Here is a 61,597-nt window from a genome sequence, read left to right as displayed (position 1 = left end):
GAGGCGACACATCCTGCTGCAGGCTCGCAGATCCTGGCATCCGAAAACCTTCCCGAGACGTAAGTCGTCCTTTGTTTTTTAGAGAAATACTGCATGGGTGGCAATTATAACTTCAATGTTGTTAGACGTGGGGTCAAATGAACTTATTTTTTGTATTTTTGGTTTAATTTCAACATAAAGTTCTAATGTATACTTTTTCTCCCTACTATTTACTGTGAAATGCTTGGTCCCTTTTTAAGTGGACTCTATTTGCTTTTAAGTGGAGCCCAATGTGGGCCTTGAGCTCATGACCCTGAGATCAAGATCTGAGCTGAGATCGAGAGTCAGAGGCTTCACCGACTGAACCCCCCAGGAGCCCCTAAGTGGAGTCACTTTAAATGACTGTTTTCCAGGATCCTCTGCTCTCCAATATTGAGAAGCTTCTGTGCCTCCTGAGGAGTCTGAGCCAGGCAGCTGATTAGCTTGTCATTAGCATGAAATTAATTCCTTTCAAGTTTCACATTTTCTCTTACAATTTCATGCAAATACGTTTATACTCTATAGTACACTCTGATGAATTACTTAACTGTTGCACGACACTTTTCGCTAAAAGTCTTCAATAAAAAGAATATTCTTAGAAAAATGAACCATATTTATCCTGCGGCTTTATCGATCCCTGTGGCCTGTTGTGTATTTCCCTCAGGACAAATGAACTCCATTTGAAAAGCCTGGCCATAAAGAACCAGTGAAATTGCTTGGGCCTTGACAATGCCCGGAGGGAACGTTGCCAGTCAACTAGTCTACCCAGCCACAGAAAAATCCCAAAAATGCCCCCTTAGAGTATCTAGCTTAGAGCCGTGGTTTGATGGCTCTAGGAGGAAAATGAATTGTAAACGCACTCTTAAACTGCTGGGTTGGTGGACCTGGTCTACGGGATTGTGCTGTGTGAGCCAATTCAGCTGTGGACGACGTTATCTGCCAAAAATAGTACTTGTGTTTTAGAACATCGTTAAGTCATGCTTTCCGAGCATGGTGAGATGCCAGGATAACCCCCTGAGAACACTCCCGGATCACATCCAACAGAAGGCGTATCATATCTTCATGTAGAGGTCCCTTATCTTCCTCTTTCTGAAGCAGGAATATCCGTCTGTAGATAATGCTAACCCAAATGCAGCAGGGTATGCATTTTTTAAAATTTAAAACTTGGAGCAGGACAAAGGAGAATAAAAGAAAAAGGAAAGGCATCAGAATGGTGTTCCAGTTTAGAATGTTCTAGATTGTTATTTGCTCTGCCAGGAAATGAGTCCTGTGGACTTGGATTCTCATGGTGGCATCAAAATGCAGGTTTGATCTGAACACCAACAACTAGGGATCTATATTGTTCTTATGTGGTCCATTTTCTGTCCACTGAGTCTGGACAATGAACGGCTAGTAAAAACCTCAATCTGATCATGGTTTTGCCAGATTCGTTCACAACCATAGAGAAAAAATCAGTGATCAACAGGGAGTGGCTTGAGAACCCCAGTGGTTTCCCACATAAAATATTGGCCTGGGAAACACAAAAGTACCATTTGCTAAGAAGATAGTATGCACAATCTTAGTAAATACAGTTTATTTTATTGCATGTCCATAACAGAAAGGATATTCCAATTCCTCAAAGGCTGCCCACCCACCCCCTCCAAAAAAAAGTTGACTAAGATGAAAGCAAAGAAGAACGTGTACGGTCTTCCTCCGATCAGAAGACAGAACCTGAGCCCTGGACACTCAGGTGGGAGTCGAACCTTGAGCCCCCTGCCATCCGCTTCCTCTGCCCAGCCTGCCTGAGACCATTGACATTTGAAGATGGGCTTGTCCCTCATACTCTAAACCTAATCCAGGCATCCTTTCATATGGCCTGGTTCCAGGGAAAGGGAATGAGACGTATGTGGATTCCACAACCTTCTGGCTGTGTGACCTTGGCAAAATCGGTTACCCTTTCTGTGTTCTCACTTGTAAAAGGAGAATAGTAACACCTTCCATGCAGGCTGCCAGGAGGACTAGAGATGAGGCACGAGACTGCTGGTCCTATTTCTGATAAAAACTGGTCCTATTTCTGATAAAAGTGTGGTTTTCCTCACCAGCCGATGATATTTCTAGACTTCATTTCGAGACTCTGTAGTTCCCAGAGAAATGCCTTCATTAAACAGTGTTTTAATGCGTTGATATTAATTTTTTTCGAAGATTATCCTAAGACATTATCATAAGAATTCTGCCTCTTTTGCAAAACTCTAGTTGAAGGTACCGTTCCATATGTCGTCCATTCAGAATCCTTGTGACGCTTTGGAAAGGACAAACTGCTTTGAATTTAGCACCAGAAAAGAGTTTTTCTATTTTTCTTTGCTTTTTATCAATGATAATCAGTGCTTTCATGTCTGTTTAGTTGACAGGAAGCCTAGAACTAAACTTAATATAAGGCTTTGTTTTTCCTCTTCCTCCCTGTATGGTTTTTGGTTTCTTTACTTTGATTGTAAGCCTTATTTTATACTACTAATACTTTTTTTTTAAAAGATTTTATTTATTTATTCGACAGAGATAGAGACAGCCAGCGAGAGAGGGAACACAAGCAGGGGGAGTGGGAGAGGAAGAAGCAGGCTCATAGCGGAGGAGCCTGATGTGGGGCTCGATCCCATAACGCCGGTATCACGCCCTGAGCCGAAGGCAGACGCTTAACCGCTGTGCCACCCAGGCGCCCCTATACTACTAATACTTTCATTACGACTCCTGGTAGTAGTAGAACACAGCATTTGGATAGTGACAATGTCGAAGTCTGCCTGAGCCCTGTAATCCTGGAAAACGGTGAAGGTTGAGAGATCCCCCCAACTTTCCCGTTCCAGAAAATGGCTAACCGCAAAGAACCACCCTTCCCCATACACTCAATGATGTCCTCCCTGTTTACCTACAACAAGATGGGACAGAGACCCTCAAAATTGTCTCCCTTTGCCTTATAAATAATGATCTGAACTGCTTGTCCCCACCGGTCACCCAGAACAAAATGCTCGTTAATCAAACTTCGGTTACGCTTCTGCCTATCTCCAGGACCCTGAACTTTTTGGCCCACCTTCCACTGGCCTACAACCGTCCTGTCCTCTGAATAGGCTGGCCTGGGGTGGGGGTGGGGGGACAGTCTCTGAACTACTGTCCCTTATGCCCACTTTCTTACACCTCCTTCTTTCTGGCCTTGTTTACTCCTCTCTGTAGAAGAAAATCCCTTTTTGCTGAACTCCTGAGATGCCCGCAGACTTTATAGTCAATAGTGTTGTTCCTATTGCAAAATGCTGTCCCCTCCTCCAAACCTGCAATAGTCTTTTCTGAGTAAAAGTCTCTCCTTACTAGTCTGGATTTGTTTTTTATTTGAAAACAGTAATTTGCCATATAAAGGGTACACACACACACACACACACACACATTGTATTACATACGTGTACACATTATACACATACACACACATATAAATCTCATTTAAGTGTCATGATAAGCATATAATAAGGTCAATACTCTTATTAGCGGTTTCAATTTACAGTGAGGAAGCAGGATCTCAGGAAATGACTCTCCAGTGAGCGAAGTAGAGATCTGAAGCCAGACTTTCTGTCCTTAAATCCTGAGTTACTCTTGCTACATCATCGTCAAGGAAGTGGACAAGGTATGAATCAATGCTGTGCACAGAAACAGAGAGAATGTTTCCTCCGGTCTTTCTGGTCTTCCACGCTGCCCGGAGGTGATCGCTCTCATGCAGTATGATGGCCGTTGTTTGTTTCCCCAGGAACATACAGCTGTTCTGGTAATGAAGAACATTCGGCCCGTTAAGATGGGAGGCATTCCCATGCAAAACATTTCACACAGAGAACTGCATCGAGGAAACTCTCTAGACTCATCCCTAGGCGCTATGTTGGAAGTACTGAAGTCATATTTTGCCTAGTTCCAAATGAATTTGAGGTTTAACTTTGTTACTTCATTTAATCTCTCAACCCTTAAATGAGGCAGGTGGTTACCTCCATGATCCAGATGAGAAAACTAGGGTGAATCCTTTGGTGGTTCCAATAATGATAGTTACTATCTATCAGAAACAAGAAAAAACACTGTGTGTTCAGTACTATTATCCTCCTTTTTGGAAGAGGAAATCAGAGAAATTAGGTAATGGAAATAATTCGCCCAAAATACAGCAGAGCCCAGTCTTTACCAGACTCTTCTGGGCTCTCTCTTCTTTTCCTCTACCTCCTGCTTCTCCTTTTCTGTCTTTTACCAGGGTTTTTGTCTAATCAAACTTTCTCTTGCACATAGTTTAAAGATACTGAGAGTTTGGGGCGCTCGGGTGGCTCAGTTGATCGAATGTCCAACTCTCGATTTCAGCTCAGGTCGTGATCTTGATCAGGCCTGTGTCAGGCTCCATGTTCAGCGGGGAGTCTGCTTGAGATTCTCTCTCAGGGCACCTGGGTGGCTCAGTTGGTTAAGAATCTGACTCTTGATTTCCACTCAGGTCATGATCTCAGGGTCATGAGGTAGAGCTCCGTGTTAGGCTCTGTGCCCAACGGGGAATCTACTTGAGGATTCTTTCTCTCCCTCTCCTTTTGCCCCTCCCCCTGCTCATGCTCCCTGTCTCTCTCTCAAATAAATAAATAAGTCTAAAAAAAAAATGATGAGAGTTGAGAGTTCTGCAAGCCTTGGTAAGAAATACAACAGGGCCCCTACTCCTGCCAACTCCTGCTTTTCAGAACTAACCTCTTCAACTCTTTAAAACAGATTCTTTACCTTCAGAATGCTAAATAGCAAGCATATAGTCCTACTTCTACATTTTCCAACATTAGGTATTTCTTAAATTTCCTTAATTTAGACATTGTTTAATTCCTTATTGTGGAAAAGGAGGATTTCACTCTCTGTCACCAAGTCTCGAGGCCCCCAGTACATACCCACCACACACATGGTTCCTGCCCCGCTCAGCCTGCCATTTCCCCAGTCTAATTAGATCATGATTTGGGTTAGATCAACTTTCAATATTTATCTTATCATGAATATAGAAGTACTATTCATAGCCAAGTCTTTTTTTTTTATGTTCAGTTAGCCAGCATATAGGCCATCATTAGTTTTTGATGTCGTGCTCAACAATCCATTAGTCGCACAGAACGCCCAGTGCTCAGCCACGCCTTAAGTATATGATGATTATTTTCCTCTTTCTGTAAAATTTTTCTCCTGGGGTTAAAAATCATTTTGATTTTGTTTGTTTATTGGTTCGGTTTTCCACGTATTTGTCACTCATTTAGTCCCCGACTCTCCCCAGATTAAATGATTGCGTCTCGATCATCTCAAACGCTGACACTCTTCAAGTGTTCTGTCACCTCATCTTCTCAGAGAGACCGTTCCGGGAGCTGCTGGCTCGGCCAGGCCGGACAGGGTGCTCCGCAGGCTTGCTTGCAAAGCTGTCACCTTGGGACCTCCTTTCACGAGCTAACTGGGGCTGGCCTTCCCTCTTGTACAGGACCCCCTTTTTCCTGGGTGCCGTGTCTTCCTTCTTGGTTCACTCCTCAGTTTCTGGTGGAGCGTATATTTCTCAGCAGCTTCCCGAGACAGAGTGCATGGCAGGCAAAGTTTGGAGACGTAACTGAAAATGCCTTCATTCTACGCTCAACCTTGATTGAGAGTTTAGATGAGCAGAACGTTCTAGGTTGGGAGTAGTTGTCTTCTCCACTGTCTTCTCGCTTCCAGGGTTATTGTTGCCAGGAAGCCTTCTGCTGGCCTGATTCCTTCGTATGAAGCCTCTTTAATCTCTCTGGAACCTGGAAGATGTTTTCTTGGTCCCTCCTATGCGGAAATCTCATGATGACGTACCTTTCTATGTTTTCTTTATTGGTTGTTCTGAACATTCAGTGGGCTCTCTTAATCTGGAAACAGACCATTAAGACTAGGGTTAGGGTTCATGAACTCTACTTTTGATTATTTTTAACCTCCATCTTCTGTATTCTCTGTTTGTGGGATTCTGTGATTCGAATATTAGTTATCGTCAATGCGTCTTCCAATTTTCTTCCTTTATTCTCTCCTAACTTTTCCCTCTACTTCCTGAGTAATTTCCTCTACTAATTTTTCAATCATCTATTGATTTAGAACATTTTCTATCACCTTGAATTTCCAAGAGCACTTTTTTTGCTCCCTGAGAATTCCCTTTTTTAAAAAAAAATAGCATTCATTCTTGTCTTTTAGATGCAATATCACCTCTTTCTAATTATATGAGGTTCTCCTTTTCCCTGCTTATTCTCTGTTTTTCTAAGTTTTTTTTTTTTTTGTCTTTTATTGGTTTGAGCCTTTGCTTTTCATGTTAGAAGCTCTCTTCAAATATCTAGTGCTTCTTGGCTGACCGCTTAGGACAGAGCCCCGAAAAGCTGGATGATGGTGCTTAGCAGTGCATGGGAAGGCTTGTCATTGCAGATTTCACTGTAGGTGAGCTGGCTGGGCCATTCCCTTGGGAATCTCTCTCTCTCTCTCTCTCTTTTTTTTTTTTTAAGATTTCATTCATTATTTGACACAGAGAGAGAGAGCACAAGCAGGGAGAGCAGGAGAGGCAGAAGCAGGCTCCCCACTGAGCAGGGAGCCCAACGTGGGGCTCAACCACAAGACCCTGGGATCACGACCTGAGCAGAAGGCAGATGCTTAACCAACTGAGCCACCCAGGCGCCCCTCCCTTGGGAAACTCTCGATGTCCTTTGAGAAACTTTATCTGGTCTCCTGCTTGGAGAGTATACACCTGGCTTTCACCATTCGGCGGAAGAAAGCTGGTGGTCTCAGCATTCAATGTGTAAACTTGCACTTAATTCCCCTGTTTTCGTGTACCTCTGTGCATGATATCCCTCAGCCTAGAAACGATCTGTTTTGGGACACGTGGGTGGCTCAGTCGGTTAAGCATCTGCCTTGGGCTCAGGTCATGATCCCAGGGTCCTGGAATCGAATCCTGCATCGGGCTTCGTGCTCTGCAGGGAGCTTTCTTCTCCCTCTGTCTACTTCTCCCCTTGCTTGTGCTCACTTGTGTGCTCTCTCTCTCTCTCTGCCAAATAAATAAATAAAATCTTAAAAAAAAAAGAGAGAGAGAAAAAGAAACTATGTTTTATCTCCTCTACAGAAGCAGACCTTTCCTCCAGAGAGGTCTAATCTTTGCTAAGGATGGGAGCAAGGAGTATGGGGAAAGATCTGGGGCTTACCTATTTCAAGCAAACTTTCAACGAATCTCTTTTTTTTTTTTTAAGATTTTTTTATTCATATTTTTAAGTAATCTCTACATCCAACGTGGGTCTCGAACTTAGAACTCTGAGATCAGGAGTCACGTGATCTACCAACTGAGACAGCCACGTGCCCTTGAACCAATCTTCTTGTCACTGCTCACTTTGTCCTTCCCCTTCTAGAAGCATGTTGTATCACTATTTTCTGAGTCTCTGGGGGTTCAGAGATATAACGTGGGGTGTTGTGTCTGAGTTGGGACTTAACTTTCCCAGACCTGCTTAGATGGGTTCCACTTACTAGTACCGTATATACTACATAACCTTTCTAGCCTCCAGAACTTTGTTGCTATTGTCTCTTTTGCCATGTTTTTGTGAGTTTATGCTTTTTTCTTTTTTTTAGTTTCCTTTAATTTTTGTCTTTTTAAAAAGATCTTATTTATTTGAGAGAGAGAGAGAGCGAGCGTGTGCACAAGTGGGGGGAGGGACCGGGGAAGAAGCAGACTCCCCACTGAGCAGGGAACCCAATACAGGACTCGGACCTAAGACCCTGGGATCATGACCTGAGCTGAAGGCAGACACTTAACCTACTGAGCCACTCAGGTGCCCCTAGTTTTCGTTTTAATGGTGTTTCAGGAGGAATGAAGTTAAAGAATAGGTTTTTTTTTTTTTTAAGATTTTATTTATTTATTTGACAGAGGGAGAGAGATAGCAAGAGAGCACAAGTGGGGGCAGGGAGAGGGAGAAGCAGGCTCCTTGAAGAGCAGAGAGTCCGACACAGGGCTCGATCCCAGGACCCCAGGACCTTGACCTGAGCCGAAGGCAGGCGCCTAACTGAATGAGCCACCCAAGCGCCCCAAAGAGTATGTTTAATCTGTTATGTTTAACTAGAAGTTCAAGCCAGTGTTGGAATGTGAACTCCACTGTTCACCTGCCAAGAAACAGTCCCCCCAGACAATCAATAATAACAATTGTTGAGCTTTTATGATCTATCAGATACTATTTTAAGCATGTGGATATTAACCATACACTAGATGGGGTCACTGTGAAAGCTTGGTGGCTTTCTAATTTTGGCTTCACCTCCAAGAGCTATACAGCTAACTTCTCTCTGCCTCAGTGTCCACATCTGTAAAATGTAGCTACTAAATAGAACTCACCTGCCTTGCAGGGTTATTGTGTGGGTTATGCAACATGTGTAAAGCTCTCGGCACGGCGTCCAGCAAATAGCAAACATTCAGAAAAAACACACTAGGATGGAGGGAACAGAAGGACCCTCCCCAGCGGGAAAATGCTGGAACTGGAATTACCCTCACATCTGATTTCAGAGCAAGTGAGACTGGATAAAGAGATAAGATCCTGGGGGTGATTAGGAGGGAAGCTTATGATGAGGAGACTCAGAAGTACCCAGAAGAAATGGAATAGTGCAGAGGCAATGGAAACAAGACCACACTAGGCTGGATGGATGTTGTAACCTGAGCACCCTGAATTGTAAAAACATGGCAGCGGGTTAGGGGGCAGGAATCTCAGGCATTTGGGATTAGCGCAAGGGGCTTCTAGTCCCACAATTACCTGAGCATCTGATGCCTCTCAGAGTCCCCAAATCTCTGCCCGACCCTAAGATGTTGGGTGGAGGCTCTGGAGCTGGCGGGAGTTAGCCCAGGCACGATCTGGCTACTGAGAGGAGTCAGCGGAACCCAGGAGCAAGGAAGAGCAGGGGTTGAACTGCCAGTGCTCCCCACGTGGGGCAGGGCCCTCCCGGAGCAGACAGCTGTGGCCTCCACAAAGCAGCTGCTCCAAAGGCTGGATTGTTCTCTTTGCCGTCCTCTGGGACTCCAGGACCAGGACGAGGGAAAGGGGGCATTCGGTCAGGAACCTGGTTTACATTTCAGATGAAGACTCTAATTGAGTCGGACCTGGGCCTCTTCATTTCTCATCACCACAAGGAGTCATGGAGTTCCTTTCATGTCCCCGGAGAGCCAGCTCTTTCCAGAAAGGCTCTGGCTTAACCCATTCCTGGCCCTCCGATGTATGTGTCACTCGCCAGCACACTCTTGCGGAGTAGGGCATGGGGGGCCGGTTCTCAGCATCAGCAAGATGCAGAAAGAATGAACGCCACTCCATTCCTCTGCTTCAGGCTTTTACTGCTTCCTCGTGGACGGCATCTGGCCTGGATTCCCTTGGATCCCCACTACTTTCCTGTCCCTGCAGCTAGGCTGACAGATACTTAAAGAAAGTCCATCTCCTGGGGGATTGAAAGATCAGGATTCTAAATACCGCTTACTTTCCTGTGTGTGATCTCATATCGGTCATTAAGTTTCTTTGTACTGTGTATTCCTGGACCTTTTCCGTTCCATTTATATTCATTTATTTTTATTTTTAAAGATTTTATTTAATTTTTTATTTGAGACAGAGAGAGCACGAGTGGGAAGGGAGGGGCAGAGGGAGAAGCAGACTCCCTCTTGAACAGGGAGTCCAATGAGGGTCTGGATCCCGGGACCCCGAGATCATGACCTGAGCCGAAAGCAGACGCTTAACCGACTGAGTCACCCAGGCGCCCCATTTATATTCATTTTTTTAACACAAAAGCAGTATATGGCTTTGGTAAACTTTTTCCCCAATATGTCAGTATGTAGGGGCCAACCTATTAACAGTTTGGCGTATAGTCTCTGAAACTTTTTAAAAGTGAATTTTAAATATATAAATATATAAATACATAGAGCTTTGTTTTGCTTTGTTTTACATAAATGAGATAATACTATACAGACTTTCTGGAACATGCATTTTTTAAACTTAATATATTATGAATATTTTCTGTCTAGAGATGTATAGTTCTACTTCAATCTTTTAACAGCTGCATAGGATTTCATAAGAGGTCTTAGAATTCGTTCACCTGCTTCCCTATTAATAAACACATAGGTTGTTTCTAAAATTTCATTATTACAAGCAATGCTGTAATGAATTGCTTTGCAGTTAGACTCTGCTTGGGTGATTGCCCAGCCCATGATTCTCACAGCGGCAATGTCTGTGAAGCTCCTCGGTCTTGGGGAACCGTTGCCTTCTTCGGCACCCTTTAACCTCTAGTCTGAATATGCACTGTGTCACCTTGTTTCCAGGGCCACCACGATCAGTCCTAGAGTGGTGAGCACCCCTCAAACTGAACCAGGCAGAATCTCTGCCCAGAATCTCTCAGATGGGATGCAGGACAGGGGAGCCCTATTTTCTTTCTGCTTAGGGAACGGGGATGGCAAAAACCCAGGAGCCGCCAGAGAGCCTGAGTCAACCCACAGAACAGCAGCGATAAGGGAGACTTTCTTTCTTCCTAACCAAATGTCTACGTCATTTCTGAGGTCCCTCTGTTCTACATTCTACGACTCTGGGAGAGTGATTATGGAGGGGACGCCAGGGCTCCTCAAGCTTGATTTCCATTTCATCCAAACCTCCTTCCTATGAACCCTGGCTGGGTGCTTCTGAACCCTTGGAAGATGAAGGATCTCTCTGGGAAAGTCCTCTCCTCTGTCCTCTTCCTGGCTCTTCTCACTGTAGATTCTGCAGTATCACTGAGACTATGTCCATAACATAAGCTCTAACTTCTCTGAGAAGCTCCATTCGAAAGCGATCATCAGTGATCTATATCGCCGTGTGGCTTTCCAGGTCTTTCCATGATACAAACAGAAGGCAGGGGAGAGAAAAGCAGGAGAACACTGGACGTAGTTGACTAGTTAACAAACATTTATTGAATACCTGCTGTGCTCCAGGGGTGGGGATAGAAAGTTTCCCACACTCCTGGTCCCCACGTCATGGGGACCTGGCTCCCTGACATCCTCTCCATCTCTACTCTGCCGTCATCCACGCACCTGTAATATCCATGTAATATCCACTTCTTCCTTCCAAAAGCCTCCACCTCCTCCCTTCCTTCTTCCCTTCTTGCATAAAATGAGGACAAGACTACCTACGTCACAGGGCTCTCCTAAGGGTCAAACAATTTATTGTGAATTACTGTGCGCTGTAAACAGTAAAGCATGGCTAGGATGAGAGAAAGTGCAGGGATCGCAGAGAGGCCGGAGGGGAGGGGACTGTGGATAACTGGGATGCAGAGACGGGCTGGCCCAGAGGACCCCACACTGATAGAACCAGCCAGTGGGAAGAGATGAAGGGCCCGGGAGGGGAGGTGAAGAACTTTGGAATGCAGAAAGCATTCAGCCTCCAACCCAGGATTCAGAGCCCCCAACCCCGACGTTATTCATCTCCCTGGAGGGGGTGGCCTCTAGAGGTTTCCATGCCCAGTTCCGAGCAGTGTCTGCCTGAGGCTGGTAGCCTCTCCCATGGGACATCTGTCTGTCTATGCATTCATGTCACCCCAGCCTTAAGGAGCAGACAGGGGGCTCAACGGGAGCTCCCTTCTCCCCCCTGCCTATCTCTCAGACTTCTGAGATGGAGAGAGATGGACAAGAAGATGCTGGGAACACTGCTAGGGTTGGGGTGGGGGAGGTGTGTGGATTTGGACCCTCCACTCCCCACCCCAACACCACCTCAAGGGCCACAGCAGGGCAGACAGCTTGGGGATGCGCGGCTCCCCCAAGGCAGGGCTGGGATATCAAAGCTGGAAGCGCAGGGGCATGTCAGACTGGCTTTGTGAGCCGGGCTCCCATCAATGCATGAAAGCCTCGCTGTACAAACTGCATTCGCTGCGCTCCCAACCTGCATTCCCGATTGGTCACGGCCTGGCCCCAGCTGCATTCCTGGGCTAGAGGACTCAGAGGGGCCTGGCCCCTTTGTTCTTCCCAAATCAGGGCTCAGAACCATGACAGGCTGATCACATTACCCAGCTGAGGTCAGCCTGGCAGGAATGACCCCCGTCCTGTACCGCCCCCTCCCCACCACGCACCGCACACCACCTAGCTCCTTACCTGTACCCTGGGGACACACTGCAGGGGCTCTTCACTGGGGAAGGAAGCTCTCTCCAACTACAGCTCTGCTGCCCCTTCTAAGGGCAGATGCTTGGAGCGGTGCCCAGACCCTCATTCCAGGGCTTGTCCAATTTCGGGCCATCTCCAAGGGCCTGCAGCTGCTCCGGGGTGGGCCCCACTGCCCCGTTGGTTGTTGGACCCCTCCGAACCCACACGACATGAAACCACGTGGCATTTGAGACCTGGGCCCAGTCTCAGAAAAACCCCATTTTCATAGGTAAAATACTTTTCTGTCATAGCCCCGTTTAAACCGCTGCCCACTTGGCCTGTGGGCGCCATCTTACCTGCCCCCTCTTTCCAGGCCTCCTCACAGGAACACAAGTTTTGACGCCTCGCCTGCCTGGCTACAATCCTGATCGTGCCACTTGTTTGCTCTATGACTTTGGGGTACCGACTTAACTCATCGGGGCCTCAGTTTCCTCGCTTGTAGAACGAGGATAACCATGAAGATTTAAAAAGATACTGTGTGAGAGGTTTCTGGCATGCAGTAGGTGCCTGGCAAACATGACTTCCTGCCCAACTTGCTCCCCCCTGGAGTGAGAGGCCTTAAGTCTGGTTTTCTTTTCTTTTTTTAGATTTTACTTAGTTATTTATTTGAGAGAGAGAGAGAGAGCATGAGCAGGGGCGTGGAGTAGAGGAAGAAGCAGACTCCCTGCCAAACAGGGAGCCCGGTGCAGAAGTTGATCCCTCGACCCTGGGATCATGATCCGAGCTGAAGGCAGACCCTTCACCGACTGAGCCACCCAGGTGCCCTTAAGCCCGGTTTTCATGAGATAGTTAACACCCTTTCCTCCTTACTCTGAATTCCTCAAGCCCCAGGCGTGAGGGTCAAGCTCTCTGGAGACAGTTCTGCACAAATTATCCTGTGTTGTTCTGAATAGTTTCGTATGTCAGCCTTTGTCCAGCCAACACACTTGCTGGCATTCCAGGAAAGCCCTTCTGCTTTGTTATTCGTTCAACAAATACCTCTTGGAGAGGCTGCACGGGTCACTGGGGGTCCAGCAGTGGAGAAAGCAGTCAAGGTCCCCGCTCTCACGAAGCCCCCCGTGGGATGGACAGAGAGGCCCTGATCCATTCTGCATGGAGTCGCGGTGAGTCTCATCTACTTGCAATGAGCGCTGTGATGGAAAAGTCTAGGCCATCATGAGAACATAACGGGGGGTGCTGGGGCCCTGGGAGGGCTGAGTAAATGACCTTTATGCTGAGCTCTGAAATATGACAGGGGACAAGGGGGAGGAATATAGTCCTGGCCCAGATCAGAAGAGCAGCTGCCAGAGGGGTGGGCCTAAGAAGCCTAGATCATATTCCAAGTGAAATACGGAGCCAGTGTGAGGTTTTGAGCGGGGGAACGGTATACCCCAGTGCGAGCGGGCAGAGAAAAGAAAGGAGAAGGGGTGGCCAGGAATGGAAGTGACAGGATCTATCAGGCTGCTGGAGCAGATGTCCAGGCTGGACGTACAATACATTTTAATCCATCTGCACAGTTATCCTAGTTTTACAAATGGGGAAATCGAGGCCCAGAGAAGTTAAGTAAGTCATCCAAAGACACACAGCAGGTAAGTGGCAGAGCCAGGATTCAAACCAGGCAGGTGAGATATCCAAGCTGGGGTTCTTCTGGTAAGGAGGCCTGGGAAAAGAAGGGAATGGGAAGACATCACTCCTTCTTGATATGGGCAATGGTTTAAGAGCTATAGAAGGGGCTTGGACTTCAGAGGGACAGTGGAGGCAGAGGGAGGCAGACAGCCTCCACAACGCCATTTGTAATGGGGGCTAGTTGGCCTGGAGGATCACCCATTGGCCTGGTCTGAGTTATACAACAATCGTGAACACACTTAGAACACCCACCCATCACGACTGATGGAGTATTTTCGGAGATTTTCAGCACCAAGGACTCCTATTCTCACTCTCACCCCCACGGATTGTTTTGAAGGGTTTTTGTCCATGAAACAAATTGAGTTCATTAAATTACTACGTAACTTTTCCCTCATGTTTTACTAATCAAGGGCCTACATTAGCGGGTAATCCAGGCTTCTGATTACGGCAGATAATTGCTGTTGCCACATTGAGATGATTTAATCCCAGCCAAAGCGAGGAAATGTGATGTTTTCATTAGTCTGAGCCACCTTTTTATTCATCTTCCCGATGAACCTTATTGAGTACATGTGAACACACGACAGCCTCTGCCCTGGAGAAGACTGAAATCCTGTAGGAGGGGCAGGTAAGCACACAGCCACTCCAGTAGAGTATGATAACACGCTCTGGGTAAGCACGAGGGGGGGTGGGAGATTCAGGAGACACGGAATGCAGCCTCGGGAGGTGCTATGGACTGATGTTGTGGCCCCCAAGGGCGTATGTTGAAGCCCTCACCCCCAGTGTGATGGAATTGGAGGTGGGCCTTTGGGAGGTAATGGGGTCAGATGAGGTCATGTCACGATGGGATTAGTGCCCTTATAAGAAGAGACACTACAGCCCCTCTCCCTCTCTGCACGCACGTGCACTGTGAGGAAGCAGTGGCAGTCCCCAAGCCAGGAGGAGAGCCCCCGCCAGGAACTCAATTGGCTGACACCTTGATCTTGGACTTCAGCCTCTGGAACTGTGAGCAGTGAATTCCTACGGACCGAGCCACCCGGTCTACGGTATTTTGCTACGGAACCTAGAACAGACTAACGCAGGAGGCGTGCAGGATATTCTCCTGTTGTCGCACAAGATCTATTCTACGCCTGGATCACCCTGCCCTTGAGCTCCCATTGAGTTTCACTAGGGCGAGGCCCCGGGCCCTCAGAGGGCGAGTCAGCTCCCTCTGGGGTCAGCCAGCGTTGGTGGGCTGAGGCTGGATCCTCTACTAAAGGCCACAGGGCCTGGCAGGCAGCCCCTTCTTATGGCTACAGGGCTTTCAGGGTTCCAGGAACCGCCCCCTTCCTTTGTCCCGTTAGGCCTAGGGATGCTATCACTACCTGTCTCATCACCCCTAGCTAGTGTCCCTTAATCCTGCCAATGGCTTTGTCAAATATCCGTCTTAAATTCTCCCCAACTCCTGGGTTTAAATGAGCCATTTTTCCTGCTGGGAGCCTGACTTCTACAAAACGTCAAGGGGGCGCCTGGCTGGCTCAGTCAGTGGGGTGTGCAACTCTCGATCTTGGGGTTATGAGTTGGAGCCCCATGCTGGGCGTAGAGATTAGTTAAAATTAAAATCTGGAAGAAAAAAAAAAAAGCCAAGGGAAGCTTCCCAGAGGGGTGATATTTAGGTTGACATCCGAAGGATGGGCAGGAGTCAGTTAGCCTTATTGCAGAAAATATATGATTTCTATGAGCTTTTTAAGTAAACACTAGCTCTCCAACCTCCATTCCTAACTTAAGAGACACTTGGTTCTTGGTGTGTCCGGGTTGGGAATCACCAGCCCTGAGCTCTTTAGAGGCTCACAGACCCAAATGCAGGGTCTGAGGCTTTCTCCTCTCAGCCACACCTTGAGGCTGGAAGATAGAAAGTCGGGGGCTGTACTCAATGGAGGTGGTACCCTCTCACTTTCCCTTGAGGGCTCTCCTGGGATTTGGTGGGGCCCCTGCCATTCCCCCCACCTCCTCTAAGCCAGCTCCCGTTCTCTCAGAGAGTAGGCCCTGGTGGGAAGCTGGTGGAAATGACGCTTTGGGAAGGAATGGTCCATCCGTCCCCTGTCCCCCCCCATGGGCCCTCAGGCTAAGGAGACAGCTGCCTGAAAGATCCGGTTTCAGGAAAGACTGGTCCACCTCCTCCTATGTGGCAATCCTGGGCATCAGAACACCTGCCAAGGGCCCACCCCCATCCCAACCCCCTCTGGCCCCACCATGGGGAAAGGCTGAGCCAGGCTGTAGGTCTGTCCGGCTCCTCCCTCCCCCCCACCCTAGACTAGTCTCTCTCCCACTCCCAATCTCCTCCAATTAGAGAACTCATGTTCAAGCTTTTCTGAATCCAGCCTTCCCACCAGCCTAATCTGGCACCTGCCCATGCCTTCCCCTCTCCCCAGCTGCTCTGGGCTCCACCTTGTATATCTTGGTGGAGACCATGCTGTGCTTATTCCTGCCTCTGGGCTTTTGCTGGGGCACATCGTCCTTCCTCCTCCTGATTCCTAGCACCTTTGGAGGCTAGCCTATCTCCCCTACCTTGAGGAGTTCACAGCCTCCAATACCATTGGCCACTATTATCTGTGCTCCTTGACGAGGAACTGAACGCTGCCTGGTACCATTATTTAGACAATCACATCAGCTACTGTCTTTTTGTGTGTCAGGCACTTGAGGGTGAGCCAGTCTTCGCAATAACCCCATCAGGCAGGGATGGTCATTATCAGGTTACTGTTGACGTAACTGAGACCTCAGGAGCTTTCTAGGCTGGGAAGTGGTGTTGAGCCGACTCAACCGCGGGTTCTTGTGTCTTGAAGCCCTGGTTCCTACCACTGCTCCTTGTTACGTCTTCCCAGTGGAATGTACATTCCTTGTGGCTAGAGACCTTATAACGTAGTGCTCCTGTAGTCCACACACCGCCTGGTGGCACAAGGCCCACCCTGCCCCTTCAGAGCAGCTCTGGTTACCATTTAATACTCTGATCATGTCGGCACTCTGCTCAGAAACTCCTGTTGTCTTCCCTTCTTACTCAGGGTACAAGCCAACATCTCTGATGACCTACAAGGCCCTATGTCATCGCACACACACACACACACACACACACACACACACACACTCCACCCCTTACCTACTCTGCTCAAATCGCACTGGCTCCTTGCTATTCCTTGATGTTCCCAGTGTGGCCCAGGGTCTATCCATGAATAATTGGCAAAGCCAGCCCCAGGACTCCCTGCTCCCAGGTCAGTATTCTGTCCACTTATATGAGGCTGCCTCCCAACCGCCCTGTCACAGCCCTACTTCCCGCCAGAGCCAAGGGGACAGCGGCATTTCTGGGGCAGCTGTGTTCCCAGCTGGGCACTCTGCGGCTTGCAGACCCTTGCCCGCACCTGCCGATGGAGCCTTCCAAGCTTCCAGTCTGACTCCTGCCTCCCTCTTGGACTATGTTCCTCCTTCTCCCTGTCCCCCAGCCACCTGTCCTCCAGTGGCACGGGCCACCTCATTGTGCCCTGGGTCCCTTCCTCCCCCGGCTTTGCTTGTGCTGTCCCCTCTGCCCAAAATGCCCTCCCGCTGTTTGCCTCTCCAAGTCCTCAAAGTGCTGTTGAAATTACAGCTCATCCCGAGCTTAGCCAACCTCCCCCAGTCCCTCTTCATCCTAAGAGCAAAATCTCTCTTGCTCTGCCATTTGCCAAGGTAGGCTGGTTATCTGTCTCCCCCACCAATGCCCCGTGGCACTTTTCTCAACCAGCCTCTTACTTACCAGCTCGGGCTGATGCCTCTGTCAGTCCCCACCTTTACACTTGAGACCTGGCAAGGCAGAGAAAGGCTCTGGTCCCTGCTGGGTGCACGGCGGCTGGCGCCCAATTCACACATGTGGATTTGAACGAGTTATGCTCTCTGAGAGGAAACAGAGTTTGAGAAGAGAGAAGTGTTGACCCCGGTCATGAGGCCACGTCGGCGGCAGGTACAACCCCACTAGGCTGCCAGTAGCACCGGGACCCCCAGACAGCTGTGACTGCAGAGAAACAACAGATAAGAGCGTTAGCGTCAGTGCGGTAGGCCGAGCTTAAGACGGCACCTGACTTTCGTCTCTCACCACTGCTGGCCTGACTGTGCTATGTTGTGTGGCAGAAGAGAGAGGATCGCGATGAGTGTAATGTAATCACCAGAAGCCCCTCCAAAGTGAAGTGCGTCCTCCAGGTGGTGGCAGGAGGGAAGTCAGAGATTTGAAGCAGAGAAGGGTTTCCTATCCTTGCTGGCTTGCAAAGGGCAGGGGACACACGGCGAGGAATGTGGATGTTCTGTGGGAGCTGAGGGCACCCCCTGGCTGACAGCCAGCAAGGCAGCAGGGACTTCAGTCCTGTAACCATGAGGAACTGAATTCAGTCAACAACCCAACTGAACTGGGAGGTGGATTCATCCCACAGCCTCCAGAAAAGAGCACCTTGATTTCAGCCTGTGAGACTCTGGGCAGAGGACCAGGATGAGCCAGGCTGTGCCAACTTCTGACCCCCAGAACTGTGAGCTAATGTGTTTTTGCTAAGTGACTACCTTTGTGGTAATTTGTTATATAACAATAGAAAAATAAATAATATAAGTATACCCAAATATTGCGTTCAACTCTTGATCTCAGCGTAGGTCTTCGTCTCGGGTGGTGAGTTCAAGACCTGCATTAGACTCCATGCTGGGTGTGGAGCCTACTTAAAAATAAAATAAAAAACACTTCTTTCTGTAAATCAAATTTAGGTGGGCCTTTTGTATTTTTATTTGCTAAATCCCAGCAAGGTCACCAGGACAGACCAGTTCAGAGTTGGGCCATGGAGCCAAGTGAGATTTCCCCAGCTGGCACAGAGGCCCGGGGGCCAGAAATGGTCTGCACACCCTCTTCCACCAAAGCAAAAGAGAAGGTTCCTAGGGGACCTGCCCAGCACCCTGCACACAGGTTGTAACAGTTTTCCTCCAAAGCAAGGGTTCTTAACCTGGAGTCTAGACCCCTGGAGCATCCACAGATAAAATTCTAGGGGTCTGGGAACTGATGGGAAGAAAAATCACACCCTTATTTTCACCGTCCTCTGATACTTAATACTTCCTTCAATTAAGAATATAGGTATTATCGGTACCTGGGACTTTGTTACTGATAGAAATCACAGAGCAATTTTTGCTGATATCACAAAATATTATTTGCATTCATCACTATTTTTGAAATTATGATCGTTATTAAATATTGTTATTTAATGTGTTAATAAAGAAACACAAACATTGCCATATCACATATTTCTAATGTTTGGACACTATATTTTGATATAATTCGTTTCCTTTGTAAATCTAATGTATATTTTAAAAAGATTTTATTTATTTGCAAGAGAAAGCGAGAGAGAGAGAGGGTGCTGGCAGGGAGAGGGGCAGAGGGAGGGGGGAGAATCCCAAGCAGACTCCACACGGAGCGTGGAGCGTGATGCAGGGCTCGATCCCATGACCCCCAAGATCGCGGCCTGAGCTGAAACCAAGAGCTGGACGTTCAACCCACTGAGCCACCCAGGTGCCCCTAATGTTTTGTTTTGTTTTGTTTTTTAAAAACATTATTCCGAGAAGGTGCCCATAGGCTTGCCAGACTGTGTCCTTGGAAGAGAAGGCTTGAGCCCGGTAGGAGCAATGGGGCACAACGGACAAGATGTCAGGATATCAGCTAACTGGGGTCCGGGTGCCAGCTCTAATGCCTCGTGGCTGTGAAAATGAGATCCATTACTAAAGCTTTTCAGAAGAGAGTTTCCGAGAGAAGGAGACGTCATATAGAAGTAAGAACCCCCAGCACAGGCTGGTCCTCAGTAAATGAGTGCTAGTTTTTGTTACGAACAACAATTATGACCAATAAGTATAATCACAGTCCCTCAGTGATTATAATATAATACATTACAGTAACTACAATCCGCGTCACCGGTTCCTCCTTTCCCTCCCCCTGGCCCCCCATATTTTTGCTTAGTTGCCTTTGGGCTCTAGCAGGGACCGTGGTTTCCTGTGGCCTCCAAATGGCGTGGCCCCATATAGCCACAGTGCCCCACCCCCCGCCCCAGTCCCTCGGGCCCTGTCTCTGGCTCAGCCTGCACATCCCTAGTGCTATCTACCTGTGCCAGCAAATAGAACAAAAACACACATTCCCTCCATGGTGGTGATGTCGTGCGCTTTGCTAATGAGAAGGAACCAGGCTGCTGGGCTCAGCGCAGGGGGAGCAGGACAGATCCCCACCCCAGCGCAAACTCCCAATTCTGAGGTCGCGCAGGGTGACACGGCCAGGAAGGGGCAGAGGCCCTCTTTGCCTCGGCCCTTCTTTGCACACCAGGGCCCTTGACAGCGCGATGCTGGAGCCGTCCCCCACCCCTGCACCCTCACACCGCAGCCCTTCCTGTCATGGGGCACTGGACCCAGCCTTGGGCGTGGGCAGGAGGGCAGCCAAAGCCTGAGTCATTGGGAGGGGACAGCTGAGTCTTGGGATGTGGTGTCCATGGGGAGGACTGAGGACAGAAAGGACTGGAAAGCCCCTTCCTCGGGCCCGCAACCCTTCAGCAGCGCTGTGGGGTGAGCTGGAACCCTGCTGGGCCTCGCGCCTCACCGCCCTTCTTTGGACTTCTGTGCCCTGTCTCCTGGGCCCACCCCCTCCTTGGGAAGCACCAGAACCCTCTTCACAACTCGCTTCTCTCTCCCCCGGACTCACTGGTCCAGCAGGAGAACAGGCCTGCAGAGGGCTGCGGACCCACGCCAGGTAGCAGGGCGATGTGAGCAGTGAAGTCTGCTGCCTTGGGCTTTCGGCAGAGCTGGAGGTGCTGGCAGGACCCTTAGCCCCGGAAAGACGGGTGTCCCAGAGGCAGGAATGGCCCTGCGTGGGTGTGCCCAGCCTGGCACACTGGCTGTCCCACACCCAGTGCCAGAGGCCCAAGTGGGATGCTACCAGTTCCCACAGCGAGGCCTGCCGATGCCTGCCCAGGACTCCCTGCCCGTCCCAGCTATCAGTCCCATGCACGTGTCACTCGGTCCCCACTCCTGGCTTCACACCCTGGCTCCTGCTGCCCATGTCACATGTTTACCTCCCCCACCCCCATCACCAGGTCCCCTGGTTCTCTGGGACTCTTGACTCTAACTCGGGTTGCCTGTCGGCTGGTGTTGGCGTTTTCTACAGCTTCGGGAGAGGGGACTCCCCTTTGCTTGTCATCCACGGAGCCCTCCTCAGCCAGGCTTGCACAGCCCCGCTAACGAAGTGGGTGGATTTGGACCCTGTGACTTGGTTTCCAGGACACTGGTAGGGACCCCCCTGAATGCCTCTCACAGCTGCCTTCTTGTGCTCCCAGGAGGAGACAGTCAATCCCACCCCCTTGTCGCCCCTCGAGGCTTGCAATCCTAAAGTCTCCTCTTAGCCAACGGCACCGCTCCTTGCCCTTGTAGAGCCAGACAGGGTTAGAACCAACCCTGACAAAAACAAGAAGCTTATTAGTTTTACGGGGAGGGTATGGAATTGTCCTCTCTTTCCAGGGAAGGGAGAACACTATGAAGCACCCCCCTGCCATCTCAGACACTGTTCAGGGAACTTTCCAGAGAACATCTTAGTTATTCCTTACGAGAAGCTGCAAAATCAGGGTTTTCTCCATTTTACAGGTGAGAACCCAGGTTCGGAGAGTTCTCTCCAAGGCTGAGGAGTGGAGCTGGACATTAACCGTGTCTGTCTGGTTCCATAATTCATGCTCTTCGCCATACCGGGCTCTCTTAGGCCTGCCAACCCACAGTCTCCCCTGAATCTCTGCCCACTTGGTCCTGCCTCAGTTTCCCATTTGGCTTTCCAATTCCCCACTGGGACTGGAGGTCATCCCGAATCCCTTTCCATATGACTGGAGCCCCAACACACCTCCTAATTCTTGGCAGTCCCTTTTCCTGGGATCGGGCCCTAGCCCCTGTGTCACCCCAAAGCCCCTATGGCCCCTGCATCCAATTGGCTGACCCCTCAAACCACGCTGCTGTTGCCCTTTCTCACTGTGTTCCTGCTGCTCCCCCCCATCCATAAGCCTGAACCTCCTTGGCATGACACAGCCCCAAAGAAGGCTGACTTGCCACACCCTGTGGGTACCGCCTCGGGGCAACAGGAGACTGTTCTCAGAGCCCCACAGCTGCCTAGCCCAGCCTCTCCCTTCTCTAGTCCCCTCTCCTCCCAGCAGTCCTGTGGGGCTGCCAGCCCTGCCTGGAGATCTGGGTCTGTTACAACCTCCAGGCCCACTTGGCTCAGGGAGTGGGGATCCCACGTGATAAGGAACAGCCAAGGACAAATGTGGAGGTTGGGAAGGGGATCTGGAAAAGCAGTTCCAAAGGGGTGTGGATGCAGGAAACGTGGTAGAGAGAGGCTGGCAAGAGGTGTCCAGGCCTGGCTTCCTGGGCACGAAGGGAACGGGACCTGGGTGGAGAGGGGGCCAGGCGACGCCTTCACCTCCCGTGAACGAGCCTGTTTACATTCTGTCTGCTCACATGGCCTTTTCCAGACTGCTGGCCCAGCTTCCTCACACACTGTCCTTGTCAACACCCTCTCTGTTGCCTGCTGTCCCCACGGAGGGACACTGCTGTCTGCCGTGGCTCTGTCCCCACCCAGGAATAGGGAGAGCCTCTGGGGAGACCAGAGAGCCTAGAGGGCTCACAGCCCTTTAGCTGCCAAGCCTCTCCCTTCTTAGGGGACCCTCACCTTATTCTTGCTTCTCTCACATGACTTTCAGCTCTCCTTCCCGTCTCCTGCCATTCTATACCTATCTGTTCCCCCGAAAGTCTAGGGAATGAAGGCTCAGAGAGGTGGGGATGCCACACGCCCCCACACAGGGAAAGTCGGGATCAGAAGCCCACATCCCACTAACCGATGTTTCCCAGACCCAAGCCCCCCTTTCCCACGGGGCCTTCGGCAGGTAGGTAGTGCAGATCTATTCCAAACCAACAGCCCGGGGCTGGCTGAGCCCTTTCTCCACCCGAGGCCAGCCTCCTGCCTTTCCTGTGGGATGCAGCCTCCCCGTCCATTCTGGAACATCCTTAGTCAAGGACTGCCCAGGAGGTGCTGAGGCAGGGCCTGGGGTGGGCAGAGCAGGGACGCAGGAACAGCTATTTCTGGGAAGGAGAAAATGGACAGGCCCAGAGACAGGCTGAGGACAGACAGAGACAAAGATGAAAAGACAGACAGGAGCTGGGGGAGACAGACAGAGAGACAGAAAAGCACCAAGAGGTCCAAATTGACACCACATGGCCGTGATGCTGGACCCCAGGGCCCAGCAAACAAGGTTTCGTGCTGAGTCAGTTACCATGGTGACAAACATGCAGGAAATATCCAAGATAACTAAAATAGTGGCAATAACATGTGTTTTGTATAAAACCTCCTCCCTCCTCCCACCCCCCAGTGTACTCATTGCCGTACTCGGGATAAACTTGGCTTTTGCAATCACCTTCCCTGAGAGGCCTGGCGGAGGGGGTTCCAAGGTCATCGGGTGAAGGGAACAGCTAACTGCCCTGGGGAACCGATGGGCCTGGGAGAGATTTCTGCTCAGGAAAACAGGGTACATGTCACGCGTCTCACCTCACTTCTGCCTTCCTGAGTCCAGGTTTGGGTTCCCATAGCCTTCTGCTCCAGAACGCAAAGGCCCAGAAGAGTCTGAATGCCTGTCGTAGGTCACGTGGGAAGTCTGAGGGCCGAGGAGAGGGTCCTTTCTTTGCACGCGCAAGGAGCCGCCCAACAGGGTTCAGGTTGAGCGGTGACGCCAAAGCTGAAATGGGGCACATGAGGCAACAGAGGAGCGCCCTGAGAACGCTGGCGCTTCCATGGGGCCACCCCTGCCCTCACCCCCAATGCAAGGGCCAGGATATCTGGGGGAAGACGTGGAGAAGCAGGGGAGCCCCCATTCTTGGCAGACCCACAGGAGGCAGATCTGGGGACAGAAGAAGGGGAGGTGCCTCTCAGAGAGCCCCTCACCAGCTCCCCCTGCTCCCGAGGCCACCACAAGAGGCCCAGCTGGAAGCCAACCAAGTCCGTCCCTTCCAGCCAACTCCCCCCGGCCCCAGTGTCTCTGGGACGCTGACAGAAAGGATCCCGCGGTAAGAACCCAAGACTTCCAGTCAGGTCCTGCTGCTCACCGCTTGCACAATCTCAGGCAGGCCCCACGACTTCCCTGGGCCCGAGTTCGCGCTTCTGCTGGGTGGAGCTAACAATAACTTATCTCGAAGGTCCTTAGGAGGAGCAAATGTCCTGGCGCGCAAGGGAGCGCTCAGCCCCTCGTGAAGCTCCGCGTTCATGTGGCCGGTTGCTGTCGTGACTCAGGCAGAGGAGTGGACAGGCCAAGGGAGCAGGGAGAGGTTGCAGGCGAGGTTCATGTGAGGAGACTTCCTGGTTTCTCTAAAGACATTACACCCAGATTTTCCGATCTAAACAACCGGCTTGGGCTGTGATTTCCCATCTTGGAAACTTTCTGGGAAATGATCCGTGATAGAACCGGTTTGGGAAGGGTCCATCTGGACACGGTGGGCCTTGCTTGGTTCGGAGCATCCCCCTTGGGAAGGCCAGCACTTAACTTAACTGTGGCCTGGGGGGACCAAGGGGCAGTTCTCTCTGCTGACCCTTGCTCCTGTTCAGTGCCATAGCGCCAGTCCCTCCTGCATGGAGAGCGCTGAGCCAGGCCTGGAAGGGGCGCTTAAATGACCCTCTAGGGTCAAACGAGGTGGATGGTACCAGCTCCCTTGGGAATGTAGAGATCTTTCAAACTGAGAGCAAAACTGCGGCCTCTTTGCTGTTGGGAAGAATGAAATCCAGGCCGCTCACACCCCAAATTCAAAGCCTTGCTTTGGTACCATGCTGGGAGGGATGTGGATGGAGTGACAGGAAAGCGAAAGCAAGAATAGCTGGGCCCTTGGTGTCCAGCTCACCCAGTAACAGCCAAGCCTGGGGAGGGCTTGGCTTATGGAGGAGGATTCCTCTTTCCTGGATAGAGGGCTAGGGCAGGACCCCTGAAGGAGCAGGGGCCTGGCAGCTCCTCGAAGATGGCATGCCAGCCGAGCGAGCAAGGAGAAAGGCAGACCGAGGCTCCCCCCCTGCCCTGCCCCTGGTTCCCTGGGAGGACAGCAGGAGGTCTGCTGGGCGTAATACCACCTCCCCAGCTGGCCGCCTCTTCTGTATCTGGTTTCACTCTCTCCCTGCTTTTTCCATATTGATTCTCTTTGGCCCTGGGGCAATTTTTCCAGCGCTTCGTCTGTTTCTATGTGGCACCAGTGGAACAGGCAGCCTCAGGGACAGAAGGCTGATTCTGTGTCTGTGTTTGTGTGTGTTGGGGGCAGAGGTGGGTGGCAGGGTAACGGCATAAGGAGGAGCGGAAGGACTTAGCAGCGTCTCCGAATGTCGCTGGGGAAGTCCAAGAGCTAAGGGGAGCCAGAGGATTCTAGAGCTTGGAGGGGAACAGAGCGCCCACCTACCCTCTTTCTTCATCATTCCTCAGGGTTTTTGAGAGGAACAGGATAAGCTACAGATTATAAAAGAGCCTTCACCTGAAAAGGAAGAAGCCAGTCTTCCTTCCCTCCCCCATAGAGCCAGCTGGGCTCCCAGCCCAAGCCCCCTGGGGGTGTGAGCAGAACACCGAGGCTGCAAGCCTGCCTGAAAGACTGGGGTATGGTGTTCCGTGGCCCTGGGGTAGGGGCAGCGTGCAGGCAGCCACTCCTCTCTGCGAGCCAAGAAGTCTTCTCCAGGGGATTAGCACGGCCTTCCTGCCACCCCTTCTGGCTGGTGCAGGAGCCAGAACACCACCCCTGGCCGCCAGCCAGCCTGCGTCTGGGGAGCCAGTGCTCGCTCGGAGACTTGCAGACACACTGCTGGGGCTGGTGGACGGGAGAGGGGAGGGTAGAGGCTTCTGGGGAGTCCCTCGGGCCACCCAGCTGGGATACTGACCCTGCGGTTCAGCAGCTCTGGCTACTGGGGAATAGGCCTTCCTGGCCCTCGGCTGAGGGTGGACAGGGAGTCAGGAGGGTCTCTTGTTGGTCTGTCTTCTCTCTCCCTCTCTCTCTCCTGAAGACAGGGAACACAGAACCAATACATCCCCTGGAAGACCAAGCCCAGGGGGCCAGGAGTCTTGCACAGATGTATGGCCTGGTGGAAAACCAAGTCGAAGTTAAGGGGCAGCCGGGTTTGGGGGCAGGGATGGCAATGATACTGACGTTTACAGGAGCAGGACTTTGCACCTGCAGCCCCAGCGGCATGAGAAGAAACCAGTCCGTGTCTGCAAGTCTTCTCGAAAGACACGACCGTGTGACTGCAAGGGGACTCCAAAGTCGTGCTGTAGGTGAGGCCGGGGAGGCCCAGGGAGGTCACGTGACCTGCCAAAGGCCGTGCAGTGATTGGTCAGGGGAGCCCAGGTGAGGATCCAGTTCTTGCGTCATTAGCCCACGCCCCTCCTTTTGATTCTCCACCTTTTCTCAGGGCCCTGCCACCAGGAGACCCCCAGCATGAAGGGTAGGTGGGCCAGTTGCCCTGGAATGAGCAGTTCTACCCCGTGTGGGAGTAGGGTCGGGAGTAGAAACAGCTGCCGAGGAAGGCAAACCACAGCCTGCGTCCCTGGGGGGAGGGGCTCTCTAGAACCTGCGGTGCCCGCAGGGGGGGAGCGTTCCCAGTGGTCCCCGGAGCAGCTCTAAATCCACGGAGCCTGCACTTGTCTCTGCCCTTGTCCTTCCCTGCACTCTGCTAAGTAAACAAACACAGCACTCCGGCAGCTCTCTGCTGGCAAACACCCCTACTTAGCAACTGCTTCTAGAATAAATAAACACTTGCGCGCTGCACGCTTACACACACTCATTCACATACACGCGCTGGTGCTCCCCGCCGTTCGTGGAGCCCCCAGCGGGCTCCAGCCTCGCACACACAGGCTCCCTTCAGCGCTGTGACCGAGACTGCCATCTGCTGCCAGGGTGCCGGGGCGACCGACGAGCTCAGCAGCACGGAGAGCCAGACCACAGGCTCGAGGCTCGCTCTGCCGTGCACAAGTCTGTGCAGGAGGACCCCGTCGAAGAGCCGATGACGGTGGCCCTCAGGGACCTCGGGACAGTGGGGAAACCAGAAGACCTTCAGGATGATACAGTAATGAGTTCAACTAGCGGAAGCGCGGGAGACAAGGACGCTTGCCGGAGATCTGGGCATCAGGCCTTGCAGAGGCAGGGTCAGAGCTGTCGACCAGAACTCTTTCCACCGCCCGGTGAATCCCTGCCCATCCTCTGTGGTCAGTCAAAAGGGCACAAGCACTGTCCAGGTGGCAGAATCAAGAGATGACACTTAGCCAAGTACCTGCCTCATTCTAGAATGAGGTTCTTTTTCTTTTCTTTTTTAAGATTTTATTTATTTAGGGGATCCTGGGTGGCTCAGTCGGTGAAGCCTCTGCCTTCCGCTCAGGTCATGATGCCAGGGTCTGGGGATCGAGTCCTGTATCGGGCTCCCGGCTCAGCGGGGAGCCTGCCTCTCCCTCTGCCACTTCTGCCCTCTTGCTTGCTCGCTTGCTCCCTCTCTCAAGTGAATAAATAAAACCTTTTAATTAAAAAAAGATTTTATTTATTTATTTGAGATAGAGAGAGAGTGAGAGAGAGAACATGAGCGGGGCGGGCAGAGGGAGAGGGAGTAGCAGGCTCCCTGCTGAGCAAGGAGCCCAACGTGGGGCTTGATCCCAGGACCCCAGGATCATGACCTGAGCTGAAGGCGGACCCTTAACCCAGGCACCCCTGGAATGACGTTCTCAACAAGGCCTGGACAACACGGAGGAGATGCCCTCTCACCGTGTGGTCACCATGGCCTTTGCCGTGACCTTGGAGCAACCTGTCTTCCCCTTGAGAAGGGTGACTTCCTGGCATCCAGCTCACAACCGAGTGCCAAGTACCCCCTCATCAGTAAGTCAGACGGCATGTCAGGGTCCGTGTGCCAACTAGGGAACGAGAAAGGCAAAATCATGTCAGGCCAAAGGGGCTGGAGGTTAATGTCAGGAAGTCGTGTTTGATACGTAAGAGGAGGACACCCGAGGGGTGAGGGGGTGGTGGTGTTTAATGCTGCGCTGAAGCCCAGATCGCAGTGGGAGACAAGTGGTGACAGCCACAGACAGAGACCAGGCCTTGTGTGGGGCAGCACGGCACAGCGGACCCGTGCAAGTGTCAGCCTCAGGCATATCTGGTTTCAGGTCCCGGCTTTTCTGTCATTAGCTGTGGGACAGTAAGCAATTTACCTAACCTCTTCTGTCTCTGCAATTCCCATCTTTTGTGGTTGCTGTACAGACACTCTATACTACAAACACTCCATACTACACCCTATACTATCACTCTCTAGACATGGCATCTATATGTATATATGTGTGTATGTATGTATGTATGATGTGTATACATGGCATGGTTTGCAATCCCAGCTCTGCTCTCCTTCAGTGTACGAAAGAAACCCCAAACCCACCACATTAACCAAGTTGGAACAAGATAATAGGTGTGAAAGTGCATTCTATTAAAAATGACCTACCAGGGGCGCCTGGGTGGCGCAGTCATTAGGCGTCTGCCTTCGGCTCAGGGTGTGATCCCGGCGTTCCGGGATCGAGTCCGTCTTCCGGCTCCTCCGCTGGGAGCCTGCTTCTTCTCTCCCACTCCCCCTGCTGTGTTCCCTCTCTCGCTGGCTGTCTCCCTCTGTCACATAAATAAATAAAATATTTAAATAAATAAATAAATAAATAAATAAATAAATAAAAATAAAATAAAAATGACCTACCAAATTGAGGCATTATCATTTAAAATAGTTTCAGATCAATCTGGCCCCGGTATATTTCTAAAGTCCAAGCCTAACACCTCAATGACTGCATACTGTTAATTATAATTATAATTAATTACAGTTAGGTGCAAATGACATTAACATAGCAATAAAAATCGAGTACAAAATATTAGTCCTGTTAGTCAGGGGCCTATTTCTTGCACTTTCATTGTAGCTTTGCCATAATGAGAAGCGAAGGGGGACTGAGCAAAAGCATGGAAAGTGGGCCTGTGGTTCCAGAGTTCAGGTGTGAGCTCTCCAGCCTCGGTGTGGGGGGAAGAGGACCTCTGGGGTAGCCCACCTGCCCACCAGCCTCAGTACTTCCCTCCTCGGCACTCCTGGGCCTTTCTAAGCGTTCCCCCACTTCTCTGCCTTCTCTGATTGTCTGGCTCCCGAGCTGCTGTCGGTGTGAGCAGATAACAAGGTCCAGACTCAGGGCAAGGCAAGAAGGGCGCCAGATCAGGGCCTGGCATACAACAGGGCTGGGTCTACACGGGAAGCGCTCTGATCCGAGCTAGGGGTATAGACTGGGGAGCTCGCCAGGGCTGAAGGCCCAAGATAGACCTGTCAAGCCAGCCAAGTCTGAGAAACCAAGCATTGTTGAGCGTTGCTGGCTCAAAGTCTGCCGCGCTCAGGAAGCAGAACTCAGCCGGGAGACCAGGAAACCGGGCATCAGACCTGGGAGGGTGTGGGCAGGGCTGCGGGACTCCAGCAGCGAGAGAGGATTTTGACACAGGAGAAAAGACCACTGAACTGGGAATGCCAGAACCTTCTTGGCCAAGTGCAGGCCTCAGGGCCCGAGTTCATGGGCAGAGGTCCCTGTGAGCACTGGCTGGATGGGGGACTGGGGGACAGTGCGAGAGGCAGAGCACCTCCACAGAATGTTCTGCACCACTTCCTAGCTTGGGACAGCCGCCTGACCCTCTGTGTCTCAGTTTTCTCATCTTTAAAATGGGGATAACGACTGCTACCTCCTAAGGCGATGGTGATTGTGTGGATGTGGCATGATGGATGTTGAAGTGCCGAGCACTTTGCCTGGCCTCACGGAAAGTATTCAATAAAAGCGAGGCATTACTGCTCATTAAACATTTATCGAGTGCCCATTCCACGCCAGGCCCCGTACTTTGTTTAGGAGGCAGAGTGATGGGAAGATATGAACACTGCTCTCAAGAAATTTAGACGTAAAGAGGTGAGCTGAGGCTCCTACTTCCAATTAGCAATTGTAGTTTTAGTAAGATGGTTGTCCCACTGGGGGCAAGTGTGAAGTGCGGGAGGGGGAGGCGAGGGATACACTCTAAGTTCACCTTGAGAAATCAGGGAGAGCTCCCAGGAGGAGGCAATGCATGAGCTGCACCTGGAAGTATGAAGGGGCATCTTCCTGGCAGACAAGCCCAGAAGTGAGAATGGGGGCAGTGGAGGGGGCGAGTGCAAAGATGCAGAGCCATGAGAAACCCTGCTGTGCTCTGGGAGAGAACAATGAATTTCAGTGTTGCTGTAGCATAAAGAGGAAGAGTGGGAGGGAGAACTGAGTTCTAGCCGGACTGACAGACACAAACCAGATCACACAGGACTTTTTTATGCCATGCTTTAGAATTGAGATTTTATCCTGAGAGTGATAGAAGGCACTGAAAAACTTTGAGGAAAGGACTGATGGACAAGATTTGTTTCATAAAAATATCGCTCTTGCTGCTGTGGGGTATGACGGAGCGTGGTTAAGACTGGCAGACGCGAAACTGGAGAGACCATAGGCACCACCATCGAGAAGTGAGGCAGTAGAAATGGGGCCAGAGCAGAGGGTATGGGTACTTCAGGGGTCATATTGGCAGAACTTGGTGACTTGCTGGATGTTGGGGATAAGATGGAGGCCCCAGGGAAATGCTGACACCCATCTCCAAGATGGTGAGGGATTCAAGGGTAGCACAGAGTCCTCCCACTGAGTCCTGCTTTATCGCTGAGAGTTTAAGGTGGAGCTCAGAAGGGAGACCTTGGCTGGAAGTGCAGATGTGGGGTCACGGGCATGAGAGAGCAGCTTAGATGCAGAGTGAGATGAGAAGGACACATAGCCATGGAGCCATGAGCGATCCCAACCATCACTTACAGATCTGGTGGGGGTGTGGGGGCTCAAAAGAGACTAAACAGAATCCTCCAAAGGAGCAGAAAGAAATTCAGGAAAGAGTAGCATGACACAAACGAAAGGAGCAAAGCATAACAAAATTGAGAGAAAGGTCAATGGTGTCAAATGCCACCGACAAGTCAAGTCACTGAAAAGGGCTTACGGTGGTGACTTGGAAGAATGACCTTCAGGGTTGACTGGATGCAGGGCCACAGAAGGTTGAGGAGAGAATGAGATGAGGGGAGTTGTGATAGGTTGCTATTTTGAGAAGCATGACCGAAACAGAAGGTGTATGGGGTGATAGCTAGACAGGGACTTCAGGTGGAAGGAAGGTTTAATTTCGGTTTTTTAATATAGGGAAGACTTAAGTAAGTGTATATGCCAAGGAGAGATGGAATTTGAAGATTCAGGAAAGAAGAGGGGATAAGGGAGGAAGGTCCCACAGGACAAGGTCCCTCAACCTGAAACACTCTTGTCTCAGGTCAGGTTCCACCGGAAATAGACTCGGAGATTTTCCTGCAGGGGAATTCCTGGGTAACAACACCTGCTGAGTGAGGGGACAAAAGAGGCAGAACTGGCAGAGAGAGAAGCTGAAGGACGATGCAGTTGGAAGAGCAGAGAGCTCTGAAGCTGGGCTGGCCCTTCAGAAACAGCTCTAACTGAGGAGGACCACTGTTGAGGCACATAGGTTTGTAAAGAGTGATGGATGATGGAGGAAATTCCTTGTTGATGGACTCCCTTTTCTCTGCAAAACAGGAAACCATTGAGAAAGAGGGTTTGGGGTCTTGAGAAGAGTAGTGAAGATCTGGAATGGCCTGGGGGACTCACCTGCTGGGACCTCTGTGTATTCTTGGGGGTGCCATTAATCTGGGGTGACGCCATCTTGCAGGCCAGGTGATTATCCTCAGTAGGTAGGGCTCAGCGTATCAGAAGTATAAGCAGAAGGGGAGCTGGGGGTTAGATAAATTAAAGGTTATTTCTGGGTTTTTGGTCTGCTGCCTGCCCTGCCGTGCCTCCTGTCCCAAGGTGGGCCTAGGGGAGGAGCCCCCATGCCTATATTTGAACCTTTCTTCCTTCTCTCAGGGTAGCTGATTATTCTGTCTTGGCCAACTCGCCAATCCAAAAGTTAAAAAAAAAAAACAACGCAGAATACATATCGAACTATTCCCAGAATCAGACTCTAGTATAATTTAGAGACCAGTGAGTCAGACACATGTGGATTACATTTTCCTCTAACTATATACTTGGTTAGAAAATCCTAGACTGGGGTTTGGGAGTGATGGGTCCTGTATGGGACACCCAAGTCATTACCAAGGGGGAAATGTGTGCTCCTATCTAAGTTCCTGATCATTGGACATAGTCTGAACTCCTCTGCTCAAGGCTGCATAAATTCCCATGACTGCAGACCACTAGAACGAACTTCAGGAAGCAAGGCTTGGCACCTTGGAACAACCTGAGCCAAACCTGATGGGGCCAGCCTGGGGTAAAACTGGCCCTGTAGGGCTGGCTTCTGTTTAAGTGGGGATGGCCCTGAGACTACAAGGCAAATGCCAACATGCCTCGAGGACCTTAAACTTAAGATAAGTTCAGAACACATTAGTTTTAAAGAAGCCCCAAAAAGAGGACCCCCAGGTTCGGTAAGGGGCTTTTCTGAAATGAACAAGCTGGAGGTGATATGGGGAAGAGGAGACCAACATTTTGCCAGGGACCAAATAGTCAAGAGACCTAAGTCCTCACTCTCATTCGATTATCTTAAGGAGGTCACTAAAGTCACTATCCCCCGGAGTTTTGGTGGCATCGCCTAAAAAACAAAGCTTCGGATTAGATGATGGCTAAGGGCCTTTCAGATCCTACTTATCTAGTTCTGTGTCCTTTGTGTCTCAGTTAAAACTCCTCCTTGTCTGCCTCTTCCATGTCACCTTTCCTCTTCCCAGGGGGCATCAGGGTATCTGGTGAACTAAATGGCCTTGGCCTTGTCTTCCTGTTTCTTGCTCAAACTTTAGTCAGTTCTCTGAGCTGTCATCCAGCCGGCCGTTCAGACATCCAGCCAGCCAGCCAGCCAGCCAGCCAGCCAGCCAGCCAGCCAGCAAAAATGCTCTGATACCAACTTCCCCCACCATTCCAGCCAGAGCTGGGAAATTAGACACATGGCCACCTCCTGGGGAAGAAAACAAGAAGTCCCCCTGGGGCGTCAGATTAGGTTAGGGTAGGGTAGGGTAGGGTAGGGTAGGGTAGGGTAGGGTTAAGTTAGGGTTAGGTTAGGTTAGGGTTAGGTTAGGGTAGAGTTAGGTTAGGTTGGGGTAGCTTAGGTTAGGGTTAGGTTAGGGTGTGATAGGTAGTGTTAGGTTAGGTTAAGTTTAGGTTAGGTTAGGTTAGGATTAGGTTAGATTAGGTTAGGGTTGGGTTAAGTTAGGTTAGGTTAGGTTAGGTTAGGGGCTGGCCCACTTGGACCCCAAACTTCCTCCTACTCAGCCACGTAAGGGAGAAGTCTCTTTTTCCAGCCTTCATTTCCCTGCTCCTACCTGGAGTAAAAGGAAGGCGTGACCCACGTCCTGACCTCACAAGGAGGATGGAGAGGGGAAAGAGATAGGCGAGGGTGATGAGGCTTTGTGCTGGGGGGCTGTAGCTGGCAGCTCTCCATTCCTTGATCTCAAGGCCACATTCTCTCAAAGGAATGATGGTGGGAGGGGGGCTCGCAGGAGAGCCTTGAAATGGAATGCTGGAGCTTTCGGGATGGACCGGGTGCCACAACAGCTGTCCTGCAGATGGGGAAGAGCATTTGAACCTTGAGTTTATATTTCTAGAAAAACCTCCCCCTCCCCCGCTTTTTCTCCAGCTCAACTCCCTTGCTGTATTATGGGGCTTTTGTGAGGTTTAGAAAAATAAACAGAATCTAACCATAACTGTCTGAAAGTGCTAAATTACCAAGAAAGACATAACAGATTAGCAGTGCAAATTAGTCCTGGGTGGGAGATGGCCAGCACACTGGGGAGCTAAGAATTACCCGCAAGAGTGGTGGTTTCCCTGCTCTTGATCCCCCCCCCCCTCCGGCCCAAGGAGGCACTTTGCACAATGAAGCTTCTCCGATGGCTCTGAAGGCTGAGTCAAATATCTGGAGATGAGATTTACAAATGGGAAGCCATGTCCACTTTACAATCAGCCAGCCTCCCAGGCTTGAAAAGACCTTGCTAGTGCCATCTAGTCCGTTCTTGTCTTTGGGTCAGATAGCCCCTAAGTCATCATGGTTGGAAGTGAAACTCTCTTGCTAATGATTCAAAATTCATGGTAAGAGTTGAAAGCCATATTAGAATACCAGAAAATCTTTCACTTTACAAATGAATAAAGTGAGCCTTGTGGACAGGAAGCAACCTGCCCAAGGTCCCTCAGCTGGTAATTGACAGAGATGGGACTAGAAACCAGGTCTCCTTGACCCCAGCAAAGATGCACCCTCTAAAACAGCATCTCCAAGTCCCCCAGCTACCTGCCCATTTCCTCCTTCCTCAAAGTATCTGTCCCTTTGTTAGTTTCCCCTGAATTCTACTCAATGAATGTGTATACTTTTGGCCAGTCTGCAAATATAGTTTCGATGTTGTTGTTGTTGTTGTTTTAAGAGAATGCACACACATGCAAGTGGGCGTTGAAGGGTGGGGGGGTGGGGCACAGGGAGAGGGAGAGAGAGAATCCCAAGCACACTCCACGCTCAGCACGGAGCCCAATGTGGGCTCGATCTCACGGCCCTGAGATCATGACCTGAGCCAAAACCAAGAGTCGGACACTCAACCGACAGCCACCCTTCTACAGTTTTGAACTCCCAAACTCAAAGTTTCCTCAGTTCAAGCCATTAGCCTACATTTGTTCAGCCCCTGCTGTTGGCCAGGAGAGGCGTTAAAGCACCAGCAACACAAAGGTGAACAAGGCACAGTCCAGGTCTTAAAGATTTGCCCACAGTCAGCAAGGGAGTGTCTGGAGTTCTTTCTGCGAGTCACCCGAATGCCTGCTGCTAACCCCGTCTGTATTCCCTCTGAGGTCTTCAGGATGTGTGCAGGCTGGGTTAGGAAGTAGAGCTGAGTCAGGCTGCCCTCTGCAAGGTGCAGTTCGGGGTCTGCAGGAGACCCCTCCCCACCATGCAGGCAAAAGAGAGGTTTCTAGTTTACTAACAGATTTAGGGTCAGAGAACCTGGATTTGAATCATTGTTCTACAGTTTACCAGCTATAAGACCGTAAGCAAATTATCTAATCCTTCTGAGCCTCAGCGTTTTCCAAACCGGGGATTGCGGAACCCACTTTATAAGACAGTTAGGCAAATCAAATCAAGTAAGTAAACGCCCTGGCTCTATGCCTGGCACACAGGGACACTAGATAAATGTTCCTTGCCTTCCTTTCTCGAGTCTTGGTCTTACATGACTGTGTGTCACCTACTGATGCCTACTGAAGGCTCTCAGTGCTTGTTTGGTAAGCAACTGCCTTACCGGTGATTCCCTTCCAGGCATGAGAAGCGGTTGACTTCGCGCCGTCTCCATCTTCGTGCGGCTTCTCACCTCAAGTGTGCCTTGCTCTGACCCTCAGGCCTTGACTCAACCCCACATGCCTTCCCGGTCCCCTTCCTGCGGGCCATGCTCCCTCCCTTGGAGTCCACCACTGCCAAAGTATCGGCTGCCCTGACCTAACCTCCAACTGGGTTTTGAAGAAGTAAAACACAAAGGGGAGGTGTGGGGGAGACATCTCCAAAAAGATACAACTCTCTCCTTGATGTGCCATGAAAGATGCAAAGGATTTAGCCAGAAGATACGTGTTGGACACCCAACTCTTCATGTATTGTCTCTGTGCCCTTATCCTTGCTGAGCCTCAGTTTCCTTATCTGTAAAAGGGGAATACAAAAGCTGTTTCGTTTAGTTGTCGTGCAGAAAATTTGAAAAGACATGTGAACAATGGTAACAAAGAAGAAAGTAGGACAGGGCTCCTACTGAGATTTGCTCCCCTCCTAATCCCCTAACACATCCCGACTAAGGACAGGCCTGGGCCAGATCTCGGGAGTGGCGGTGCCACCCTCGCTCAGCTGCAGGGTCGCCCCTCGTCTTCTCCAATCAGAAAGAGCATCTTCCTCCTCTCTCCACCTGAGCGGGGAGAGGCCGGAGAGGGTGGCTGGAAGAGCCAGCCCAGGGCTCTCTCGTCAACTCGTCAATCCCTCTCCGGGAGGAGGGGGGTGGGCAGCGCTCTTGGCAAGGAGCAAGCCTCCAAATGCCGAAGGTGAAATCCATCACCAGGGCGGGGTGCAAAGATAAGATAGAGGAACATAAATCAAGGCTCCCTGAGATAAGAAGGCAGCCTGGGGCTGAAAAAATGCAACTTTCCTGCCAGCTGCCGACTTCTGCAAAGTTGCAAAGCCAAGGGCTGTGCTAGGTGGGGAAGGAGCCCACACCCTGGCCCCTTCCTAGAAAAGTAGGAGGAACCTCAACCTTCTTTTTCTTACCGCAAGTCCCGGCCTGAAGAGGAGGAATGGGAGTTTTTACTGAATTCCTCACACACACACACACACACACACACACACACACACACACACACATCCTAAACCAAAGAAAAATACCTGTGAGATCACCCACTGGCATCAGAAATTAAGGGCCAAGGTTCTGGGGTCATGCATCCTGGGTTCAAATCCTGACTCTTATACTTCCTCTGTAACCTTGAACAAGTGATTTAATCTCTGTAAGCCTCAGTTTCCAGCAGGAATAATCCTAATACTACTCTACAGAACTGTTTCGAAGACCACGTACGATCATTTCCGTAGAGCGTTTAGGAAAGCGTCCGGCACATAGGAAACGCTTAAAGGTAGTAGCTGTAGTAACATATGAGATGGGTAGAGAGTAGGGGAAATTAACGCCTCTCTGGCTCCCTGGCTTGCTCATTTGCATGGTCATCACCTTAGAATTCTCCAAATGAAGTTCCCAAAATATAATGCGGTCGCGTCAGTCCCATTTGTTGGGCGTCATTGAAGACTGGGCCATGTCCCGGCCGTACCTTGCCAAACGTTTGACATGAGTGTCACCATATGTAAAGAATTCCTCCTCCCCCTTCCCGCCCCACAGATGCATGTGGTTAAGCATGTCTGTCCAGCTGAGCCTAGAGCAGTTACAAGGAGGAATTTTGACCATGCGTAGGTCACAAAGGAAAGAAAATCATTAACAGACACCTAGAAGCCAAAGATAGGGAAGGAAGTGGCCCAGAGACACCTGGGAGGTGAGTGAATAATGACAACAGAGGCAGGAGGCCCTTTAGGCAGAGGGGTCATTTCTGCATCTGAAAGAGGACCTTCATACCCTGGAAGTCCTCCAAACCTTGTCTCCATCTTTCCCTCTTTCACTATCAGTCAAGTCATAAATATTTGCTTTGTACTGGGTCTGGGTCTGGTGGGAGAAGTTCCTATCTTGGTCGCTGATCTAAAGGTGCCTATAATCTGATGCTGGGAGTCAGGGAACCTGGCCTCATACCGCAGAATCCACAGCAGAGCTGATATGGGTTCATGGGGGGAGAGAGGGCAAGTACTGAAGGAGAAGACCCTGAGACATAGGCAAAGGCATGTGGACAGTTGACACACGGTGGGCGAAAGGGAACCCTTCTGGCTTCTTGAGCAAAGACGTTATACGATGAACATGATGCAAAGGTGGGTCAGGACGACAGAGACAATACAAGGGAGCCGGAGGGCTGGACCGAAGTTCAGTCTTGGTTCAGCCACTTCCTAGTTGTGTGGGTGATGCTGGGGAAGTCACCTAACCTCTCTCTTGGGTCACTCATCTGGAATGATAAAGCCTAACTTCCAGGTCTGTCATGAAGCATGACATATGTGAGTTTGATGACTGGGGGTAGCGGGGGTGGCGGGGGAGGCGGGCACTGTAGGAAGGGGGACTGGCTGGGATGTGTGGGTCAAGGCGGGAGGGCAGTGATAAGAGGGGCCATGGATGGGGGGGCCCTTGTTGGCATCATTGTCCTCTTTTTTGCTTTCCTCCCGCTGCCCACCTGTGCTGGGGGGCGTGTAGAAAGAGTCCCTTAGATGTAAACCCTCTCTTGGCCTAAAACCGACAGTAAGAGGCAGACAGCTAAGAAGATCAGGGAGTGACAGAACATGAGTGGATATACAAATAGACAAGATTAACTATTCCCATTGTATACACAAGAGGCTTTGCTAACACTCAGCCAATTAGAAAGCTAATCTAAACAGCCACTGGCCTCCATATCTCTTCAGAGTTCTTTCAAACAGCTGTTGGGTTTGCACTTGCTGCTGTTCCTTTCTAGCAAGTGCCTAGAAACTCCTCCTTGGGTCTGGCTCCCCACTTGAGCCTCAAGGGCTCCTTAAGAGTATGAACCCATGTCAATTCTATTGTGCAGTAGTGAGGCCAGGTTCCCTGACTCCCTGAATCAGATTGCAGTTTGTTTGGTTTGGATTTGGGTTTGGGTTTTTTGTAGGCACCTTTAGATCAAGGACCAATCTATGAATTTCTCCCACCATATTCTCCAAATCTGGGTACAAAGTAAATATTTGTGCCCTGATTGATGAGGAAAGAGGGAAAGATGGAGATAAAGCTGGGAGGACGTCTAAAGGCAGGAAGGTCCTCTTCCAGATGCAGACTCCATTCCCTAGACCCCCTCTAGGGTCCTGTTGCTATTCTGTCCATTGCTTCTTCTGAGTCATCACCCATGAAAGCCTGCCCCGTGCCCCCAAACAGAGGAACCGTTATGACACTTTCCATGTTATATTGCCACTCATCTGGGAAGCCTATAATGAAGGGAGTAAGAGCAAAGCCTTTGAAATCTGACAAATATAAGTTCAAAAACGTCTATATCTCTTGCTACTGTGATCTCTCTGGGACTCTGCTTCCTCACCTCAAAAGAAGATATTAACTGTATCTACTTCATGGAGATCAAGCGAGCGTATATAAAGGGACCTACCTAGCACAGTTCCTGGCACACTGCGAGCATTCCGAGCATTCGGTACACTGCTTCCCCAGTACTATTAAAGCTACCTTTATTGTTTATCCCAAGTTACCTGCAGACAGGAAACAGTCTGACTTTTGTGTCAGGCAGACGCTTAGGTGGTCCCTGACAGTCCCTGGGTCCTGGTTTTCACAGCCTTGTGAGATCCCCTCCCCTTGAATATGGGTGGGACCTGTGACTTGCTTCTAACCAATAGAATAGGGACAAGAAGATAAGATGTTACTTCTATTATCTGGTTACATAAAAGCGTGACTTCTGACTTGCTAACAGACTCCCTTGCCTCGCAGCCTGCACACTTTGATGAAGCCAGCTGCCAGGCAGGAGAGGCCCAGGCAAGGATTTGAGAGTAGTCTCTGGCTAACAGCAAGGGAGGGACCAAGGCCCTCAGTGTGACACCCTTGAGGGACTGAATTTTGCCACCTACCACGTGAGCTTGAACGTAGATCCTTCCCCAGTTGAGCCTTCAGACCAGACCAGCCTTGGTCAAAACCTTGATTACAGCTCTGCGAGAGATCCTGAAGGAGAGAGAGCCCAGCCAGGCTGTGCCCAGACTCCTGGCCCACAGAAACTGTGAGATAATAAACATGTATTGTTTTAAGCCACTCATTTTAGGGGAATTCGTTACACAGAAACAGATAACAGATACAACTTCTTCGTATTCCTAGCACAGCACTTGGCATAGAGCAGAAGTCAAGTGTGGGTTGAGTGGATGGTTGAATGAATCACGGTAACAGGTAAACTCATCAGGATCTGAGAGAGACCTGGCTGGGCGGGACCCAAAACAGGGCTCTTTCCCAGCCCCCACTACCTAAACCTTCTGTCCCTTTCTCTGGCTCACTTACGACCCCAGGTCCCTCCTCCCTGCACCAGCCCTCAGGACCTTGCTCCACTCTGATTCCTGCTTTTAGTCATTCCCTACAAATTTTTATTTTCTTCCTTAAAAAACAAAACAAAACAAAACAAAATAAAACAAAAAACCAACTCAGCTCTCTCTGAAGTATCTGACCCTGGTGAATTGGAGTCATTTTTGATGGAAAGCAGTCTTGTCCAGAAAGCCTGTTACCCACCCTGCTTAGGAATGCGGTTGCTGCAGATACTAAAACAGACCTGCCGGCGTCTGCAGTGAGTGGGGACTTCTGCCAGGAGTGACCTCAGCCTGCACAGCAGGGTTTTTACCTATGAAAAGCTGCTGTTTGGGGCTGGATCACGACAGGACCACCCTTCTCCAAACCCTGCCCCTTCTAGGAACCTATGCTGCACCCCCAGTTTAATGCCTGAGCCATAGCTTCCCACCCAAGGCTGGGACCAAAAGTCCTAGAGGATGCTGCGGAGGCCTTAGTCCAAGTGGCTCCAAGGAGCTTTGGCTGAAGCATGTGGGCCTCGCGGCCGGCAGCCCCTTTTCCAAACTCTCCTCTTCTCCCCACTTCACCCCTCCCCCCAGGCAGCTGAGGGGGATCCTGTTCCTGTTGAGAGGCCTCAGGCTTCATTCCTTCTGCAAAAGGCGACAGCTCAGGGAAGGCTTAGACGCTTGGGGCAGAAAGCAGAGCCTGCCACCCTCACCTCCAAGGCTCCTCACTGTGCAACAGAAACTCCACCCGGGCCTCGGATTTTGCCCTGCCTCATTCAGCAATGAGTGCTGAATCTGAACGTGTCAAGGGGGGGGGTAGAAACTTTGGTCAATGATTGGATTTCCCTCTTCTCCCAAGAAGCTCAGAGAACTCGGAGAATCCTAGCATTGGCTATTCCAGCCTCCAAACTCCACAGCTCAACCCCTGATAATCCCAACGATCGGAGTAACAGCGAATCTTTGCCTGGCCGTCCCTGGGGGCAAAGTGCTTTTACACATGTAATTTTTTTCAAGAATCCCACAGTGTTTTTAGCCCCTGCTTAACAGATGAATAAACTGTGGCTCCAAGAGATTAAGCAGTGTTTTCTGGGTTCCATGGTGACTAGTGGTAGGATAAGAGCTTAAAGCAAGGTCTGTTGACTCACAAGCCCATACTCTGTCCGCTGCTGCTCACCCGGTAAGTCTGGAATGCTCATTCACCCCAAATTCTGCATCTCGTTTGTAGGTTGGTCACTTTCTGTTGAAATGTATTCACTATTATCGCCCAATGCCCGCCCCTTTTACCTTAGTCTTTGCCCACACCAGCCCATGGAGAGCTGGGTTGAATGGCTTTATCCAGATTAATGATGGACTGACTGCTGGCCTTCAAGTCAGGAGACCCGAGTTTTAAGTTCTGACTCCGACACTAATGAGGGTGTGACTTGGAGTGGGTTTTCTAGGCGCCATAACGTGAGACAGATACATAGGACAATCATGGAGGTCACTCCTAGCTGTAAAACGATGTGGTTCTTCGATTCAGTTCCAGGTTGGGCTCCCTGTTGGGGAGGGACAATTTCCCCAAGTGACTTTGAAAGTTGGCCTGTTGCACTGCGAATGGTCCCCTGGAGCTTGGGCTGGGAGTGGGGAGCCCTTGGCTAGCTCACCACTCCAAAGATGATAGGAGGACCATGTCCCCCAACTCCACCCAACAGATCCCTTCCTTCCTGGCTCCTTTTGCCAGCCGTCCACAACATGTCACGGTGACCTCTTTTAGGTGAGAATGTGAGCTCCCGAAGGCCTCTGCCCCGGATTCTCACTGACTAATGATTACGGCCCAACCCCGGTACCCGTACCAGACAGACTGGCAATTCAACTGGTCTCACAGGATGTCTGCGAGCCTGGGCTGAAGGTTACTCACAATCCCCGTGCTCAGGGAGACCCAGGGGCCCCGCAGCTGCTGCCAGCTGTCCGGCTGAACAATGTAGATTCTGTCAGGTCTCCCGGCCGGGCCCTCTTTGAGAGGGTGTTCAAGTTGCAGTATTAATTGGAGGCATCTCAGCTGCTTCCTGCTCCTTGGCTCCCAGCGTAGATTCCTAAGCACAGACAACCAGTCCTGCTCCGCATCCGACCACAACCCCCAGAATTCGGGGGTGGGACATGAAGAGTTCTGCCGTCGTCTACCTCAGAGCAAGCAGTCAACCTTCCATGGACCAAGGGCACCTGCCTCTCTGCTTCCAGGCACTGAGGCTGGAGGACACTCCGTTGTCACAAAACTCTGGGTGATTTGGTGGCCCCCTAGAGTCACGTCTATCGGTGTTAACCGCTCCAACAGGGATCCCCTAACCACCATCCTTCCTGCAGCCAAACCCTTTACACAACCTCTTTGTATTACTTGCACTAATTCCCCACTGCTGTCAGATGTCCCCTACTGTCTGTCTCCCAGGCTCAGCTGTCCCCCTCTATTACCACGCATGGTGAATGCTGTCACCCAAGCTCAAATACCACCACCCCCGCCCCCCACCCCCACCATTGCCCCAGCCACCGGAAGCCTTCTTTTGGCTTCAGATCTCTGCTGCAAGATTTATCATCCCCTCCAAACTGCGGTAAGTGATACCATGAGACCCCAGCTAGCCTAGTCATTCCCGTTTCTTTCCTTCCAGCTTCCTGAATACTGAGTGCTGACTTGATCATTTCTGCCATCATCCTTACCGGGGCAGGTTTTCTCTCTCAGTTTTGCTTTCCCGACCATGTAGTTGTCTCTCCCACCTGCTGCATACCCCAGGGGTTCCTCCAGCGTTTAGACCCGGTCTCCTCCCCCTCTTCTGAACTGTTCCCAGTGCTTACGCAGCTGATTCCTGACTATCAGGAAGTTCCACCTGAGAGCTAACCCTCCGACTACAGTTGGAGCCCATTTCCTGTTCGCTTGGGGCCTGGAAATGTGATAAGGCTTTGGCCAGCTTTCAACAGACTGGCTGGTCCCCGAGGCCAATTTGGGGAGAAAAAGGGGAAAATGACTCCTCTTACATAAGTAGTGTTTCAGAATGAATCAGCATGGAAACAATGGTCCCTACTCCTTCTAATTCCCTCCAACCTTCTTCCTTACACCAAGCATCCTGGCCCGCCAAGGCTGAAGTACTAATAAGACACCCCCAGGAGGAATTTCATTCCTTGAGGGCAGTCAGACCGGAGACAGGTGAAAGGGAGGTGGCTGGGCCAGGGACACACAGCGGATGAGCAAAGGCGAGACAGAAGCCAGGTGTCCAGCCCCACCTTCCACTGCTCCACACAGAGGCTGGTTTCCTTAAGGCTTCTCTTGAGTTCTAATGAGAACCAAGTTGGGTCCATGATGGGTGGGGGTGGCGGGCATTTGCAGAGCAGAGTTTATAGGCCTTTGCATTTTCTTAACGGCTCCCTCCTCACACATTCCTCCACATTTTTCCCTTTTATTAACGTGGCATCTTTCCCAGGCCACTTTATGGAACCGCGTGTGTTTTTACTTAGGCCCTGATTGGGTTTGATCGTGCCTCTCCCTCTGAAGAACCTTCAGATCTTGTTCAAGCTGCACCCCCAAGCCCCCTGCAAGGATGCTGGCATTTCAGACGCTGTGGGACTCCTGAGCTCATCTCTCGACAGGACCCCAAAGGCTTCGCTGTTGTCAGGACTTTTCTGCCTTGGAGTCACACCTTCTTTGGACCCCAAATCATACACATAGTAACACAACCCAGTTTGATGACTCTCACCCAAATCTGAAATGACTTCTGGCTCCTGCCCCAAAAATCAAACCTGCCCCAGAAGATTGAAGAGAGAGATTTTGCCACAACTGGGGATTTTCAAAGGAATGCGCTCTAAGCCCTGAAGGCCATGGCTGAAGACGAGCTCAAAAACTGCTCGGGGCCACGGCAGCTCTGTGAGAACACAGTTTTCCAAGAGGCCCGCTGGCGAAGGCACAGCACACGGGTTTGGATAGTCAGGCTTTGGAGTGTTTAAAAAAAAAAAACCACACACACACCCGTGTAACTTTCAGGTCTGTGCTCTTAGCTTTGCTGGTCTCTTTAGACTACCAGTTCCAAGAAAGCCAAGACCAAGGTTTGGAGTTGACTTTCTCTCTTTGCGCTCCGGTTGGATCAAGGTCTCCCAGCACGGGTGTCCGGGTATCTGGAAGATGGTTCTATTTCCCTTAGACCCGAAGCAGCAGGCACGGTAGCAGTCCTGTGAGTACCCCTCAGACTGCAGCTCCTTCCGCTATAAAAGGAGGCAAGGAACGCACGTTCTGCGGGGTCTGAGGATTCAGTGAAGTCCTGTGGGTCAGAGGCCCGGCATGCCGGAGGCACTCTGTAAGTGGTCGGGAATGATGTTCCCAAAGAGGTAAGGACCTCTTTTCTGGGAATCTGCTTTTGTTTCCTAATCTCTCACCTGATTGGCCCTGGCCCTCTCCCACTGCTGGGGTGGGGGTGTCTGTGGACAACATCAAACTCCCCGCTCCTTTCTCAAGGGCAAGAATCTCTTGGGAAACGTAGTTCTGGGATCGTTTTCCTGCTGTCAGCAGGCTCTGGAAGAGGCATTAGCCCCACAAGGCTTGACGTGGGAAGTTTTTACAGGTACCGCTCATCTGGTGGACAGATGTGGCTTTGCAGCAAGACACAGCTCTGTCTTCCAGATGGGAGGGCGCCTGCGAATCCTGACGCGGGACCAGTTTCTCTCTCTGCTCGGAGCCAGTGTGGGGCATACTCGTGGGTCTGTCACCTCCTTCGCGCCCTGAAGTCCTTGAGCCAACTTAGGTGGAGCTGACTGTGTCTTTGTCCCCTCAAGCCCACATTCTGGCAATCGGTGGAGCGGCTTTCCACTGTCTTCATCAACCCCATCACCCCCTAACGCACACGCACACGCCGGTACTCCTAGGGGAGAGGAGGGAATACGGGATGCTAGCAGTGGCTACACTGGCTGTTTCTCCACCAGGTGAAAGTTACAACATTCTTCGGGAGGTGACACAGGATCCAGAGGGCTGGTCAAGCCCAGGGACCCCACTGCATCTGAGCATTTTCCCTAAAGGAAGACGGCATCATTACACCACATTGGAGAGAAGAAGTCCCTAATCCGTGCCCCCCACCGGAAGTCCCATCTTTGCGTGACAGAGAGGGTGTCTTGCTTGTTAGTGCAGTTTTTGGACCTCAGTTGAGTTGGGCTTGTTTGGGAACATTTAAGCTAAAATGCTCCTGACCTCATCACTTCTGGTCAAAGTGCTTTTGCTCACAAGGGTCAGAAACCCATTCACATATAACATGCAGATACAGAGAGAGACAGCTATGTAGAGACAAAAAGATTTCCAATCAATGGAGGACCAAACCCCGTGCCAGCTCTCTCTCCTCTTGGGCTACTACCTTGACTAGACTCTGTGCCTAACTTTGGTTTGCCTTTGGTTTTATTTCATGGCCCCATCCCAAGTCCTCACCGAATATGAAGGTTTAGTTGAGCTCCCTACGACTAAATGGCTACAGGGTCTCTGCTTTTTTATTTCAAACTCTTAAGAGAGAAACACCGAATGGCTCTTGTCCAGCCAATGCATTGGCTGGCCTGGGGCATCTATTCTTGGTCCGGTTAACTGTGGCCAAGTCATAGAACACGTGCTTAAGGGTCTCAGAGGCTGAAAGAGGGGAAACAGTCCTCTGAGCAGCGGACATATCCCTCCCAGGCTATGTCTAATCCCCCCTGTGGTTCTGGGGTTCATCCGAGAGACAGTTAACATTCCTCCTCCAAATCCATCCATCTCAGCAGAGGCGGGGGGGGGGGGGGCGGTGGAGCGCAAAAGCTGGGGAGGCAGCCGCTTCACTGAGCCAGCTGTTACACCTTCATGGCATTCCGGGGGCATGCGGAAATTTCTCAAAAGGGTAAGGAGTTAATATCCTGTGAAAATAGCACAAGACTGGGAGTCAAGAGTCCTAGCTTTTTTTTTTTTTTAAGATTTTATTTGTTTATTTGAGAGAGAGAGAGAGAGCATGAGCAGGGGAGGAGTAGCGGGAGAGGGAGAAGCAGACTTCCCACTGAGCAGGGAGCCCAACGTGGGGCTCGATCCTGGGACTCCGGAATCATGACCTGAGCAGAAGGCAGACGCCTAACAGACTGAGCCACCCAGGCTCTGTGTGGGAGTCAGTATCCTTGGCTTCTGATTTCAGCTTTGCTGCTAACCCACAGAAAGGCCTCAGGAAATTGCTTTGGGTCTCTGAGTCTTGGATTCTTCATAGCTGAAAATAATAATAATAATAATAATAAATAAGTAGTGTTGAATTAAATAATCTAAAAATCCTTTCCAACCCCTAAGAATTCCCTAAGCCTATCTCTTTGCTCCTCACCCCCAGATTTCCAGAAATGCATAGAATGGAGCTGTTCGACCCATGACTTTGGTGGGCGCTCTACCAGCTGCCTCTCTCCTGTGACAAGCCAACCATCCCGGGAGATTAGTTCCTGCCAGAGGCCTTCCAGCCTAGCCCTACAGCCATCCAAGAAAGTCAAGATAGGGCCTTCCTAGCGGATAGGGGTCAGGAATCCTGATTTCAAGAAGCAAATTTCTTTCTGATCTTTCTAGAGGCTGAGGACGGGGGCCCCTGCGTGCTCACTCTGGCCACACCAGAGATGGCAGGCTGGGCATCGAGGACTCATCCAGCTGGGGAACTTCCAGCTGGGTCACCAGGGCCTGTGAGGACAGGGGAAGCTATAGGAGGGGGGTCAGCGACAGCCTTCAGAAGGGCAAGGACAATAAGTCACGTGGAGTTGGGGAGGAAGAGCAGAAAATGTGGGTTCCAGGGGGAAGAAGGCAGGGGAAATCGTTTGTGTCTCTTGGCAGGAAATGAATAACATTCAAAGAATATGCGAAATGCTGCACTAATCAGCACCTGTTCACTTTGGAGCCAGTGGCTCGGGCCCGTGGCATCTGAGGTTGAGCCCGGCTTTGAATCTCCCCAGGGGCGGAAATACAGTTCATTGGGATCTACTCGAGTGTTGAAAGAGGCACCAGTTCTAAGTGGGGTAGAGAGAAGGAAGGTGCCCTCAGCTTCCCTTGCTCCTTCCTGGCCCCAAACGGTCTGTTACACACCCCCAGCTCAACCCCAGGCAGATGGCTGCAAATTCTGGGGGGGCCTCCGAGCATTCCCTTGGCTAGTAGCCACATTCCAGAGCACCATGTGTTTCATCTCAAGCCCAGAAGGTTTGCTCTTCCAAGTGGAGCCAAAGAGAAAACCTGGCTCAGGCTGCAAATTTCTGAGGAGAGGTGGGGGCGGGGGAGGCCGCCAGGGAGGCTTGGAGCTGTCGTGTTGAGGAACATTCGATTTAATGCAAAGCCAGGTCCCAAATCTGTGATGCCCTCATTACTAACTCAAAACCCCTCCAGGCACCTCCCCGGGGAAACTGAGGAGAGGGGCTCCGGCCCCTCGCTCTCATCTGAAAGGCTCTCCTGCCACCTTCCTGCTCCTCCAATCCCCTGATGCCAGTTCCAAGCCTTTGGCTGATCTGCTACACACCCCCACCCCCAATCCATGGTTCGTAGCCCAGAGTGAGGAGGGAAAGAAAAGAGGGTGGCTCCTGGTCTCTCTCTGCCCCTTCCAAGGTGCCTGGACCTCATCTCCCCTTGCCCCCATCTCTGCCCTGAGAGGGGAGCTCCTCTGGCCTTGGGCTTCTGGAAGACACCAAGGGCAGAGGAGGAGTCGGGAAGGACCAGAGTCAGGTGGAAAGTGTCAGGAGGAGGAGAGGGGGGAAGATACAAGAAGGAGCAACAGATAGGGGGAGGGTGGGGGTCACAGAGCAGGACAGGTACTGCAGAAGGGTCTAGGGCTGGAAGGAGAGGGAGGCGGGTCTCCTGGGGTGGGCGGGGAATGAGGAGGGCGATGGTGGGGGTCCTGGTTCTGGGGAGGAGGGGTTGGGGTTCTGCTCTGTGGTAAGCTAAGGGATTTCTGACAGCAAAGTAAACCGTGGTGGGCTGAGTTTACTCAGCTCCAAGAAGCACTGTTCGCGGTGTTTCATGTTCCCCTCCCCCTGAGCCAGCTGACAGGCACTGAACGGCAGCCAGCCCCTGCTGTCTTTGGGGAGGTGAGGGATGGGGAGGTGAGGAGAGGACTGCCAGCAAAGCCGATCCCTGACCCCGACCCAGGATGCAGAGACTTGGATGGGGACGGGCGAGTCCAGGAGGCAGAGGCCCAAAGGTCCCCATCGAGGAGAGACTCTAAGCAAGCCCTCTATGCCACCTCCTCTCACACAGGCCCCAGCCCGGCCCGGTGGCCACGGCCGTCCTGTTGACTTTCCTCATCCTACTCTATTAAGCGCCCGCCTGCCGGGCTGCGCTCTCAAACAGCCGAGCGTCTGTGGGCAGAGGCACAGGACACACAGACCACAAAATAAATCAGGGAGACACCAGAGCCCGGCACCGAAGCACAAAACAAACCTACCCCAGCGTGGTGCCCAGCATGATGGGCCGGTGGGCCTTGGGCTAAGTAAGGATGAAGGGGCTGAAACCTCAGGGAACATTAGCTTTACTTCCCTCCAATTCAGGGAGGCTCCTGGGAAGAGAATGGTTTCAGTAGGCTCTGAAGATGAAATGGAAGAGGAAAGTTTGGGCAGAAGGGCATTTCAGGGAGCACAGAAGACAGAGGCGGGGGTGAGAGTACCGGACGGGGTGTACCCCGCAGATGAGCATGCCTACCTGCAGGGAACAAACCCAAGACGGAGGAGGGGAGGAAGGACAGAATGGGCTTTGGGCACAGAGCCTGTCCTGGAACCGCAGCAGAGGGCTCAAGTCCGGGGCAGCTCTTGCCCCCTGCCCCACCCCACAAGCCGAGAACTAGAAGTCACTCTGGACCAACAGAATGGGGGGAGGTGGACGTGTGATAGCAAAGAGGAACGGGCCAAGGACACCAAGTAGCAGCTCAGGCTGAGGACCGAGACTTGGGCTCCCCAGGGAGCTGTGGGCATGGAGAGGCAGGGGGAGTGTGGCCATGTGATCAGGGTGGGTACAACCAGGATGAGAGAGGGGGAAAGGGGAAAAAAAGAAACAACAGGAGGTCCTTCACTGCTCAGGGGCAAGGGGACTAGAGAATTTGAGGGTGCAGGTCAGGCTATGCAAGTGTGTAAATGAGTAAACTGAGCCATTAACTTGGACACCTGGGTCTCCATTCCTTTACCTCTCCAGAAGTTTTAAAATATCTTCCTAAAAGCAGAGAAGAGTATGTTGGTAGCTTCACATGGGCTCCAAGAAGCGTGAGCTGCTCCTGAGAAGCCAATAGTTGGCAGGGAGAGGACGGGGAGGCAGGTGGGCGGCAGGAAGCCCGCAGCAGGCAGGGTCCTTAGCCCCACTCCCCACCGTTTCAACCAGAGCAGCTCAGTGTTACCTGCTGTTATTTGTTGATGCTTCTGTGTAAGAGCTCCTTGAAAGCTAGGCTGACCATTATACACCTGTAAAAGCATAGTTTGGAAACCGTTAAGGTTTACTCTCTCAGAGAAGCCCCCAGCAGCTTTAAGAACTATGATTCTATGAAGGGACAGGCAATGAACACATGTACCGACTTTGGGGCACAGTTCCCAAATTCAAGGGTTCTGGCCTGGTGTCAGATCACGTGTTCTCCTTTTTTGGTTTAGAAAAAAATAGGATCTGCATGAGTATTGGGAAGCCAATAGTAACACTCTCTGAATAATTAATAATAATAATAGACAACAGCAACATAGTCCCAGAATCTGCCTAAATGGAGTGCTCCCGGCAGCTACCCCCAAACTGGGAAGAGGTGATATCAGAGTTGAAATCTCTGTGTCAGTCCAGACTGGGCTGGTTGTCTGACTCCGCATTTCAACCCACCCCGATCTCCTTCCTGGGTTCCTGGGTCTATAGGACAAAGTGCTGGCCCAGATTTCCAGCAGGAGACTAGGGTTGGCCTTGACTTGGGAGCTAAGTCCTTCAAACGTGCCTGTAAGCTGCCTGGGCCCTGGAGAAGGAGGCCTGCAAATGTGGGGAATAGGGCCACTCACATACCCTGCAGCCTACCCAAGGGCTCTTAGGAAACACTTTAAAGGACTCTGAACTTGTTTAAAGGGGAAGTATAAAAGGGGGCAGAGAAGAGACAGGAGTCTAAATCCAAAGCTGGCTTAGGAAAGATCTGTCTGCTTCCATGGGAGGCATCCAGCCACGGGGTAGGAAGCTGGTTGCCTTGGAATGACCTGTGAAGGGGGCACAGTAAATGGAACAAGGCCAAAAAGATTAAAATGGGGGAAGGGAGTTTCAAGGGATGGTTTTCAACTTTTGGAAATAAGCGGGTCTGTCTTTCAAAAGAAATTGAACTCCGATCCCCAGGAAAGAAACTGGTCAAGGGAGCTGCTCTGCTTGAATGTGGAAACAGACCTCTGTCGCGGTTCACCCCTTCCTTCCACGGACTGAGAGGAGCGCCGTGATGACCTGGGCTCGCCAGGCCGCTAAGCTGGTCAGCCGGGTTTAGAGATCACATGTGTTTATGACAGAGCTGATGCTCCCCCAGTTCCTGGCCCGTCCCCAACAATACGGAGCACTGCCTTGCTCCCCACTATGGGCAGTCTCTAGAATAGCGTCTGGCTCAAGCAAGGCCCTCAGCAAGGATTTGTGCAATGAGTGAATCTGTCCTTCACACTGAGTCGGAGTGCCACAGTTTACAAAGCACTTTCGTGGGGGTTTTCTGTGCTGAACGTCTACACCAGAGGCTTCTGTGAGCTGACTCAGCCCAGCCAGTCCTTGTGGGGTTGGGGGTGGGGGGCAAACTGAGCCTCAGCAGGTGTGATCTCTTACCTCTCCGTCCCGTCCCGTCGCTGAGGGGCTCCAGATCCTGGAAACTTGAGCCTGCCTCTGAGAAGCCTCATTCCTGCCCTTACTTGGTCACTGAGCTGTGATCCAGCCTAGAGACCCTCCAGTTCCTGCCTCCTCCCACTTTCCTCTGTGTGGACCTTCAGCACAAACACTCTGGAGAGATGGTGGAGTGAAGAGTCCCAGCGGGAGGCAGAGGGTGTCCTGGGGAGCTCAGGGAGAGAAGGCCTGTGTCATTCGTGGGGGCGAAGGGCCTCCACCCCACCCCAGCCCAGTCCCCACCCCACCCCCCCCACACACACATATTCTCCCAGGTTTTCTGGGAAAAGATGAGTGTATTCACTACCGTTCCTCCGGGACCCTCTCTCCCTCGCACCCCGCCTCCTGTTCCCTTGTCCCCAGCACAGGCCTGCCAAGTTCAGGACATGAGAACAGGCCAGGTTCCCCGTGGGGAGCCCGGGGGGGCGGAGCCAGGCCTGGCTGGGCCTCCAGGTCGGCCTGCCCTGGCCCCAGGGTTTAATAAACTCTGAGAGAGGTTTTCAAAGGCCACTTGATCTTCCCCATCAGGCAGCCCCTGTCTCCCTTTCAGAGCCGGGGGACTGGAAAGAAAAAAACGCTCAATGAACAAGGCGGCCAGAGAAAGCCGAGCCGCGGGGCACCTTCTATGAATTTCTGATGAGCACACTGACTCCTGGGTCCCAGCCCAGTGCAGTCAGGGATGTTAGTTTAAGTCATTTCGCACGGTTCACTGGCTCTGTGAGAGCGGCTTGTCTCCAGCCTGGCCTGCTCTAACAAGCTCTTTTTACTCAGGCCTTCTCTGAGCAGAGATCTCAAACAATAGCAGCTTTCAAGGGGATTGGCCCTGCTCTGGCGGCTTCCCTGTCCCGCCCCCAGCCATGCTCTCGGTCCTTCTCTGTGGCCTCTGCCTGCCCACCTGAACGGCCCAGCCCGGAGCCTGACGCAAAGTCGGTATTCAGCGAACGTTTGCCCCTTCCTGACCGCCTTCTTTCTCCACAGTCCTTGCCCGTTCTCCCCGTGTGCGGGCAATGAGGGACAAAGGAGCCAGGCCCTCAAGAGCAGGCCACCTGGACGCACAACTCTAGAATGCTTTGTGACAGGCACCCCCGGGGTTGTGCCACCGGTGACAAGGCCGTGGTCAAGAGCCTCTCGCCCTGGCTCTCTTAGGCTGATTAGGCTCCTCTCAAAATTTTGAGCAATGTCTTCCTGTCTTTAACCTGAGGAGCATGCTTGCTGGCTCCCTCCATCTTCAGGGGCTGCCGGCCGGCCTGCCGCACAGGCCCAGGCCTGGCAGGGTCGATGGAGAACCTCAAGGAGAGAGAGGGATGCTAACCCAGGGCTCCTCACGGACAAGCCGGGGTGGGGGGAGCAACAAATGAGGAGCTGGGTCCCTCCACCGGGGTGGCTCCTGCCCAGCATGTTTCCCATGAGTCGAGGGCACTCTCTGTCGTCCCCATCCCCGTTGTCCCCTGGGTCCCTCAGGGCAGTGAGGAACCACTTCTAGTGTCTCCTCCCCAGGGTAACAGGTCCTCACGAAGAGACTCCCGATTCATTCATCAGCAGAGGAGACCCATTTACATGTTTAGACCAAACCTCCAGTCAGAACAAATAAACAAACAAAGTTCCTATCAAGACAAGTCGGCATTTTAGCTTAATGAGAGGGACTCACGTGGACTCACAGTTGACACTTGGAGCCTTTGATGGTGACCTTTGACCTGGGGAGCTCCGGAAGGCTTTGAGCCACCATTCCATTGACATTCCATTCTGGGAGAGGTGCTGCCCTACTCCTAACGCACCTGCCAGCAATTAAAGTTCCCCTCCCCAGTGACCTGGGCCCTGCCTTTGGGCCCAGGGTCTGTCGCCTTTCAAGAGTCCCAAGCGACCTGGCTGTATACGTCCCTAGCAAAGCTACCTCCCTTACCTTCTTGCCTCTTCCCGCTTCACACCAGCTACCCAATCCCTGTGTTAATAACCCGCCTTCTTCTAGAAGTGAGTTTGGCCAGAAATAGCACCGCAAGCTGAATGCGCGGTGAACCGAGAACCCGGGACCTGGATTCCAGCGCGGCCGATTTGCTCTATGGCTGTGGCAAGGGCTCTCCCATTCTCCACCTTCCTCCTGGCAGTGCTGGGCTGGACCAGTGTTTCTTACAGTCTCCACCCCGGACCCACTAGAGCAGAATTTCTGGGCACTAGGCACGGCCCGCATTTTAACACATGCCCAGACGTGCCTTAGGCTCCCTAAGGTTGAGAACCGCTGTCCTGGTCTGTTCCAAACGAAGACTTTCACTGAGACCCCGCCTCTGGGCTCAGTGTGAACTTGCTCAGGATTTGTTTGCAGGTGGATTTTCCACAAAGTGACCAATCTTTGCACAGGCTTCTTGCAAGGCCTTATAAAGGGTCCTGGTAACTTTGGATCATACTTGTGAATTCTTTTACTTAAAGACAGCCCCCCTCCCCCCCCCCACCACATAATAAAAGCTCAGGCCCCGAAAAATGTGGCCTGGCCCCTGGTTGAGCTAGTTGGTGGGTACATTTTATAGAGTGAAGTTTGGTTACCCCTCTCCCATTGATGACAGACCCCCTCCCCAGGTTCTCTTGTCTTCCCCAATATCCCTCGCCCAGTTAAAGCTGTGACTTCGCCTCTGACAATCACTATGGTAATCCCAGAGGTCAAATTCCAATGACGCTTTGTGGCCAGAGGTAGAAATGATTCCAGAAACAGAGAGGTGTGTCCCAGGCTGGCTGAGGCCTGGGAACTCAAATGAGTTTCATTCTCAGGTGTTGGAACAGGGACCGATGGGGCCAGATAGAGAAAGCAGGCCTGGTTTTTAAGCCAATCAGCTATTCTTCACGTCAGTCCAGACTTAGGTTCCCATCTTTACTTGGCCTTTATCAGCTAAGTGATGCTGGAGACTCCTCTGTCCCAGGGCTGCGGAGAGGGTGACTGAGACAGTAGATAGAAAGGCCTTTCCTAGCCCGTAAGTACTAGCCAGTTGTAAGATATTGCTAATCGGGCAATATTTAGGCAGAGGAGACTTGATACAATGCACAAAGAGTGTGGGACATTTAATCTCATGGATTGTGCCCCAACCCCTCCAGTGCGGCTGTGTCGCAGAGGGGACCAAGTCCCCCTGTTGCCTAAGCTCCCAGGGGTAACATTCCTGCCCAGCAGCGCCCACCACCCCTCACTTTTGGCACTAAACAGATGTCCTGTCGTGCACTCCTCTCCCGCTCGTCCTTGGCATGGGCCGCAGAGCTGGGCAGGGAAGCTGGGGGGAGAGCAGGATGTGGGTGGAGAGCCTCTCCTCCCCCTCTGCCCCCTGCAGCCCTTGGAAAATCAGGGGAAGGAGGAGGAAGAGGAGGAGGAAGCCACATCTGGTTTGAGTGAGGTTCCCAGCAGGGAGAGCGGGGCCCTGGGATGCCATAGGAGATGACCGGCCCGAGCTGGGGAGGAAGGGAAGCGGGGAGGGCTGGCATGGGCCCCGGCCAATCTGGGAGAAGAGAGGGAAAGTGGATGGGGCAAGGGGAAAGCAAATAAACAAAGTGGTGAGACAAAATAATAAAGAAAGGAGTCATTAAAGTGAAGAATGGAGATTGTGTCACACCCAAGACAAACAGAAAATAAACGGCCAATAGATCCAGTCTGCAGATGTTTGGCACCGAAGGGCGACAGAGTCAAGATGCATGGGGGATGCTGCAGTAGACCAGAGCTCCGCCAGCAGCTGGCGAGCAGGTGGACAGGAGCCCCAGGCAGAGGGGCCCTCCCGGCTGGAGGGGAGCCAACCCCAGAGACCATTTCAGCTCCTCCAGCCTCAGGCGAGCCTGCCCCTCTCCAGATCCCAGCACAGCACCTGCATGCACTGGGTGGGAGAGGTCAGGGCAAGATGGTGTCCTTCCCTGGGCCAGGCTGGCTCCATCTGCCAGGGCGGCCTCCTTCTTCCCAGCCAGCGTTCCCTGCGCCCTGCAAGAGGCATGTGGGGTCTCCCAGTTTTTAGATGGAGTCAGTTCTTCAAGAGGCCTCAAGGAGAGATGCCTTTTTACCGGTTGGTCAACAGCTTGGCACCATCATCATTTTAACGGCATCTCTGGCTTCTGAGCTGACCTTTGACCTGTCCTAGCGTGAGGGGTAGGGGAACTCATTGGGGAGGGAAGTCACTCCCTCTTTTACTCAATTGTTGATTTTGTGTGCCTGGCATGGCATTGGACACCTCAGGGGTTACAAAGATGAATAAGACACCATTCTGCCCCTAAAGGTACTTACCGAGCCAAGGGTAAAGGAACGAATATTTTTCCAGCATCCATTCCACAGCAAGCACTCTGCTAGGCACCTTCAAATGGTCTGTCTTACTTATTCTTCACTAGAACCCTGTTTGGTAGATTTCATTCCCTCATTATTACGGAGAAGGAGGCTGAGGACCCCAGCGATTCGGTGCTTTTTCTATGGCCATGAAGCCAGGAAAGGGGTCATCTGGTGGTATTCAGGCCCAGGTTCATCAGGTCCCCAAGCGCACTGCTCTTTGGCTGACACCATAAACAACCATTGGTGGAACAGAATTTGACAACTGCCAAATAAAACCGCATGCTCTCAAAAGATACAAGAAAGGGGTCTCCTGCCTCCCATCCACCCCTGCTCCCTGCCCCCTTAATTGGAACCAAACTTCATGTTTCTGTTCTGTGCCCCAGCAGGGAGGAGTCAGCACATCCCATCCTCAGCCAGAGCCAAGTGCCTGCAGGTGTCTGAGGAATGCTAATGGCCATGAATGGGGGGAGGGCCCGCACTAGGCTCTTCCTTGGCATTTGCTTCCCATTAAGCCCGCTCCCCTTCCTCCGCACACCCTCCCTTCCCCCTCCAGCAACATGCAGCTTTCATGAGCCAATTACCATGGCCAGGTTTCTCTGTTCCTCGGAAGCCACTGGCACCGCTAACAAGACCCAGCTGCAGCAGGGCAAGCCCCTGCTGTCCACTTCAGAGCAGGGGCCTTTTATGCCCTGAAGGACCCCAAGGAGACAGAAGGAAGGTTGCAGGGTCCAATTTCAATGCAGTCCCCAAAGGAGGGGGAGGCCTCAGAGGGCAATATGGTTATGAGTGGTCTCAGGAAGATGAGCGGGGGAGGCCCGCACCTTCCCAGGGCTGTGGAGTCGTGATGACCTCGGGGACAGAGCCAGGGACGCAAACAGGATGAACAAAGACTAGGTTTGAGTAAAAGCACAGGACACAGAGGGATGCCTGAAACCTTGAGTTAGCAGGTATCCAGAGTCCAGGTAGCCCTACTCCAAACAGAATGGGTGAAAATATGCTCAGAAACTAGTCCGACAGGCTGGAACTCCGTACTTCCCTACTCTCCAGGTCTCCTTGTCAGCCTCACCATATTCTCTGCCTCTTAAAGCCCTACTCAGCCTTGGAGCCTCAGTGATCCGTGAACTTTCCCAGACAGTCCTGTGCAAAATTCAGACCTCCTTTCTCTTAGTCCCTGGACCCACTGGTTGTACTTCTTTGAGCCCAGTTTCACTCAGATGACGTACTGAGTGAGGATTTATTCTTATGTGTCTCCCTCAGAACTCCCAGTATTTCTTCGATCTAAGAATGAATGTCTTCCATCAATTCTGTAAAATTGAATATTGCCATTCCCCCATTCTCTCAATTCTCCTTCTGCAACCCCTTGAAGGGGTCGTTTAGATCTTCTTGTTCTGCCCTCTGTGCCTCTTGGCTTCTTTCATATTTTCTCTCTTTTCACCTTTCTGTGCAGCATTTGGGGTAATTTCCTCTGATCTATCTTTCAGTTCACTGATTCTCTGTTCAGCTTTGTCTAATCTGCTGTTTGGCACATCCAATGAGCTTTTATTTCCATGGCTATCTTTTTCATTTCTAGAAAGTATTATTTGTTTGTTTGTTTGACCAATTTGCCTGTTCTCTTTCAAAATATCCTATCCTTTATGGTTTGTATTTCTTTTTCATCATTTTAACCATCTGAAACACAGATATTTTAAAGTTTCTTTCAGATTATTATATTATTTTACATTATTAGAATGTTAAACTAACTTGATATGTTTGCTGACTTTCCCTAATGGCATATCACTTCCCCGTGTGGTTTGCAATTTGTTTTATTGTTAGTACAACTTTAAAGGGGAGTATATTTTGCTGTGGGAATGCTGTTGCTTGGAACACATTCTTCCAGAATAGTCTCGCACTCCCTTCTCCTGATACCCCATCAGTTTTACTGGTCTGGAACCTATTTTTACTTTAATTTCTCAGCCGGGGAATTTCAATAGTGAAAATCATGACACTATATTTACATTTGGTCTGGGCCTGGAGCTCCTATTTCTCACTGGAGACCTTTTTTCTATTCAGAGCCCTTAATTGTCCTACCCTAAGCCTGTGAGTGATGTTTTTCTAATCCTGTTTTCTCTGAGGATGCATCCCTTCCAACGTCCCAGCTTTTGCAGAGGTCTTAATTTTAGTTGCCTGCTTCTTACAGTCTATGAACTAGAGATCAGGTCACCTGCCCTCATTTTGGCACCAAGTCCCCCTAGTCCCCAGCACCTGGGGATATCCAACCTGATATCCCCCATGGCCAGATCACCATGGCTTCAGCTTATGGAACTTGCCACTCAGACTTGAAGCTCTGTGTTTACCTCCTGGTCATTTTTTCACTGGGTTCTGCATTCTAGTTAATGAGTTTTTGCAAACAGACCAAGCCTGTCGAATTCATCTTTGTTTCTCCTGCAGCACCTAGCACAGTGCTCTGTCACAAGGCTGCTCATGTATCCACTCAAACACACAAGACCCTGGGACACCCACGCATGACCCTCTCATCTATGCAGAGTCCCATGAGCCACGTTAGGAGGGGGCGGTGTATGGGAGGAGGTCAGGGGAGGAGGAAAGCAGAAGTAAGTGCTGGCTCTGGAGCAGGACATCCCCCGCTCTCGTTGGAATTACGGGTTTTTCCCTAGGAGGTAGTGTAGGTCATTTAAACCAAGAGTTAGAGCTGGTTCTAGTCTCATCTCAGGCACTTATGAACCAGGTGAACTTGGGAAAGTCACTTCCCCTTTCTGGAGCATACGATTCTGCCTCTGTAAACTGGAGGCAAGGGGTGCCTGGGCAACCTCCAAAACCCCTCCAGGTCCAATAGCCCAGGAAGCTGCAAGGTGAGACCCCACAGCAGATTAAATGGTCAGGACCTCACTCAGGTGTCTCCCAGATTTTTCCCGCCCCGGATCACCCACTGGGGTTTCCCTCTCCCCTTTCCATCCAGCCTCCTGTCACCCCGTCCCCTGCTGTTCCTCCCGGGCACTCCCTGCTGAGACCTGTGTCTGTGTCTTAGGGAAGGAGGGTGGAGGCTGTGGTGGCGATTAGTATCCCCTCCCCCGTCACTGTGGGGTGATGATGAGCCTTGCCGGGTGGGGGGATCAGAGGGGAGAGCAGATGACATAGTGACCCAACGCCTGGGTGCACAGAAGCCCCATCTGCCCCCCTGCTTTAGGGGTTTCCTGGGCCTTGGACTGGGGACCCTGCATCTTAATGAGCCTCTTGAGCTGGTTCAGAAACAATGAATCAAATCCATCTGGAAGCTGCCCTCCGACCCAGCTAATGACTTGTTTATTGTCAGAGCAGCAGTGCGTCATATAAGGGAATTTCAAAGTGTCACTAATTGGCAGAGGGCCAGTAAATAGCACCATATAAATCTGAAGGCACTTCCACCCCGGCCGAGGATTGCCGACCAGATAGAGAAGAGGCCAAAGGCAGGAGCAGGAGGGTGCCGCAGGGCAGGTGGCAGGCGCCAGGCGTGGCACCCTCAGCTGCGGCTGCCGCCTCTGCCCTGGGTCTCTACCACCCTGGGGAGTTCGGTTGGTTTGTTCTGTCATCGAAGAAAGGAAAGAAGCAGCCCTAGGGTAGGACTATTGCCACCTCTGGTGACGCACTATGGCATGTCCCCAACGCCAAGACTCTGGACTATGGGGGAAGATGCCCTCTTTCTGAGAAAAGAACTGAGGTTCTCACTTCGTGGAGGATGAATGGTTTCTGTAGACGTGAAATTTAAGGGCCCTGTTACCCATTACACAGAAATGTTCTACTCACAGAAGAACCTCGGCCAGACCCTTACCGCAGCAGGCCGCTTAGTGACAGAATGAGGAGGACCAGGACGGAATGATGGTTGGGTAAAAAGGAGCCTCTTCTCACTCAGTGTAACCCATGAGCTCCTACCAGGAGCAAGACCAGAAGATGGGCCAGAGACAGGTGGTCGGTGAGCGCAGTGGGTGTTCCTCCCACGCTCCCACGCCCTGCCCACCTCCCCTCATAGGCGCATCCTGCCGCCCGTCCCTCATTCATACGAAGATTCAAGCCCGTGGAGGATTTGGAGAAGAGGAAAGTGAGAGCGAAGGACAAAGGAGGGAAAGCAGCAAGCCGGCAGTGAAACGCAGGTTGGAAGGGAAGACACGCGGTCAGGCTTTCAGAGTGGCATTACCCTGTTCATGGGTCAGTGCCCCAGATGGGCCCCCTCTGGTCACACCTCAAGCACCGGGCCTGGAGTCCCCTTGGCAGGCAGGGCAGAATCGGGTGGCTTTGCCTTGAGGCCTCGCTGGAGAGCGGTGGTGGAGAGAGACCGAGGGCTGATTCCTTGGGGTAAGGGGCCCTGAAGTGTGGCCCGGCCTAATGCTGGCTGCATTTATGACCTACGACATCAAGAAGCCACGTGGGGAATGGCAGAAAGGCAAAACCTGTATGCAGTTGAACAGACAAGAAGTCCAAGGACACCTGTGGTCTCAAAATAAGAGCTAACATTGCCCAAATGTATTGAGCACCCATCAGGCGCCCCTGAGAACTCCTGGTACCGCCTAGCTTTCTTTCGCAGGCGGGTTCTTTTATTGCAACCCCCATTTTACAGATGGAAAACCGAGGCTCAAAGAATCAGGACATACCAGGGCCTGTCTGGGAGGTCCCGAGGCCTGAAAGCTTACTCCCCACCTCCCTCCCTCACACCTTCACAAGCACTGGGGAAGAGCTTCTCCTGTTCCGGGCACTGGGCTGGGAATTCTAGAACATGTGTAGCCTTGCTCTCTGTCCTCAGGTGGCTTTGAAGCTAGTAGCAGGGAATGGCACCCAAATGACTAAGGATAACATAAAATGGAATGGGAGAGAGAATTAGAAGAGAGGATCAAGTAAAAACCACGTGTGAGGGGGTGGGTGGATTCTGACTAGGTAGGAACAGGAGGGCTTCATGGAGGTGGAGGCAGGATCTCAGCTAAGCCTCGAAGAAACAAACTGTTCGCAAATGAGGACAGCTGGCAGAGAGAGGGCTCACTGAGGCGGCCTCCAGAGGCAGTGGCCATGTTCCTTTGAACCCTGGCACAGGGCGGCTCTGGCAGCCCACCGACGCTGAGGGCCTGTGTCTAGCGCCAAGAGGAGCCTGGCAAAATGTAACTTGGGCAAAAAATAACCCTCTGAGGAGATTACTCCACACAGGTCCCCAGGACCTCCCCAAGGCCCTGGACCCTATATCCCAGGTCCCCACCTCTTTTCTCCTCTGTAAGAACCCTCAGGATGAGCCCTTGGCCTAACTCCAACAGCCAAGCACCTTGAGTGTCAGGAATTAAGAAAGCTTGGGGAAGTTCTCTCCCACCGTGTCTCCTTTTTAATTTTTCTAATATTTACATTTTGAATGTTGTTAATTCTTTAAAATAGGTTTTATATGAGGTAGACATAGAACAAAAGAGTCAAAAGGACATGTGATGGAAAGCATCCCTCCCACCCTGCATCTCACCCTGAGCTCCCCGTCCTGTTCCCGGGATAACCGATATTCCCAGCGCCTGTGGACCCTTTCAGAGACTGCCTCCCTGCATGTCTTCTTTAGAAGACGAATACCTTTTTCTGCTGAAACCAACTTTCTGGGCCGGTTTGGGACTTCCCTGCATGGGGGCAGGGGGGGAAAACACATAATTCCAGGCCCGTATAGAACAGCAGCAAAATCCTTCCCACGACTCCACAGACACAGGCACAAGGCTTGTCGTCGGGGTCACAATAGTGACCTTGTGTGCGTTCCGTGCCTTCTGTCTTGTGATGCTCCCAGCGACCTTAGGGGCAATGTTACTTTCATTATCTCCATTTCCAGACCTAGAAACTGAGGCTCAGAGAGGTCCAGAAACGTTCCCCAGTCACCCAGCAAGTAAGTGGCAGCATCAGGATTTGAACCCAGGCCTGTCTGACAGCCCATCTTTGACTCTTAACCACTACCCATCTATTTCTAAGAAAAGGAAGTGGAACAGCACTTTGGATTTTGGAGACTAAAGTTTGAGGGCGGAATGGGATGGTGAGGAAGCCACGCAGAGAAGAGCCTAAAATCCAGTCTCCACTCAGATATCCTGGGAGAATTCACTGTTAAAGAACAAAAGTTTAACTGAGTAAATTTGAAGATCTGATTGGCTTTATTTTTTTTTTAAGATTTTATTTATTTGAGAGAGTGAGCACAAGCGGGGGTGGGATGCAGGCAGAGGGAGAAGCACACTCCCCGCTCAGCAGAGAGGCAGATGTGGGACTCGATCCTAGGACACTGGGATCATGACCTGAGCCAAAGGCAGACACTTAACCGACTGAGCCACCCAGGCATCCCACTGATGGGCTTTATTAAGTGATGGATGAATCGGGCAAGCACCCCATCTAGCAAGTAAAGGGGAGCTCTGAGGAGCTGTACAAAATAGAAGGTTTTTATAGAAAGGAGGCTGGGCAAGAAAGTTATTAGCAAAAGAAAAGAAAAGAAAGGATTGTTCCAGGCCAGGTCACCTTCCCTTGGGGGTAAAGGGCAGGGAGGTCTTCCTAGGTGAATTACCTCATCTTCCTTTGAGGGATGGAGAGGGCGCTTATGAGAGATTACCTCATTGGTGCTGCTCAGAAAATTCCTAACTGACCAGTTGGTTAAGACTTACGATTCTAGGGAAGGTTGAAACTGCAATTAGTTGACATATTGAGCCCCAATTTGGTGACTTGGCCTAAGCAACGCCATCTTGGGCCTGCGGTTTTCTTTTTAACACCACCTGCAAAGAACATTCCTAGTCTCCTGTGAGATTTTTCTCACCCAGCTCAAGTTTTGCACTGAATTTTAGGGAGGGAAAGAGCTGTGACAAGGAATAGAAACTGGACACACAGAGACATACCTTCTGGGCAAACTGAGTTTACAGGTCTCCCATGGGCAAATGCCGTGAGGAAGGAGATCTCTACAGAGAAGGCCAGAGCTATCTTTATTTATTTATTTATTTATTTATTTATTTATTTA

The 61,597-nt window shown here is 51.3% G+C and overlaps 2 long non-coding RNA genes across 5 annotated transcripts; both read right to left on the bottom strand.

The window, feature by feature from the left end:
* Positions 1-13,631: 13,631 nt before the first annotated feature.
* On the bottom strand, positions 13,632-24,120 carry LOC103660646. Of its 3 annotated transcripts, none has more exons than XR_567839.2 (4): positions 23,915-24,120; positions 23,361-23,547; positions 17,535-17,789; positions 13,632-13,808 (listed from the first exon to the last, which is right to left on the bottom strand). It is a non-coding gene; the product is annotated as an uncharacterized LOC103660646 (long non-coding RNA). The 3 variants fall into 3 exon arrangements; XR_005835023.1 differs by lacking the exon at positions 23,915-24,120 and adding an exon at positions 23,754-23,848; XR_005835024.1 differs by lacking the exons at positions 23,361-23,547; positions 23,915-24,120 and adding an exon at positions 18,378-18,448.
* Positions 24,121-45,570: 21,450 nt separating this feature from the next.
* On the bottom strand, positions 45,571-50,529 carry LOC103660647. Of its 2 annotated transcripts, XR_005834948.1 has the most exons (5): positions 50,298-50,529; positions 48,880-48,943; positions 48,673-48,759; positions 47,941-48,051; positions 45,571-45,747 (listed from the first exon to the last, which is right to left on the bottom strand). It is a non-coding gene; the product is annotated as an uncharacterized LOC103660647 (long non-coding RNA). The 2 variants fall into 2 exon arrangements; XR_567841.2 differs by lacking the exons at positions 47,941-48,051; positions 48,673-48,759.
* Between the last annotated feature and the right edge of the window lie 11,068 nt (positions 50,530-61,597).

The sequence above is a fragment of the Ursus maritimus genome, unplaced genomic scaffold (genome assembly GCF_017311325.1).
Source record: "Ursus maritimus isolate PB19 unplaced genomic scaffold, ASM1731132v1 scaffold_16, whole genome shotgun sequence".
In the NCBI taxonomy this organism is placed as follows: domain Eukaryota; kingdom Metazoa; phylum Chordata; class Mammalia; order Carnivora; family Ursidae; genus Ursus; species Ursus maritimus.
The sequence above is the reverse complement of the archived record's forward strand: the minus strand, read 5'-3'. Positions and strand labels throughout refer to the sequence as shown.